Source organism: Hemitrygon akajei, chromosome 20 (genome assembly GCF_048418815.1).
Source record: "Hemitrygon akajei chromosome 20, sHemAka1.3, whole genome shotgun sequence".
Classification (NCBI taxonomy): Eukaryota; Metazoa; Chordata; class Chondrichthyes; order Myliobatiformes; family Dasyatidae; genus Hemitrygon; species Hemitrygon akajei.
In genome coordinates this window covers 56,890,703-56,962,791 of record NC_133143.1, presented here as the reverse complement: position 1 = coordinate 56,962,791, position 72,089 = coordinate 56,890,703, and positions in this window count along the sequence as shown.

Here is a 72,089-nt window from a genome sequence, read left to right as displayed (position 1 = left end):
GATTACCAACAAGTGTGTATTCTTCTCCATAGAATCTGTCTGACCTGCTGAGTTCCTCCAGCATTTTGTGAGTTCAAGAAGCTTCAAGAAGCTCTACCTTTGAAGGTGACATTTTCAAAGGTAAATTGAGTTGGAGACTCCAGAAACCTCTTTTGCTCTGTGTGAGTCTAGCTAATGTAGGCAAACAGATGGTGGAATATCTGTATTGATCATCTGAAGACAGATTCACTGCCGATAAATTTTAGTTTCTCTATACTACAAAGTTTAAATGTAGAGTCTAATGATACAACTTGAACTTGCTTTTTAAGAAAACTGTATTTCCTTTGTTAGTTCCAGTAACTGAGAAATGATGTGGCTTGGTTTCTACTGTTCGCTCATTAATAATTACAGTATCTTGGGTTTAAATACTGCCATATTATGTGAGCCATTTCAAAATGACTTTTGTGAAAGTGTAACAAAGTACGATCCGGAAGTGGCCAACTAATTCAATGAGACTGTGATGCCAATCAAACAGACCTTGGCTGAAACACGGGGAATTAAGGGAATGAAAATAAAAGGTGCATTTTTTCTGAAGTTGGACTTTTACTTCCATGCATGTAAGCTATTGGCATTTTAAGGATTAGGTGGATCTGTCACATCTACATCGAAGCATCAAAATATGCAGTGGAATAGGTTGTTTACATCAATGACCAACATAGTCCGAGGATTGTGCTGGGGGCAGCCCACAAGTGTCGCCACACTTCTGGCGCCAGCATAGCTTTCCCACAGTTCGCTAACCCTAACTCCGACGTCTTTAGAGGAAACTGGAGCGCATTCCAAGGACATTCAGGATAGGGGCAGTAAGTCGTGTGAATGCTATGTGGAAGCTCGTGTGGTCACAAGGAGAACGCACAAACTCCTTACAGGAGCAGCGGGAATTAAATCCTTATCTTCCGATCACGTGAACAGCTATGCTACAGTGTCACCCAGACATTTGCACCCTCCTAGTGACTTTACCACTTTGCATCTGGTGACTTGTGCTTGGAATTACACTGAGAGGCTACTGGAAGTAATAACCTACAGAATGTGTCCAGAATGATATTAGAAAGCTGGTTTGGACTCAGTTCTGATTGAACACAGAGCGACTTCATTGTATTCTGCATTTGTATTACATTGACATCAGAAGGGGGCTGAAATAGACTCATTCACTATAGTTTAGCTCTGAGTTAAATCCATACTTGATCATTTTCTTATTAGACCAAATTTGAAACCAAAGGTTTGATGAATTAGGATCAAATTGAGTTTCTTTTCATTTCTTTCATAGCATTCTATTACTATGTTAATGAGTTCTCACACTGAAATAATTGTAATTTACATTTATTTTGTGGTCTCCTTATTCCCAAAAGACATTCTTCAGATGATAAATTCTGTGTTAATTCTGTTGTTGCAGTCAGTTTTGAATTACAGCTGATTAATCTGGTACTTTAGCCCCTTTCATTCCAGACTTGATGTTGAAAGTTTCCACTTTGCACCTCCTTGTTATCTTCCCATGAGCTTCATATGTTGCTCACGGCTCCATGACGTTTACTCCACTCTGCACTGCGCTGAGGCTGAGGGTGGGGGCCTGTTCTCAGCTTCATGTTTGCGGGCTCTGTGACGTTTACTCTGCTTTGTGGCGAACTGAGGCCTTGGGCCTGCTCATGGTGCTCCAAGCTTTACATCTAAGAACTCACTTTCATTTTAAATGCTATTGGCTTTTATTATTAGCATGATGTGTTTTTTTTTTCTCTCTCTCGCTCTCTCTCTCTGCACATTAGGTGTTTATCAGTCTTTTTTTTAATGGGTTCTTTTGTGTTTCTTGTTTTGTGGCTGCCTGTAAGGAGACGAATCTCAACGTTGTATAATGTATACGTACTTTGGTAATAAATGTACTTTGAACTTTGAACTTTAAATTTTGACTTCCGAGTCAATAGTGTCAGTCTACTCAGCTCATCTTAGGCTGAAACAACTGCCAAGCTTTTATTATATCCCAGACATCCCACCTCTCCTGGAAGTTTCGGGAGTCTCCCGCATATTGATAGCGGCTCCCTGACTCCTGCAAATCATACACAGTATAAGTCAGGGGTTTTTATGCAATGGACCAATACCATTTGGCAAGCAGTCCGTGGACCCTAGGTTGGGTACCCCTGCTCTAGGTGAAGAAGTTCTCCCTCATGCTCTCCTTTCACCCTTAACACATGAGCTCTGGTTCTAATCTCACCCAACTTCAGTGGAAAAAAGCATGTTTGCATTTATCCTATCTATAACCTTCATAATTTTGTATACCCCTATCAAATCTGTCTTTATTCTCCTACACTCTGGGGAATAAAGTCCTAACCTATTCAGCCTTTCCCTGTAACTCAGGTCTCAAGTCTTGGTGACTGCTGAGTGTTTCCAGCATTTCTGCTTGTACTTATTTATTCCACCTTTGGTGGGCGTATCAATAGTTAACTGTCCTGCAAGATCGTGACTTGTCTTCCTCTACCTTTCAACAGCACTTTCACTCATTCTTTCCACCTTCAATATTTTCCTTAGAAGCTCCAGCCTTTTTGTTAACTTCCCTGATATTAGCTCTCCATCATATAAAGTTTAAAGACACTTCTTGGTTGTTTCACGATACTGAAGCTCGACTGGGCTAGAAACTCAGACATCTCATTTTGGAATGGAACCTGAGTGCATTTATTTTCAGGGAGAAGTGTACCACTCATGCTAATCTCATGTCACTTCCACGTCTGCCATGTGTCAGATAATGTTACACTCCATGCAATACTCCTTAGATAAAGATAAAGCTTTAGTTGTCACATATACGAGGGGTGATTGATAAGTTTGTGACCTAAGGTAGGAGACGTCAATGTTGGAAAACCTAGCACATTTATTTTTCAACAAAGTCCCCTCCTACGTTTACACACTTAGTCCAGCGGTCGTGGAGCATATGGATCTTGGACCTCCAGAAAGTGTTCACAGCAGGGGTGATTGATAAGTTTGTGGCCTGAGGTAGAAGGAGATGAGTTATACAGCTCTCATTACATGCAGATGCAGTTCAACTCTTTGAGTGATTACGTAGAAAGTTTGAAGTTAATAACTCATCAAGAAAGCCGGAGCTAGTGGGAAGTTAGAGGATTAGGGAGCTTTTAAAACTTGCAGAAGGAAACTAAGAAGGTCATTTGATGACTTATGAGAAAAACTGGTGACTCATATCAAAGAAAATACTAAAAGCTTTTTTAAGTATATAAAGGGTAAAAGAGAGTCAAGGATAGATCTAGGACCAATACAAAATGATGCTGGAGATATTGTAATGAGAGATGCAGAGATAGCAGAGTAACTGAATGCATATTTTGCATCAGTCTTCACAGTGGAAGATGTCTGCAGTATACTGGACATTCAAGAGTGTCAGGGAAGTAAGGTTTGTGCAGTGAAAATTACGGCTGAGAAGGTTCCCTAGGAAGCTTAATGGTCTGAGGGGGGATAAATCTTGTGGACCTGATGGAATGCACCCTTGGGTTCTGAAGGAAGTAGACGGAGAGATTGCAGAAGCATTAACGATGATTTTTCAAGAATCGATAGATTCTGGCATTGTACCGGATAACCGGAAAATTGCAAATGTTACTCCACTATTTAAGAAGGGTGGGAGGCAGCAGAAAAGAAACTATAGAGCTGTTAGCCTGACATCAGTGGTTGGGAAGTTGTTGGAATTGATTGTTAGGGATGAGATTACGATGTACCTGGAGGCACACGACAAGATAGGCCATAGCCAGCATGGTTTCTTGAAAGAAAGATCCTACCTAACAAACCTACTGCAATTCTTTAGGAAATTACAAGCAGGGTAGACAAAGGAGATGCAGTAGACATGGTGTACTTCGATTTTCAGAAGATCTTTGACAAGGTGCCGCACATGAGGCTGCTTAGCAAGGTAAGAGCCCATGGAATTACAGGGAAGTTACTAGTGTGGGTGAAGCATCAAACTAGCTGATTGCTAGAAAACAGAGAGTGGGAATAAAGGGATCCTATTCTGGCTGACTGCCAGTAACCAGTGGAGTTCCACAGGAGTTGGTGTTGGAAGCACTGCTTTTTACAAGGTATTTCAATGATTTGGACTACAGCATTACTAGCTTTGTGGCTAAACTTGCTGATGATACAAAGATAGGTGGAGGAGCGGGTAGTGTTGAGGAAACAGAGAGCCTGCAGAGAGACTTAGATAGTTTAGGGGAATGGGCAAAGAAGTGGCAAATTAAATACAATGTTGGAAAGTGTATGGTCATGCACTTTGATGGAAGAAATAAATGGGCAGACTACTACTGAGATGGGGAGAAAATTCAGAATGTAGAGATACAACGAGACTTGGGAGTCCTTGTGCAAGATACCCTAAAGGTTAACCTGCAGGTTGAGTCAGTTGTGAAGAAGGCGAATGCAATGTTGGCATTCATCTCTAGAGGTCTAGAATATACAAGCTGGGATGTGATATTGAGGGTCTATAATGCACTCATGAGACCACACCTTTAGTATTGCGTGTAGTTTTGGGTTTTTGAATTCCAGAAAGGATATACTGACATTAGAGAGGGTTCAGAGAAAATTCACGAGAATGTCTCCAGGAATGAAAGGGTTACCCGTATGACAAACATCTGGCAGCTCCTTGGGCTGTGTTCTCTGGAGTTCAGGAGAACGAGGGGGGATCTCAAAGAAACATTCCAAATGTTAAAAGGCCTGAACGGATTAGATATGGCAAAATTATCTCCCATGGTAGGGGATTCTAGGACAAGAACGCACGACTTCAAGATTGAAGGACATACTTCTAGAACTGAGATGCGGAGAAATTACTTTAGTCAGAGGGTGGTAAATCTGTGGAATTTGTTGCCGCGAGCGGCTGTGGAGGCCAAGTCATTGGGTGTATATAAGGCAGAGATAGATAGATAGAAGGGTATGGGGTGAAAGCAGGGGAGTGGGGATGACTGGATGAAGTGGATCAGCCCATGATTGGAGCAGACTTGATGGGCTGAATGGCCTACTCCTGCTCCTATAGCTTATGCTTTTATGTATTTTTCAATGTGGAGCAGAGAGTATGATTGTAGATCTGGCAGGAGCAAAGGATGCAGGGAATGATGAGGGCAGATGGCCATGGCAGGGGTGTGGGGCAGGTGGTAGAGAATGAGTCCCTGAGGCGGGGTGCAGGTGCGGACATATCTATTTCTGAGACCTCAGGTGAGGTCACTTGATGCTGAACAATTCATTTATTGATCATTACTGAATGTGTCTCTGGTGCTTCTGGCTCCCTCCCCTCTCTTTTCCTCTTTTCCTAACCATGATTCCCCTCTCCCTGCACCCTTCCTCCTTTCAGTCCACAACAGAGATCCATATCAGAATCAGGTTTATCATCACTCACATATGTCAAGAAATTTGTTTTTTGCAGCAGCAGCTTTAGAGTGCAATGCATAAAATTTTGCACTGTGCAGAAGTCTTAGGGTGTGTGTGTGTGTGTGTGTGTGTGTGTGTGTGTGTGTGTGTGTGTGTGTGTGTGTGTGTGTGTGTGTGTGTGTGTGTGTGTGTGTGTGTGTGTGTGTGTGTGTGTGTGTGTGTGTGTGTGTGTGTGAGACTTTTGCACAGTGCTGTACAGTATCTGCTGCCTTGGACCATACCTACTTCTAATTCACTGAGTTTTGCCCTCCTGACCATCTCTAACCCAGGCACCAAGCTCAAATACTATGTCATCAAAGCACTTATCTCTAAACAAAACCTTCCTGCAGCTCTACTACATTTCCCAACAGAGCCCACAAACAATAATCTCTTCTCCCCTCCATCTGCTAACTCCCTTGTCCTGGTGTTGGTCCCTGTTCTCTTTTGTGCATCCCACAATGTGAAAAAGAAAATATGCAGCAGGGCAAGCAGGGGGTGCGTTAAACCCTTGGATAAAAATGGTGGCTGTTCTCCACTGAATGGATTCTTGGAGCCTTGCCATCCAATACTGTAGAGCAGTGGCAGACGAATGACTCTTCTCAATGGCCCCATAGGCTGCACCGGACCACCATGATCTCCTAATATAAAGGTGGTTTCATGGTTGTGAAATAGCAAAAAAAATATCTTCCTTAGATCCCACGCCAAACCTAAAGAGAACTGCTTAGCTGTACAAGGGATGGAGGCCGGCACAAAGATATGGTTACAGCATGGTCTTTTGTTGTAAGTAAATGTTACTGCTTTCATCACAAACAATGAGAAGCAGGAATATGTTAGCATAATTGAATTAATTTTTTTTTTGCTGAAGATTGTTCCAGGTTAAGAGTGCAGAAAGCTTCTGCATTATCTTTTTGACAAATTGTGAATGTTTGCACTTGTGGTGTCTGACCCTGGCTAATCATGTATAATGCATGCAGTTGCCCTTAAACCTTTTAGAGTTCAATCCCAAGAGGACTTGGTGAAAAGTTTCATCACTGTATTCGATTTATTGTGAAGACTTTATCATCATTCTCGTCACCTTACAGAATAAAGTTACATTTAAAGAGTGCATGGTTGCATATGTAACTATTTTATTCTAGCTTCTTCAGTCATAATATGCAGGATGTAATATTATATTTGTTGTTGACTTGATAAAAATACAATGCAATATCAGTTTTCAGCCTAAACACATTACAATACTTACTTACTTAATGTCTGTTACCCCGCTGGCATTTAGGGCAGCAATGAAGGTTCTCCATCTCTGGTGAGGTTCAGTGCTTCCTTAGTCATGTCAGTAGCTTTCTCTCGGTTTTCACCATTGTCAGTCATGCAAGTCCTGGGTGGAGTCTTGGGAATACTGTCATACTCACATGTAGAAGGATTCTCCATTGTTGTTTCGGTTTATCAGTCGGGGTTTGTTGGCCCTGAGTTGAGCCCCCAAACTTGGAGGACTGGTGGACCACTCTCAGTCTGGCTTCAACCCTTTGGCCTGTTTAAAAGCATAAAACATAAAGCATAAAAAAAGATAAAGCATAAACCCCTGACTCCAGCCAACGTAGCACTCCAGGACATTGAGGCATGCAAGCCTTCAAAATCCACGGCAAGATTGTGGTGCTCTTGGAGGATATCATTTTACAAGGATTAATATTTTTGTAACACACACACAAAATGTTGGAGGAACTCAGCAGGCCAGGCAGCATCTATGGAAAAGAATATGGTCGATGTTGGCCTGAAATGTCAACTGTTTACTCTTTTCCATAGATGCTGCCTGGTCTGCTGAGTTCCTCCGGCATTTTGTGTGTGTTGCTTGGATTTCCAGCATCTGCAGACTTTCTCTTGATTTTAATATTTTTTGTGGTTCCTTTAGGATTTTTATTGCAGAATATGTAAAGATAATCTGAGCTATCTGTCACATAAAATAATCTTAGAAAGACCCATGGTTTGTGGGTCTATCCCAGCAGTTGATATAGCATGAAAAGAGTTCAAATAAAATTCATATATTTATAACCTTACATGAAAAGGGTCACCAGTGGCTTTGGACAAAATTGAAGTGAGGCACAATAGTGTAGTAGCTAGCACAACATTTTCAGCACTGGCTGTAAGATTGGAGTTCAGTTCCTGTCACTGTCTGATTTTCTACATTCCCTCAGTGACTGCATTGGGTTCTTCCTGGAGTTCCAGTTTTCTCCAGAAATTTCCATTTTATGTATTCTAATTTCCAGAGAATTTTTCCATGTTGTCTAAATTACCTCAAATGAATGAGACACTTAATCAACTGAAGTGCCATAGAATCTTTATTTGACTTGGTTTTCACACTGGGAACTGAGAGGAACTTTTTTTCTCGTTTTTAAAAAAAAATCTCAACTTCTGGTCCTTGGCTAAGCAGCCAATTATTTCATCGTGTTCTCTCGCTGGTTGGGCACTTCCTTTCTGAGATAATATCTGAAAAAAAAAATCATCATCTTGTCTTGGGGATATGCAAATATTCCACGTTGTTTAAAAACCAAATTATTTGCAAATAGCAGCTTTTTTCCACATGTTTCAGATTTTTAATATTCCTTTTCAAGGAATCTATCTGATTAATCTTTGGGAAATATGGAATGTACTTCAATCAGAATTTTAAAATATCAATAGTGTTTTTCATAATATTTTTCTTCAAACGCACTCTGGAGTGACAACAATAATAGATCAAAATACTGCAATTCTAAAGGCAAGGTCTAACCGTTCACTGAAATCCTGAGCCATTGAATAAAATGTCATTAAATAATGATGGCTCCCAGGATCATATGTGAGACAGCCAATAAGATTTGAAAAAAAAAACAATCTCTGGTGTTGTGGGACTGCAAAGGAAGCAAGACCCAACATGGAACGCTTCAGAATTTCTGCAGCGCTCGAGATCTCAGCTTCCAAAAGCAGCTCAGTGATATAAATCTGCTAGAAGGTATGAACATTCAGGCATCATGATAAAATGAACCCATCACGTTGACACATAATCAACGCTGTTGTGTTGTGTTGACTCATTGTGGTATTACTTAGGATAGCTATGACAATTGTAAGTATGCTGTCAAATTTTACAATGCAATCATTTTTTTTTTTTGGACAATTCCAGGTATCATTTTTCAAATAAAAGTTGTATGAGGATGACTTTTCCTTTTGAATCTGTCTCCCCCTCCAAAATATAAACAATCAACAGCAACCATGCACGTATACAGGAATCTTAATTTCTCCTGCCATTTTTCACCTGACTGCATTGTCAAAGCTCCACTGCACTTGAGTTACATTTTACTGATGTCACAGTATGAACATTTTGCACTGTTCTAATCTGGGCTCATAATCTTTTTTGATGGTACAGATTAATTTATGTTCTCAATGATCTGTTACTTCAAGCTGCAGTATATTGTTTCCATCAAATCTTGCCCACAGAAAACTGTCCTCTCTTTAATGGGGATGACACTGAAGTTGTTTTCTTGTCAGCTGAGTTTAGCTGATCGCATTATTTTTGCTGTCTGTCCTTTTTCTGCTCGTGCTGATGCTATTGTTTCATTGTTTCCCGATTGTGCCCTGTTGTGTATTTAATACTTCAGTAATATTTGAGTAATCTTGTAAATATATTGTTGGATTAAGCATTCTTTGTTGTTTATATAAAATAAGTAAATTATGTATATCATGATGCTACCAAGTGGTACCTGTGCACCTCACTGAAAGTGAAGAACGAACAAAGATTCGCATGTACTGGCTCTCTTGACTTCCTTTGAATTAGTTTAATATCATGAAGTTACAAAGCATAACGTGCCCCACCACGGGTCAGTGTACATGTCAACTGCTAAAATTTGCCTAAAAACCTTATATCTGGTCAAGAAAAAAACTGCATGGATTACCGAAACCTTTAAAGGAAGGAGGGTGATTATTCTTAACTTCAAAGAAAATAGGAAAGAAAAATTGTGATATCAGCTTGGAAGCTATTTATTCTCTCGGGCTGATTTTGCAAATTGGCTGGGAGCATATTACGTGGTCATTTGATACTGACAGTATTTAAACCGCCCACTCATGGCCCACCGTCACTCCACACACCATATGCCTCTCCTTAACAAAGTTACACTGCAAACATAATTTGGCATGGGCATACTGTAACTAAAGATAACGATGAGCTTTATTTGTCACACATGAATCAAGGCATCGAAACGTACAGGGAAATGCATCATTTGCGTCAATGACCAGTGCAGTCTGAGGATAGGCTTGGGTGGGGGGGGGGGGGGGGGGGGCAGCCTGCAAGTATAGTCATGTTGCTATACCAACATAGCATGACCAGAGCTTGATAACCCTAACTTGTATGTCTTTGGAATGAGGGAAGAGAGCAGAGCACCCGGGGGAAATGTACATGGTCATGGGGAGAACGTAGATACACTTTCACCTTAGGTGGTTGAAGAAGTTTGGTATGGGTCTCCAAGTCATAAGGACTTTCTACAGGGGCACAATTGAGAGCATCCAGACTGGCTGCATCACTGCCTGGAATGGGAACTGTACTTCCTTCAATCACAGCACTCTACAGAGAGTGGTGCAGACAGCCCAGTGCATCCGTAGATGTGAACTTCAGGATATTTACAGAGACAGGTGTGTAAAAAGGGCTCGATGGATCAATGGGGACCCATGTCACCACAACCACAAATTGTTCCAGCTGCTGCCATCTGGGAAATGGTACTCTAGCATAAAAGCCAGTACCAAAGGGCTCTGGGACAACTTCTTCCACCAGGCCATCAGACTGATTAATTCACGCTGATACAATTATATTTCTATGCTGTATTAACTGTCCTATTTTACATAATTTTTATTACAAATTACTATAAATTGCACATTACACATTTAGACCAAGGCATAACGTAAAGATTTTTACTCCTCATGTATGTGAAGGATGTAAGTAATGAAGTCAATTCAGTTCAATTCAGTTTGGGTGGATGTAATGATCCCCATAGCACTGTTTTGAAGAAAAGAGAAGTCTTACATTATATTTCAACTAATATTGATGTTAACCCAACGGAATATCTTTTCGTTGTTACAGTACTGTGAATTCTGGCTCCCTTACATAACAAGAGTGGCTCTAGATCTAAGGTACTGGGATACACAAAACATCACCAATGCAGTTCTTTCTTCAATTAGTTTTATTAAAATAAACACAAAGGACATTGCTACACCAGAAGCAAACATGACTGGAAAGGAAAATGACCATTAAAGGCATTATCATATATTTTAGCTGACAATCGAAACAACTTCCCTGTGTCAATTGAATTATTTTATTTTTTATTTCTTGGAACTCCTTCATGTGGAATCAACCACGAGTGAAAGAAGAACTTTATTTGCATACATCCTTGGTCAGATTGGTTCAGTCAGTTACTGTTTCTATCTATCATTTACTCTGTGATTCAGTTAAACCTCTGGGTCTTACGGTTTTATTCTCACATCCAAATTAACTGATTAGTTATGAAGCATCTAAGAGATAATCAATGATCCCACCCACCTGGATGTCCTCTCCCTTTTCTCCCATTGGGCAAAAGGTACAAATCCTGAAGCCATGAACACCTACCAGCAGGCTTAAAGACAGCTGCTATACCACTGTTATCTGACTCTTAAATGGACGTCCTATAGAATAAGATGAACTCTTATTGGACAGTCTACCTCGTTGTGATCTTGCACTTTAACATTTACCTGTACTACACCTTTTTGGTAACTTTTACACTTTATTCTGCATTGTACTTGTGGTAACTTCTACTTTACAAAAGACCACTTGACAATTTTATGGCCAAAAGAACATCTTTATCTGGGACGGCAAATGATATTTACAATACAGAGGCTTCCAGGTACCTTGTGCAGCATGGGTGCTGGGACTATATACAATGCATATCAGGAATAAAAAGAGCGGAAGTAAAAACCCCGCCAACCCCAGAACCTGCCTCTCGTTACCAACAGCTTCCCGATTAGTATTAACTTACTTTTAATAATACATTACAACAGTATTGTTTTACCTATTCTCGCTCAATGCATTGTGTAATGATTTGATCTGATCTGTATATAGACAGTATTCAAGACTGAGTATCCTGCTGCTTTTCACTGTACCTTGGTACATGTGACAATAATAAACTAAAACCAATACCAAAATCAATACCAGGCTCTGTACTTGCCTTCCAAATGATCTGATCGGTTCTTGATGACAACCTGAAATGTCAGTGGGGAAAAGATTTTTTTTAATTCTTGAAACATATACTGTATGACATTTGGAAACGCTGATTGTCAGTATGATAGACTGCTGATTGTCGTATATTATATCAAAATGAGATGGTAACATATCGAGCTGTTCTAATTGAAAACGTATCTGACATCGAAGCACAAAAAGGGCTTCTTCAGAAGCCCACACAAAATGCTGGCAGCGCTCAGTAGGTTAGGCAGCATCTATGGAGAGGAATAAGCAGTTGATGTTTCAGGCCGAGACCTTAATCAGTACCCTGCATCCTTTACAAACTCACATAACTAAAACTCAAATTGCAGACACTGGAAGTAAGAAATATAAATACAAAGGGAATTTGATTTTTGTAGACTTCAAGAGTTTGGACTCAGTGATTGGAAATGAGCTTGGAAATTCTATTAAGGTGAACCGAGTATCAGCTTAAATCTTTCAATGGTAGATCTCATGACACTTTCTGTCAGGATTCTAGCACAAAATTTTACCCCTTTCCTGTTAACTAAGATCGAGAAAATTGTTCTTTACAAAACAGGTTGATAGAGTTTTTGAGTCCCAGTGAAGGATCTCAGCTTAAAACGTCAACTATTTATTCCCCTCTGTGGGTGCTGCTGACTTGATGAAATCCTCCAGCATTTTGTGTGTGTGTTGCTGATAGAGTTACTACTGATGTTACTCTGGCGTATCATTTCATTCACACCATGCACTGTTTTATTTTCTGAAGCCAGCTTGCCTTAGGTTGGAATATTTTGATTTATCTGCTAAGCAGTTCCTGAACTGGTGAATTATCTCACGTAGTATATTTGTTGTACAAGTCAAAAAGGATCAAGTATCAATTCTTCTTAGGACATGTTCTATCTCTTGGAGTGCCTTTTTAAGTTTACCAGTGTTTAATGCAATGTTATTTTATTGAAGATATTGTGGCGACCCACTTCTTAGCGCACTCGAACCGGCTCACAAACCCCCGCAGGCTTTTTCCCTTTGTTGCAGACCTGGCCTTTGTGCCTGCGCGCTGGCTATTTGTGAGCCGGGGGCCAGGTCACCGAGCCTCTCGCGTAGTCTGCCCAGGACTGCTGCGGGTTCTTCCTCTTGCCCCCTTGGGGCTGGTATGAACTCCCCGGAGACGGCCAGGGGTGCGCCATACACCAGCTCCGCCAACGAGGCGTGCAGATCGTCTTTGGGCGCCGTGCGGATGCTGAGTAGGACCCAGGGAAGCTCGTCCGCCCAGTTAGCTCCTCGCAGGCGGGCCATGAGAGCCGACTTTAGGTGACGGTGGAAACGCTCCACTAGTCCATTCGACTGTGGGCATTGGGGGGTGTATCGCTGGTTCTGGGGGGGGGGGTTATGTGGCGACCCAGTTCCTAGCGCACTCGAACCGGCTCACAAATAGCCAGCGTGCAGGCACAAAGGCCAGGTCCGCAACAAAGGGAAAAAGCCTGCGGGGGTTTGTGAGTACGTGTCCCTTAGAGCATCCGCGCCCGGGGAGGGCGGGATGAGGGAGGCTTTAAAGCAAGGCTGTGAAGTTCGAATAAAATCATCTTTAATTGCAGTTTACCAACTCTGTGTCGTTATTTTAGCGCTGCGTGTAGCACACCGCTACAATATCATGGTAATCAGAACTAAGGATTATATTGACCTTATGCAAATTGTTGAAATAGCCTAAAGTTAAGAGTGATCCATTGTCTAATTTGATATGCAAAGTAAATCCTCATTTACTCTTTGATTTTATCTGTCAATTGTAAAGCACACAAGAAACAGCAGTTTAGAGAAAAAAAAGCATGGCTGTCAAATTCCCGTGTTTGCAGCATTTTTCTTTGCAGCTCATTAGGAATACCGAGCGGCTTCAAAATGTCTCCATACAGAAGCAGGCTTTGTAGAATTGCTACAGTGAGGACTTCTGTGAACCAATTGAATGGAAAAAAAATTTGGAAAAAAATATCTCTATTACGAATAAGCATCTTTAGATATATGCCAATGAGTGAAGGTGACGCAAAACATCTTAGACCATAACACCATAAGACATAGGAGCAGAATTAGGCCATTCGGCCCATCAAGTCTGCTCCGCCATTCCATCAAGGCTGATCCTGGATCCCACGCACCTCAGACACCTGCCTTCTCGTCATATCCTTTGATGCCCTGACCAATCAGAAAATGATCAACTTCTGCCTTAAATATACCCACAGACTTGGCCTCCACTGCAGTCTGTGGCAGAGCATTCCACAGATTCACTACCCCTTGGCTAAATAAAAAATTCTCCTTACCTCTCTTCTAAAAGTCACCCCTCAATTTTGAGGCTGTGCCCTCTAGTTCTGGATACCCTCACCATAGGAAACATCCTCTCCAAATCCACCCTATCTAGTCCTTTCAACATTCGATAGGTTTCAATGAGATACCCCCAGATTCTTCTAAATTCCAGTGTGAACAGGCCCAAAGCTGCCAAGCGCTGCTTATATGTTAAACCTTGCTTTATCTTATCTTAGGTATGCCTACCAGTAGTACTACAGTGGGATATCACCATCAAATACATATTAGGTGGTAATTGGTCGTACGTGACAGAGTGAAATGAGTGCCAAGTTCACCATTGTAAGTTTTGTGTTACCATCCTTGACAGGAGCAAACATGCAGAATACTTTGAGTGCTTCAGAGACCTTGTTCATGATGTTGCCCATTCACTTATCGTGGTGACAATCACTTTCTGCCACAATGTCTGTTAGTGGCAATCATTGTAGAGCTTCAGAAACAATGTTCATTGGAGTAATCTGTGTTGACAGCATTGAGGCAGTGGAGGACTGCACAACTGCACAAAAGTCTTAGGCACATATATATAGCCAGGGTGCCTAAGACTTTTGCACAGTACTGTAGTAATTTTAGGTATTGCGCTGCATGGCTGCTACAAAAAGAAACACATTTCATGAGATATCTGAGTGATGATAAACCTGATTCTGATAATGGGTCTCTATTGTGGACTGAGAGTGGGAAGGGGGTAGGGAGAGGGGAATCGTGGTCGGGAAAAGGGGAAGGGAGAAGGAAGCATCAGAGAGATATTCTGAATGATCAACAAACCAATCTTTTGGACTCAAATGACCCTGCCTAGTGTCTCAGGGGTGGGTGTTTCTGCACACGCACCAGCCCCCACCCCTGGTATTCTTTCTCTGCCACCTGTCTCACACCCATTCCGCAGAGCCCCACCCTCCCCTCTCCCTTTGCTCCCGCAGATTTACAAACTCGTTCTCCACTCCATGTTGACAAATACAGTACCGTGCTAAAGTCTTAGGCTGCCTAGATGCAAAAGACCACTAGTTCCTGGTTTCACAGCTGTCCTCTGAGTGGAATTGGCCACAAGGGGCAATCAAGTCTCTGGACAATGCAGCTGACAGCCCAGCCCCAGTGCTACCCGGGCACTCACTGACATGCTATCAAAAGTCTGTTTCACTGTTTTACAGCTCTCTGATAGCCAGTCTTTTAAAGATAATTAAATCTGTGTGCTACTGCACATGAAGCCATGAACAGCCCCTCAATATTTTGCTCTCTTTTTGCACTATTTATTTATATTTTATATGTTTCTTATTGTACCTTAAGTAATTTTTGAAGTTTTTCGCTGTTCTGCTGTCACAAAATCATGAATTTTGAGGTATATTTCAGTGATGGTACACGTGATTCTGATTCTGGGCTTATGTAGTTCCAAAGGCTCGCTGTCAATGATTAATTTTGTGGTTATAATTTGACTATTTTAAAAAGGAGAATACAATTACATTTTAAGAAATATTCTGAATACATTTCCCAAATTGCCAATTGATTACGAGATTTCTTAAACACAAGTGATTTTGCAGATTCAGGAAATCCCGGAGTAACACAAAAGCTGCTGGTGGAACTCAGCAGGTCAGGCAGCATCTACAGAGAGGAATGAACAGACGATGTTTTGAGCTGAAAGCCTTCATCAGAACTGGAAAGGAAGGGGATAGTAGCCAGAATAGGTGGAGGGAGGGGAAGTTGTACAACCTGGCAGGTCATAGGTGAAACCTGAGGGGGGAGGGGAAAGGTGGGTGGTTGTTTATTTCTCTCCATAGATACTGCCTGACCTGATGAGTCCCTTCAACATTTTGCGTGCATTACAAGATTTCTTGTCATTTTTGTGTGTATTTGGTATTAGGTGTTGAATTAAGCTCAGCAAATTGGTTACATCCTGGAAGCTCGTCATTTTTAAAATTTACGTTTAACATTAACCAGGTAAAGAGATTTAAGAATAAAGATTAACTTTGTCATATGTACTTTGAATCATTGAAAGATATGTACAGTGAAATGCGTTGTTTGTGTCAGTGACCAACACAATCTGATGATTCCTCTGGGGGCAGCCTGCTGCTGTTACCATGCTTCTGGCACCATCACACAGTGGTATGCCCATAACTTACTAACCCAAACATCTTTGCAATGTAGAGGAAACTGAAGCACCTGGAGGAAACCCACATGGTCACAGCGGAAAACAAATGAAGTTCCTACAGACAGCGGTGGAAATTGGAACCCGTTCGGAGGTCGCAGCCACTGTAAAACATTGTGCTTACCATTATGCTGCGGTGCTGCCAAAATATATCTTTAAAAATCATAACCCATTTGTGGGATTGAAGTTTATTGTCTCTTTAATTTCCTGACAGCCAGCTGATCAATTGTGTCAAATGTTACGAATATGAGTAGGTCAAACTTTCAGAGGTCTGGCTGGTACAGACTTAAGTGGTGAAGAACTAAAAGGGCAGATCGAATATCCCACCGGATGGACAGTCAGATAGAACTTCAGTACTCACCTACTCCAACAACGTTCCGTACTTCAGAAGCATCAGTGGCAGAACTGATAAACGTTACAGCGTGATCTCAAAGTGATATATAAAGAGGTGTGTGTTAAGGCAAGAGAGGTGGAGAGTTTGAAGTGGTGGTTCATTTCCCTGGCTTCTTCAGTTCTAAGTTGTTAGTCTTTGCTATCACTGATGGTCAGTCATTCAGTGGTTGACTCCTACTTGCAACAGAACCTATTGCTGCTTTTAATTGAATTAAGTTTTAAAGATTAACATTAACTTTATTTATCATATGTACTTTCCATCAAAATATCAAAACATATGGTGAAATACATTGTTTGCTTCAATGACCAACACAGTCCGATTATGTGCTGCGGAAGGCTGCAAGCATCACCACACTTCCAGTGCCAACATAGCACGCCCACAACTCACTAACTCTATCCCATATGCCATTGGAATGTGGGAGGAAACCTGTACACTGGGAAGAAACTCACACGGAGCTTGTTTGGCTGTGTTTATAGCAACCTGGTTGAAAGTGTTCACTTGCAATTGCTGCTTTTCTTTCTCTAGGTACCGCTTGACTTCCAGAGTATTTCAGACACAGGAGTACACTTGCTGGAATTCCAGAGGTTCCACACACTCTCGATCCCTAACGTTCACATACTGTGGGTGGCATGGGCAGCAAGTGCCTTCTTTACCCCCGTTCCCAAATCCTGATACCTTCTACCTTTGCAGATTCAGATAACCAAAGTTTCACTGCTATTGCTTCTTCGAGCCTCCTTCGAAGCCAGTAATGAGCATAATGAGCAATTAGTGGCACAAAACCTATCCTAGTAAATATTAGATGTATTAATGTTTCTGTAATTATACAGACATATTAATCTCTGAAAAGTTTTAAAGCCAAGTATGAATTAATTGATAAAGGTAATGAACATTGTTAATAAATAATCTATTTATCACTAATTTAAATATACTCTTGTTAGCATAGCTCAAATGTTTTGTAATGCAGGGGCTCCCAGTTTATGAATGACCTGATTTACACAAATTTTCCAATACAATTTTAAAGCATTTTTTCAAGGAAGTAATCACAATAATAAAATGTTTCACATTATTTATTAATAATTAGATGCAGTATATATTCCATTAGTTTAATTATAGATAGCATTAAGGTGATTATTAGTAAAATTAAAGAATTGTAACAGGTGTATGTAAAGCACGATGACATGATTTACAATAGGAAAGGGATGTTTCTGATTTCTAAGTGAACTTGACACATGGTCATTTCCCAGGAATGGGACTCTTCCATAACCAGGGATTGCCTGAATAACGTTTTACATTTCTGTCAAGCGTTAAATTTTCTTTTAGTTTTTCTTAGTTGTATTTCATCAATTTGAAAGATACTTCTGCTGGGCAGTTGCTTAATACTATTTACCATTTTATCAATAGCTATAGGATACTTGGATGATGTCTACAGTGTTTTTTAATCCCACCCATTGGTTAATATGTTCGGTTCCATCAAATACATACATGAAAAAGGACCTAGTGCTTTCCTGGCATATATGATGAAAACCTCTTCTTGGACTTCCAGCTGGGTACAGGTACTGATTTTAACTGCTGGTTCAATGACAAACTCTGCCTCCTTCATCAGGGATAATACCTGGGCATGTCTGGTCCGGTGGTATTTATACCCCTGTCGTCCATCTCTCCAGATTGGTTAGTACTCATCCAATCAGGTTTCCGTTGTTGTGGATTGTTTACAATTTGGGTGAGATTGTGGAAATCTGATTGGATGAGGACTAACCAGTCAGGAGGATTGGACGATGGGAGTATAAATACCATTGGACTAGACATGTCCGAGCATTAATCCTGATGAAGATGGCAGAATTTGTCATGGAAACATTGGTTAAAGTCAATAGCTGTACCTGGCTGGAAGCCCAAAAAGAGTTTATTTGTCAATACATACATGCTGCTAAAATAAGACAATGTGACATTCTCTCATTCCCCAATGCCAGTCACATTGAAACTGGTCACTCTCATTTCATAGAGGACATCCATAGGTAGCTGACAGAAGAAACTTCTGTATAAAAAGTGTTGGTTAGAACTGAACAAAGATTCCAGAGGATAAGGCAATATCTTCTTAAATTCTTATTAATGCTCAATGCTTCTGCGTTCATTTCAGTATTTTGGTTTCAGGTCAATTGAGAAATGAATGAAGTAAGAGCCAATTCAGGTTTCAATAACTACAGAACTGAGGTCCAATTAAACTGATGGAGAGGGATTTAGCATCACTATTGTACTAGCACTATTGGCAACTGGGAAATGAAGTCCTGATGCTCAGTCCACTCTGGATATAACAGAATAAATTTTAAGACAGTTGGATGAGGATCTTTAAATATCATTCATTAATCAATAGATGTTCCAGGCTCTTAGTCGTTAGATATCCCAGGATGGAAGAACAAGAGTATGACAAGACTGCTATGTCCAAGCACCACAAAGAGCTTATCATGGAACACACATTCCCACCTTTTACCTTCTCCGAATCTGTATTCCAATCCATCATGTGTATCAAGAAATCTTTGGATCTTACTGACATATCTAACATGTCTGGAGTGATACATGTCTCCATGAAACAGAGAATGCAGCAATTCTTCATTTCCCTCCGATACAGCAATATTGCCCTATGAGAACAGTCTTGTTCTCCAGTGACTGTATATCTGCTAACAAGATGCTGGGTAGAGGAATTTTCATTTCTTGGTGGTTCAGTCTTGTTTGGAGTCCTCCCATCCTCCCTCTCTACCAGCCATGGCAAAGTACCTTTGTCCACTTAAAGGTGCCGTGCCTGCATGCTTCAGAGTTAAGATCGTAAAATCACTAGTTCATTAAGGTGGCTCAAAAGCACATTGCTTAAAGGGAAATTTCAGGCTGCAGATTGCAGTAACTCAGAAGAAGTTATAGACTCTTGCCTAAGTAAGGACCTGGACCCACTACAATTTGTCTGTTGCTGCAATAGGTCTACAGCAGATGCAATCTCACTGGCTCTCCACTCAGCCTTGGATCACCTGGACAATAGTTACACCTACGTCAGGCTGTCACTTATTATTACAGCTCAGTGTTCAATTCCATCATAGCTTCAGTTCTAATCAACAAACTCCAAAACCTGTGCCTTTGCACCTCCCTCTGTAACAGGATCTTTAACTTCCTCAATGGGAGACCACAGTTTGTGTGGATCAGAAAAACTATTTCCTTATTGCTGACGATCAACACTGGTGCACCTCAATGATCTGTGATCTGTGCTTAGCTCACTGCTCAACTCTCCCTACACCTACGATTGTGCGGCTAGACACAGCTCAAATGCCAACTATAAATTTGCCGATGGCACAACTAATGTTGGCAGAATTTCGGATGGTAATGAGGAGGTGTACAGATCAGCTGGTTGAGTTGTGTCGCAACAACAACCTAGCAATCAGTTGCAGGAAAGACCAAGGAGTTAATTGTGGACTTCAGGAAGGGTAAGTTGAGGGAACACACACTGGTCCTCATCAAGGGATCAGAAGTGGAAAGGGTGAGCAGTTTCAAGTTCCTGGGTGTCAACATCTCTGAGGATCTAGCCTGGGCCCAACATACTGATGCAATTACAAAGAAAGCACGACAGCGGCTACATTTCATTAGAAGATTTGGTATGTCATGAAAGACACTTACAATTTTCTGCAGATATACCATGTAGAATGTTCCAACTGGTTTGCATCATTGTCTGGTATGGAGAGTCCACTGCATAGGATCGGAAAAAGCTGCAGGAAGTTGTAAACTCTGCCAGATCCATCATGGGCACGCGGCTCCCCATCATCCAGGACATCTTCAAAAAGCAATGCCTCAGAATAACAGTATCCATCATGAAGGACCTCCATCATCCAACTTCTCATCAAGGAGGAGGTACAGGAGCATAAACACACACACATGGTCCAGGAACATCTTCCTCCCCTCTGCCATCAGATTTTGAATGGACAATAAACTCATGACCAATCCTCAGTAATTTTTTCTCTCATTTTGCACTACTTTAATTTATTTTTATATATACTTTTTATTGTAATTGACAGTTTTTATTATTGTGTTTTGCAATGTACTGCTGCCACAAAACAAGAAATTTCATGACATTTGCTGGTGATATTACACCCGATTCTAATTCTGTTTCTAAATTGAATTCTATTTTAGTTTTCCTGACTATAGTTCTAGGCATGTCAAATATCTACTCTTAGATAGGTGCATTATTCATTTTGTATTTTGAAGAGACTATTTTCAAACTTCATGAAGAGTACTGTTTTATCATTTAAAAGTGTTATTTTCCAAGCCACTACGCTTTCATTTCAAAAGAAACTCTGGTGAGAGCAATGTCTTTTGGGATCTCCTGAGGTCATGAAAAACATTATATACAGTAAATACAAGTTCTTTATTTCGGCTTAGTGCAGAATCAGGAATATACTACAAAGTAATGAGATTAAAATAAAGCAAAAAATGGTAAAGCGTATTTTTTTTCATTTTTCTCCTGAAATGAAATATTAGTTCTGAGGCGCTCATATGAAAAAGAACTCACAGATGTCAGGACACAAAGATTAGCAGTAAGCAGTTCCAAATGGTGATGGAGAGATGATACAAGTAATTGGACTAAATTGCCTGCAAATGCAGTCAGAATGGGTTTAAATTTGTCAATCTGTCTGCATCTGCTTCTATTTGTTGTTATTTGTTCAAATGAAACAAAGAAATACAGATTTAGCACATTTCACTTTAATACAATTCTTTGTTTATATTTTCAGCTCCTCTGACCTGAAAAGCAGATGCTTCTCATCCTGAATCCAGAATTTGAAGGATCAGTTATAATCCATCTTAAAACTCACTCATTTCTATTAATCTTGCAATTCTTTCAGGCACTGAAAAGGTTAATATTATTTTCTGATTTGATACCTTTTGCCTTCAATTTTTTTTTTGGTTGTAAAAAAATCTTCCTGGACACCTAATTATGAAGCCAGCTCACAGCTGTCTGCTTGAAGAACCCATTAGATGCACCGGTTGAAGCTTCCATAATTCCCAAACTTCCTGGATCTGAATATTAAGAATAGATTTTACATGTCATATGCAATTCCAAGGTGGTGTGAATGGTCGTAGAAATGACTAGCTCTGAATGCTTGTCTATCACTCTATTCAATGGTTACAGGTGGTCTCATTTGCCAGTTTCAGATATCTGCTGGCTATGACAGCAGGCACATAATTTGCATGTTCAACAGACAACAAACGGGCTTCTGCATGTCAAAATAGGTGACGATGCGTGACAGTTTCTACACAATGCTGTCTCCTCTTTACTTGACCCCTGACCTCCCTGCATGTCTCCTTTCACAATCAGAAAATCACACTAGGCTGTTTTGGAATAAATTTGATACAGACTGATTATCTTATTTCCCCTTTCAAATATGGTATCCTTTGCAGTTTTATCTTAAACGCTACAGAACTGGCTCAAAATGTTCATTAACGGAAAAATGTGTGGAAATTATGTGAACGCAGCAGTAATCAGCTTGCAGGTTGAAAAAAAATAACTGTTCAAATTATCCAAAGAGTTTCCTACTGTATTTTTAACATTGTTTTGGAAGATATACACTCAGATGTAAAATTTTATAATATTGCTGAAGATTTTCCTCTCCCTGAGAGAGTCAATTAATAAATTGGTCAGCAATATCAGTGAAAAAGTATTAAACTTGAGCTATATCTATTGATATCACGGTAGATTTAGTGGTTAGCACAATCATGTTCGCGTGTCCGTGATCACTGACTGGGGTTCGATTCCCGCCGCTGTTGGTAAGGAGTTTGTTTGTACTCCCTGTGACTGTGTAGGTTTCTTCTGGGTATTCCAGTTTTCTCCCATGTATGGGGTGGGGTTAGTAATCTGTGGACATGCTATGCTGGTGTTAGAGGTGTGACATCACTTGCAGGCTGCCCGCAGCACCATCCTTCGACTGCGTTGGTTATTCACGCAGTTTCATTATATGCTTCAATGTACATGTTACAAATAAAGCTAATCTTCTCTCTCTTATTTTGACAGTTTATATATAATCCCGTTCAAGGTTCAGTTCAAAGGTATATTGTTTGTGTTGGTCATGGATATTATTTTAATTTTGACAGTGATAGGGGCTCACGTGTAATTTTCACCAGTGCACTACAGAATATTTTATGTGGTTCACAATCGAGTTGGAATACTATGTATAAAATTGTTCACGTGGAACATTGTAGTTGAGTCCTCGTGAGCATAGCCCATTTCCATCTGGAGGCCCTAGGTTTTGTAATGATGTCAAAGGGAGTGCAGGCTTTCACAGGAGGCCTGAAGCCATTCCGACCAAGATTATTTCTGAGATGCCCAGCAGTCAAGACACAACTACATTTTTCCAGTTGGGTGCTGAGGTCTTGCGTGTTTAGGGTAAAAACATCGAAACACAGAAAAACTACAGCACAATACAGGCCCTTCGGCCCACAATGTTGTGCCAAACACGTCCCTACCTTAGAAATTTTTAGGCCCTATCGTATCTGCCTCCATGACCGTTGCTGGCAGCCCATTCCATGTACTCACCACTCTCTGAGTAAAAAATTTACCCCTGACATCCCCTCTGTACCTACTCCCCAGCACCTTAAATCTATGTCCTCTTGTGGCAACCATTTCAATCCTGGGAAAAAGCCTCTGACTATCCACATGATCAATGCCTCTCATCACCTTATCCATCTCTATCAGGTCTATCAGGGTAGTTTGTTTTATGCAGGGGTCAACAGCCATCGCAGAGCCCAACTCAAATACCTTCCTGCAATGACAGGATATCACATGCTTGTTCTCAAATACATTAGCCACTTGAGGGTTACATACCCTAAATGCATATTCTGAGCACATTTTAAAAGCTCCTGCTGTGGTGTGAGGTGGTGGTGGTAAGTCTGAACTTATCATGCAATTTTGGGCTTACCACACATGAATATGATTACTTCAGCAGACCCAGGACTTGAGATTTTATGTTTTGTGGCGTATTATTTGTGTGAATTTTAAATTGCAGCTGTCTTTTGACCCTCATCCAGATTAAAGCGCCAGCAATCCAGGTTCAACTCATCACTGTCTGTAAGGAGATTTTGCATCCTCCCGTGACTGCGTGGGTTTCCTCTTGGTGCTCTGGTTTCCTCCTACATTCCAAAGACGTGAGGGTTAGTAGGTTAATTGGTCTCGTGTATAACTCGGCAGGGCAGGCTAATTGGACTGGAAGAGCTTATTACTGTGTTGGATCTCTAAATCAAAGATCAGTTTAAGCAACCTGAAATGATATGCAGGTTTATGTGCTGATGAATTTCTAGTTTCACTGTTTTCACAACTATGACTACAATAAGACATATCTTCAAACTGACGATAAATTTGTTTTGTATTACATTAGTAGGTGGAAGGCAGACGTCGATCCTAGGGGATCATGGGTTTCTGCCTCTGGTGGACTGTGTCCTCTCCAGGGCACAAGCCTGGGTGGGAAGATTTGAAGAACTGGCTGTTGCCCGTGAAGCAGGTTCCCCCTCTCCACATCACTGATGTAGTCCAAGGGAAGGGCAAGCACCGATACAGCTTGGCACCAGTGTCGTCGCAGAGATTGCCAGAGTTAAGTTGTAAGCAACATCAAACTGCCTTAGCGACCCCGGCTCAGGATTTCTTCCTTGAGGTTTCTTCCCAAAGCCTTTCCCATGGGTGTGTATGGCCGCAAGGCAGCGGAGGTTTAAAATCAGAGTTTTCCTTCTCCTAGGTGGGCTGCCGTCAAAGGGTGATGAGCCCACCTGCCCGAAGCAACTGGTTTTGAGGCACCAGTGGTCCACCTTTGCCCCTTCTCTTGTCAGTAGAAACAGTTTTGCCAGGCCTAGTAGCTAAGCCATACATGAAGGCCAAGAGTTGGACTTGGTTGTCAGAGGCTGATAGTGACACACACCATTTGGAGCATTTTATATGTAGTGGGAGCTTAGCCCCACTACCACCCTTGGCTATGACAACCTAAGAAACTTTATATATATTATATTATATTGCTATCTAAACATAAAATTAATTAAAAACTTCTAAGTTAACTTTAGAAACAGAGAAACATATAAATATACAGTGCAATTTAGGCCCTTTGGCTCACAAAGCTGTGCCGAATATGTCCTTACCTGAGGAATTACCTAGGTTTACCCATAGTCCTCTATTTTTCTGAGTTCCATATACTTAACCAGGAGTCTCTTAAAAGACCCTATCATAGCTGCCTCCACCACTGTCGCCAGCAGCCCATTCCGTGCACTCACCACTCTCTGCATAAAATACTTACCACTTGATATCTTCTCTGTACCTACTTCCAAGCACCTTGAAACTGTGCCCTCTCATGCTAGTCATTTCAGCCCTGGGAAAAAGCCTCTGACTATCCACACGATCAATGCCTCTCATCGTCTTATACACCTCTATCAGGTCACCTCTAATCGTCCGTCGCTCCAAGGAGAAAAGGTCGAGTTCACTCAACCTGTTCTCATGAGGCATGCTCCCCAATCCAGACCACCTAATGCTTCAAATACTATGTATTATTTCCCTTTAAATCTGAATGGAAAAATCACTACAACATGCAAAATGCATTGTCTCCATATTGTCAAAGAATGGGCAGCTACTTAGCCTTGTGCCTTCAGTAAGAATGTTTCTACAAGTGATGGTGAGGCCAAACCAGAACTCTGAAATAGATCAATTAATCTGGATTAATTTCAAATTCAAGTTTCATACCTGAATTTTGATCACTCAGACTGCTTCCGTTTCAAAATTGACCTGCAGGTTTTATTTTAAGTTACACTGCACAACTCCAAGAGAATTGAAGACAGAAATCTGCCAGCCCAAAAGGGAAGTTGATGTTAATATAATTGTAAAAGCTGAATACGACAGCAAGAATTAGCTAAAATTGTTTCTGGGGGGTGATGGCCTATTCTCCATGAGAAAATTTGATGATCCACCTTCTTCCCCAATTGCAATTATTTTTACAACTGAACAACTTGTTATTACCACCACAGTTGTCATGAAGAGAATAACCATGTAGTATGATACTTGCATCATGTGCAGACGAGATAAACTGCAAGGGATAGAAGTTTGTTCACATAAGAGGAGTTCAGTAAATTAATTGCCTACATCTGACAGTCTGGCAACTTCTGTGGTCAATCTTACTAATGCAAACTTAGAGTGATTTCATAAGTTTGTGGGATTTTAAGTAAACCTTATTGCTTGCTTGCTTGGTTTAAGATATTTCTAGAACTATTGCAGCATTAATGTTATGAATGAAAATAAAAAGCAGTCCGGAGTTGAGAATGGTGGGCACACTAGCGCAGTGGTTAACGCAACAGTTTGCCGCACCAGTGATCATCAATCAGGGTTCAGTTCCCGGTTCAAGGTTTGACATGTTGTACATTCAGAGATGTTCTTCTTCACATCCCCGGTGCAACACATGGTTATTTGAGTTACTGTCATCTTCCAGTCAGCTTGAACCAGTATGGCCAACCTCCATAACCTCTCTCATTAACGAAGTGCTTTCTCTATAAACTCTAGAAACTGTTCTGCCTGAAAATCCCGAGAGATCAGCAGTTTCAGAGATACTCAAATAACCCCATCTGTCACCACAATCATTCCATGGTCAAAGTCACTAAAATCATGTTTTTTCCCCATTCTGCTGTTTGGTCCGAATGATTGAACATCTTGACCATATCTGCATGCTTTTATGCATTGAGTTGTTGCCACACTGAGGTGGAGTTAAGATGGTGCTAAATGGCAACTCCTTTGCTTGCATCTTCGGAAACAGCTCTATTTCCAACTTCAATGTCTTTAATTTTCCCTTTCGGGGTTCTTTTGAAGACCCCGACCTGAAGTTACAACAACACACACAAAATGCTGGTGGAACGCAGCAGGCCAGGCAGCATCGATAGGGAGAAGCGCTGTCCACGTTTCGGGCCGAGACCCTTCGTCAGGACTGCCTGGCCTGCTGTGTTCCACCAGCATTTTGTGTGTGTTGTTGTTTGAATTTCCAGCATCTGCAGATTTCCTCGTGTTTGCTCCTGAAATTACATGCTGACTTTGGTTCGTTGCGGGAATGGGACCCGTTCTCAGATTTCAGGACTGGCTGTTGTTCAGCACCCCGAAGGTTCGGCCTGAGAGTCCGGCTCGCATTTGGAAGCCTGAGACCTTGGAGCTCTGGGGACGGGCGGATCAAGGGTCGGTGTCACGGCCGGAGACCCGTGTGTTGCCCGGGGAGCAGGAAACCTACTGCTACTGTGTGCCCGAAGACCCAGGACCTTCGCGATCTTCAGGCTCAGAGCTCGAAAAAAGTGAGGGAACAGACTTCTTAACATCATAAACCAGAGAGTGGTTTGTTATGTCTCCCTGCTCGCTGGGAAAATGGAGACACCTCCCTCTCCCTTATTAGGGAGAGAGAAAGCCTGTGGTATGTCGAATGCCAGATGAAACGCAAAGTCTTTGGGTAACTGCAAGCCCATGTCTTTGCTGTAGCTTTGCTCACGTTGAGTGCTCAGTGGCTGTGCTGTTGCTTGCTTTTTTTTTGCTGGTGGGGGGGAGGGGGGACTGTTGCTCGCTGCCACTTACGCGTGGGGGGGGGGAGCTGGGGTTGGACTTTGGGGTGCTCACGTTTGACTATCGTTCATTCTTTGGGGCACTTCTCTGTTTTCGTGGATGTTTGTGAAGAAAAATCGTTTCAGGACGTATATTCTGTACATTTCCCTGACATTAAATTGGACCTTTGAACCTTTGATAATTGGCTGAGTAGAAATTTTCATTAACAAGCAGGTGTGCAGGTGTACCTCATAAACTGCCAACATGTGTAGACCATTCAGCTAGCATGAGAAGTACTAGCATTGAACAATGCTGCTGCTAAAACTGACCCTTGGTATACATCTCTTCAGATTTGTATTCTATTTTTGCACTTCAACTGATCATGCGTTCAATAATTTTGTTAATTATGTATGAATATTAATTATACATGAGAGGTGACATTAAATGTGTACAAGATGATAAGAAGCATAGATAGAATGGGCAGCCAGAGATTTTATCCCAGAATGGAAATGCCTATTATAAGGGGGCAAAGGTTGAACAAAAGTCTTTATTCTTTGGACCTTAGAAGGTTGAGGGGGGACTTGATAGAGGTATTTAAAATAATGAGGGGATTAGATCGAGTTGACGTGGATAGGCTTTTTCCATTGAGAGTAGGGGAGATTCAAGCAAGAGGACATGATTTGAGAGTTGGGGACAAAAGTTTAAGGGTAACACGAGGGGGAATTTCTTTACTCAGAGAGTGGTAGCTACGTGGAATGAGCTTCCAGTAGAAGTGGTAGAGGCAGGTTCGGTATTGTCATTTAAAGTAAAATTGGATAGGTATATGGATAGGAAAGGAACGGAGGGTTATGGGCTGAGTACGGGCCAGTGGGACTAGGTGAGTGTAAGCGTTGGCACGGACTAGGAGGGCCGAGATGGCCTGTTTCCGTGCTGTAATTGTTATATGGTTATAAATGGTTATAAGATTAAGGTAAGCACAAAAACATCTGCAGATGCTGGAAGTCCTAAGAAACACATATAAAATGCTTGAGGAACTCAACAGGTCAGGCAGCATCTATGGAAATGAATAAAAAGTCGACATTTCAGGTCCTGAAGAAGGGTCTCGTCTCAAAATGTCAACTGTTAATTCATTTCCAGTGATGCTGCTTGACCTGCTGAGTTCCTTCAGCATTTTGTGAGTGTTGCATGAGATTGAAAGAAAGAATTAGAGGGATGTCAGAGATAGTCTTTCTTTTACAGACAGTGGTAGTTGTGTGAGACACACTGCTCTGGTGGTGGTAGAAGCAGATATGTAGGGAACATTTAAGAGTCTCTTAAATATGTGGATGAATGAAAAATGGAGGGAAATGTGGGGGGAAAGGGTTAGATTGTTCATGGAGTAGGTTGAAGAGCTGGCACAACATCATAGGCTGAAGGATCTGTACTCTTCAATGTTCTATTCATATTTATTCAGTTTATTCATCGAAGTTGGTGATCCTGGTGATCAATAATGGTTTTCAATCCATTCAAGATTTTGCATTGTACACATTGTACATATCACCAGGTGTTAGTTATACTTTGTGTCCTTTAGTGATTCACAGAACTTCAGAATAGTAATAACAGGAAGTATTAGAAACTGGGCAATCAGCCTTGGAAGTCATTATCAGGAAAAATTAAATAAAATCCTTTTATAACACTTGGAAACGCAATAGAGGAGGCCCTGAGACCTCAACCTTCAAAACTATGCAGCCAGCAGGATTCATAGTTCATCATAAACACAAGCGACTCTGCAGATGCTGGAAATCTTGAGGAGCACACACAGAGTGCTGTAGGAACTCAGCAGGTCAGGCAGCGTCAATAGAAATGAATAAACAGTCAGTATTTTGGGCTGAGATCCTTCTTCGGGACTGGAAATGAAGGGGGAAGAAGACAGACTAAGAAGGAAGGGTAATGGGAAGGAATACAAGCTAGAAGATGATAGGTGAAGCTAGGTGGGTGAGGATTCATAGCTCAGCATCTTGTACTGCAAACGAGCTATCGTATACTGTGGAGAGATATACCTTCCATCGTGTAATAGAATGGCTGACTATCCAGTCAGCAATACAATCATTGCTAATTAAATAACTACGGCAACATTGCCAATCACAAACCTTCCATCTACAAACAAGACATCAAGCATGCAGATGACTTCAACTGTCAACATCACATTTAGAGCTACTTAGTGAACAGTACCAACAGGAGCAATAACCCTGCCACACTCTATTCCTTCACTCAAACAAATCAGACGGTCACTTGATAGTGATTTAAATAAAAAAGAAGGAAAATATGAAGTTCAAAGTTCAAAGTAAATTCATTAGCAAAGTACATATATGTCACCATACACAACCCTGAGATTCATTTTCCTGTGAGCATTCACTGTAAATGGAACGAAACACAATAGAATCAGTGAAAAAACGCACATGCAGAGAGTGACAAGCAACCAATGTGTGAAAGGCAACAAACTGTGCAAATACAATAAGACCAGAAGAAAAAAAATAGTAACAATAATAATAAATAAGCAATAAACATTGAGAACGTGAGTTGTAGAGTCCTTAAAAGTGAATCCATAAGTTGAGGAATCAGTTCAGTTTTGGAGCGATTGAATTTATTCTCTCTGGTTCAAGAGCCTGATGATTGAGAGATAGTAAAGGATAAATATTAATTTGGATACGCTTTGATCATTGCAACATTAACCATCACTTTTGCCCACCGATAAAATCATTTTATAGTCCACACAATCCAGTCAAGCACCAACACAACAATTGACTTTTTTGTTGACAGAAATACTTAGAGCATCTTCATGCTCTAAGTAACACGCAACTTCCGCATTGACTTTTCATGGGCCCAAGTGTCTGAAAACTTTACTGTTGGAGCTGTGGTGAGAAGTGAAGTGGTCCGGGTGTGGCAACCAGGCTAAAGGTGCTTGATCCTGAGGTCTCATTCTGAGATCCTTGTAGTGGTCTTTTGATAATCTGTACTATGAATGGTATTTGCAGCCATTTCTAAAGGTCTGTTACTATCAGACAGATTTAAAATTAATTTTAAAATATAGTAAATTTAATTAAAACAGTTTTTAGCTCATATAAATTAATTAACAACATTTACTGTTAATTAAATTGTTCAAACAAAAGAATTACCTTCACACCTTTTCTATGAAGGTGGTTGCCCCATATAAATGAAAGAGCTTGATAACCCTGCACCAACTTCATACCTGACATTAAACTTTACACTAAACAAGTTGTGCCAGACATGAATGGTATTTGGCCCCTAGCTCAACATAACTGCACTCCATACTTGGAGATGGTGCTGAGTCTAAAGGCCAAAATACATCTATTATCGTAGTATGTATATCTTAAGATTCGTCCTCTTACAGGCAGCCACAAAACAAAGAAACCCAACTAAAAAATCAAGCACCCAACATGTAGAAAAGAAACAAATTTTGCAAACAATAAATATAAGTAAGTAACATTTAGAACGGGCACAAAGCCAGGCATCACAGCAGTCGGTTCAGGAGCTCAGCAGCAGAAGTATGACTCCCAAAGCATGACTTTGAGGTTAGTCCTCATTTCCTTGTTATGATGCGTAGGCAAGGAAGTCAGGAACATCTGAACTGACAAAAAAGGTCTTGCCTTTAGCTTTCTTCCAAGCTTCCAGCATCAGCTTAGTCCAGATGAAGGGTCTTGATCCAAAGTATTGACTGAATGGATCTCAGGGTAGTATGTAGTCTTTGAGGCTTCAGAGATGAGAGGCTTCATTTAGGGAAAGGGAAGCTGAAGTTTTTTTTCCTTCTCTTCTTTATATCTACTCAGCTGGGCAGAGATGACAAGCGGGACAAGTGGGATAGTTCAATGCTCCTCTTGAGGGATGTGGGAAGCCAGGGAGATCTCCAGTATCCCTGATCACTACAACTGGGAAAAGTGCATATAGCTGCAGCTTCTGACGATCCGCGTTAAGGAGTTGGAGCTGGAACTGGATGAACTCTGGATCATTCAGGAGGCTGAAGGGGTGACAGATAGGACATATAGAGAGGTAGCTACACCCAAGGTGCAGGACACAGGAAACTGAGTGACAGTCAGGAAGGGGAAAGGGCTTAAGGAACCAGTGCAGAATATCCCTGTTACATCCCCCTCAAAAACAGGTATATCACTTTGGATACTGTTAGAGAGGGTTGACCTAACAGAGGGAAGTCACATTGGTTGGGTCTCTGGCACTGAGTCTGCCTCGGTGACTCAGACAGAAAGGGGGAAGAAGAGGCAAACTGTGGCAATAGGGAATTTGTTAGTAAAGGGTGTGGACAGGAGGTTCTGTGGGTGAGAATGAGATTTCTGGATGGTATGTTACCTCCCGGGTGCCAGTGTCCAGGATGTCTTGGACCGAGTCCTTCAAGAATGGGAGGGTGAACAGCCCGAAGTCATGGCCTATGTAGGTACAAATGACATGAGTCGGACAAATGATGAGGTTCTGCATATGGAAGTCAGGGAGTTTGGTGCCATGTTATAGAGAAGGATCTCTAGGGTTGTGATCTCAGGTTTGCTACACATGCCCCATGCTAGTGAGGTCAGAACTAGGAAGATTACACAGTTTAACACATGGCTAAGGAGTTGGTGCAGGGGAGAGGGCATAAGATTTTTGGATCATTGGTCTCTCTTCCAGGAAAGGTGGGACCTGCACAGAAGGGACAATTTGCACCTGAACTGAAAGGGGATTAATATCCTAGTGGGAATGTTTATTAATTCTGCATGGTGGGGTTTAAACTAGAGTTGCAGGGGGATGGGAACCAGAGTGCCAGAACAGTTAGTGGAGAGGTTGTGGAGGCAGATGTTGGTAAAACTTCAGAAAAAGTTAGAAATCAAAAAGTTGAGTATGGTGCAAAAAAATTGAAAAGAGCGAGTACAGGACTGAAAGTGTTGTTGTATCTGAATGCTGAATGGAATAAGGTAGATGAACTTCTAGCACAGTTGCAGATTGGCAAGTATGATGTTGTAGGCATCATTTAATCATGGCTGAAAGATTATAGCTGGGAGCTTAATGTCCAAGGATACACATTGTATCAAAAGGACAGGCAAGAAGGCAGAGGGGTCGGCGTTGGCAAAAAATGAAATCAAATCGTTAGAAGGAGAGGCCATAAAGTCGGAAGGTGTGAATCATTGTGGATTGAGCAAAAGAACTGCAAGGGTAAAAAGACACTGATAGGAGTTGTATACAGTCCCCCAAACAATAGTGATGATGTGGTCTTCTAGTTACAATGGGAGATAAAAAATGCATGCCAAAAGGACAATGTTACAATAGTCATGGGTAACTTCAATATGCAGCTAGATTGGGAAAATCAGGTTGGTACTGGATTGCAGAAGGGGGGATTTCTAGAATGACTATGAGATGGGTTTTTAGAGCAGCTCATGGTTGAGCACAATAGAGGATCAGCTATTCTGGATTGGGTGTTGTGCAATGAGCCAGAATTGATTTGAGAGCTTAAGGTAAAAGAACCCTTAGGGAAAAGTGATCATAATATGATCAAATTCACTCTGAAATTTGAGTCAGAGAAGCTAAAACCAGATGAATCAAAATTACAGTGGAGTAAAGGGAATTCCTGAGGCATGAGAGAGGAGCTAGCCAGGATTGATTGGAAAAGAACACTGGCAGGGATGATGGCAGAGCAGCAATGGCAAAAAATTCTGGAAGCAATTTGGAAGGCACAGAATATATATATCTCAAAGAGGAAGGAGTATTCTAAAAGAAAGATGACACAACCATGGCTGAAAAGAGATGTCAAAGCCAACATAAAAAACCAAAGAGAGGGCATATAATAGAGCAAAGATTAGTGGGAAGTGGGAGGATTGGGAAGCTTGTAAAAACCAACAGAAGGCAACTAAAAAAGTCATTAACAAGAAAAAATCTGCAGATGCTGAAAATCCAAGTAACAGACCCAAAATACTGAGCTGCAATATGTAGTAAAAAAGTCATTAAAAAGATAAAAGCTAGCCAATAATACTAAAGAGAATACAATCACTTTCTTCAGATGCATAAAGTGTAAAAGATAAGTGAGAGTGGAGATCAGATCATTGGAAAACGATGCTGGAGAAGTAGTAATGGGGGAGGGTAGTCAACAAAATAGTGGACGAACTAATTAAGTATTTTGCATCAGTTTTCACTGGGGAGGACACTAGCAGTGTGGTGGAGGTTCCATGTGTCAGGGAGCATGAAATATGTGGAGTTACCACAACTAAAGAGAAGGTTCTTGGAAAACTGAAAGGTCTGAAGGTAAATAAGTCACCTGGACCAGATGGTCTTCAACCCAGAGTTCCGAAGGAGATAGCTGGAGGCATTAGTAATGTCTTTCAAGAATCACTAGATTCTGGAATGGTTCCGGAAGACTGGAAAATTGCATACATCACTCCAATCTTCAAGAAGGGAGAGAGGCAGAAGAAAGAAAATTATAGGGCAATTAATGTGACCTTAATGTTTGTGAAGATGTTGCAGTCAATTATTAAGGATGAGGTCACAGGCCACTTGGAAGGACATGATAAAAAAGGCCGTGGTCATCATGGTTTCCTCAAGGGAAAATCTTGCCTGACAAATCAGTTGGAATTACTTGAAGAAGCAACAAGGAGGATAGACAAAGGAGAATTGGTTGGTGTTGTGTATTTGGATTTTCAGAAGGCCTTTGACAAGGTGCCACACATGAGGCTGTTTAACAAGCTCTGGGCCCATTGTACTAGCATGGATAAAGCAGTGGCTGATTGACAGGATGCAAAGAGGGAGTCTTTTCTGTTTTGCAGCCGGTGACTAGTGGTGTGCCATAGGCGGTCTGTATTGGGACCGATTTGTTTTACGTTATAGGCCAATGATTTGGAAGATGGAATTGTCAGCTTTGTTGCAAGGTTTGCTGATGATATGAAGATAGCTGGATGGAAAGGTAGCTTTGAGAAAGTAGAGGGGCTGTAACAGTTGACTATTTTATAAATGGAGAGAAAATACAAAAAACTGAGGTGCAAAGGGACTTGAGAGTCCTTGTGTGGGATATCCTAATGGTTAATATGCAGGTTGAGTCTGTAGTGAGGAAGGCAATTGCAATGTTAGCATTAGTCTCATGAAGACTTGAATATGAAAGCAAGGATGTTATGTTGAGTCTTTATAAAACACTGATGAGGCCTCAGTATTGAGAGCAGGTTTAGGCCCCTTATCTTAGAAAGGATGAGCTGAAACTGGAGAGAGTTCAAAGGAGGTTGGCAAAAAATGATTCCAGGATTGAATGGCTTGTCATTTGGAGAGCATCCAGTTGCTCTGGGATTGTGTTCACTAGAATTCAAAAGAAAAAGGGGTGACCTCACCAAAACCTATCAAATATTAAAAGCCTTGATAGAGTAGATGAGGAGAAGGTGTACTCTATGGTGATTGATGCACCATCAATAACTCACTCTGAGACGTAAGAAGCGAGGTATCGGCTTTTATTGACTGGAAGAATGAACAACACTACATCCTGGGGAATGAGGCTGGGCATCAGGCCTCAATCACCTTTATACAGGGGTCTGTGGGAGGAGCCACAGGAGCAGTCAGCGGGGGTCTGTGGGAGGAGCCACAGGAGCAGTCCAGACAGGTATATGTAGTTCACCACAGTGGGAGAATCTAAGGCCAGAGGACACAGCCTCAAAATAGGAGGACGTCCTTTTAGAATGGAGATGAGGATGAATTTCTTTAGCCAGAGGGTGGTGAATCTGTGGAATTCTTTGCCACAGGCAGCTGTAGAGGCCAAGACTTTATGTATATTTAAGGCCGAGGTTGATAGATTCATAGAGAATAGAACATAGTCATCTACAGCACATTGCAGGCCCTTCGGCCCACAATCTTGTGCTGACCATGTAACCTACTCTAGGAACCACCTAGAATTTCCCTACCACATAGCTCTCTATTTTCCAAGCACAATGTACCTACCTGAGAGTCTCTTAAAAGATCCTATTGTATCTGCCTTTACCACTGTCACTGGCAGTATATTCCATGCACCCGCTACTCTCTGTATGAAAAACTTACCTCTGGCATCCCCTTGTACCTACTTCCAAGTGCCTTAAAAAGATGCTCCCTCATGTTAGCCATTTCAGTCCTGGAAAAAAGCCTCTGGCTATCCCCACGATCAATGCCTCTCATCATCTTATACACCACTATCAGGTCACCTCTTATCCTTCATTGCTCCAAGGGCAAAAGGCCAAGTTTACTCAACCTATTCTCCAATCCAGGCAACATCCTTGTAGATCTCCTCTGCACTCTCTCTATAGAGTTCACATCCTTAGTGAGGTGACCAGAATGGAACAGAACTGCAGGACCATTCCTGATGGGTCAGAACATGAAGGGATAAAGGGACAAGGCAGGAGATTGGGGCTGAGAGGGAAAATTGGATCAGCCATGATGAAATGGAGGAGCAGTCTCAATGTGCCAAATGGCCTAATTCTGCACCTATATCTTATGGTATTATGGTTTTATAGTGGCAGATATGTACTTTGATAATACATTTACCTTGAATTTTGAACTTCGTCCATTTCTCTCTGTAGATGCTGCCTAACTTGTTGAGTTCCTCTGACATATTGTTCGGTGCTAAAACGGTAATTTTTTTTGGCTCAACAACATGGAAAGGTAACTTACGACTCCAAAAGCTTTGGCTTTGACCCCCATAAGGTGTATGGCGCACCTGAAGCTGTGTTACATTGTGCTGTGCAAAAATACCTCTGGCATTACTTTGTGTCTGTTGCATCCAAGGTTGCTCAATGATGATAAATACACTAACATGCACAAGTAATATGTGGAAGCCATTTGGTATTCACCCCATGATCGCCTACTAATTCACCCAGTGTCAGTTGGAATTTAACCTTCTCCACCTCTGACAATAAACACAACACATCTACTCAGACTATCAAAATAGCAGAGTAGCTGAGACAGAAAACATATCTGTAGAGTGTGGCCTTAAATACAAAGATGTTTAAGTGTTCAGAATCTAACTGTGCTAGTCTAAATCTAATCACATAATGTTGTTCATATAATTGCTCATGTCACATTATTTATTGCATTGCAGGATTTGTTACTTTGCCTTTTATTGAAGATGTTGAAAGACGTTGCTTTGATTAGCAGATATTCAGTTTAATCACACCTGGATCGTCTGCACAGAGGTGTTTTTTTGCATCTCCACACAAGCCTGAGTCTGTATATCCAGAAGGGAGTCTGAAATACATACATCTCGAAAAATACCTGAAAAGATGCCAAGTGCCTGGAGCATTGCTTGGTGGAATTTTGAAACATTACTATTAAGGTGGAGCCTCCAGTAAACTTGACACTCGTAGAAACCGTCCAGACATTGCCAGGATGCATCAGAAAAGAGCAACCATTTTTTGGCACAATTTTAAATGTAGCACTTGATTTTATCTTAGCTTTCCTAATGAAGAGCCAAGTTGAGGTGGATGGGTCCAGGTAGAGAATTAATTTGTATTTAGATTATTGCAGAATTTAATGATGTTAATCTTTTTCTAACTGTCTTGCAATATATATTGGATTATAATTAGTGAGTTCCAAATGTGCCCTTCTTCATTAAGGCTCCATAGAATCACAATGATTTATGCTGTAAAAAGCAGTCAAATGGCTATTCAGTGACATTAATCCATGATGACATTTATGCTCCTTTATCTTTCTTTATTTGACTTGATCAGTTGAACTTGTACTCTCTTTTCTTCAGAACTGATCTGACTTAAAAATACCCTGTGACCACACTGCCTTTATTCTGTTTGAAGTTCACACTGGCAATCTATTCTGAGATTTGTTCCTTGACTTTGGTTGCTCTGACTTCTGGACCTAAAGACATTACATCTACTAAATTACTCCTGCAGCGTTTCCTTCAAATAAATCCATGAGATAATACTTTCCCTTTTGAGATCTGACAAGTCAACTTTTTCGCTCACAAATATATTCAGACCACTGAGCTAAAGGAAACTCTTAAGTTTGAAGGTATTGTGGAATTTACAGAGAATTAGATCCCAGCAAATTAAAAGGAAGCTGTCAGGGTATTTGAATTGAATTAAATTAACTTTATTACTTACTTCCTTCATATACATAAGGAGTAAAAATCTTTGTTAGGTCTCCGTCTAAATGAGCAATGTGTAATTTATAGTAATTTATAATAAATAGTATGTACAACTGGATAGATTATGTAACATAGAAATACAATTGTATCAGCATGAATTAATCAGTCTGATGGCCTGGTGGAAGAAGCTGTCCGGGAGCCTATTGGTCCTGGCTTTTATGCTGCGGTACCGTTTCCCAGATGGTAGCAGCTGGAACAGTTTGTGGTTCTGGTGACTCGGGTCCCTGAAGATCCTTTGGACCCTTTTTACACACCTATCTTTGTAAATGCCCTGAATAGTGGGAAGTTCACATCTACGGATGCACTAGGCTGTCCGCACCACTCTCTGCAGAGTCCTGTGATTGAGGGAAGTACAGTTCCCATACCAGGCAGTGATGCAGCCAATCAGGATGCTGTCAATCGTGCCCCTACAGAAAGCTCTTAGGAATTGGGGGCTCACACCAAACTTCTTCAACTGTCCGAGGTGAAAGAGGCGCTGTTGTGCCTTTTTCACCACACAGCCAGTATGTTGAAACCATGTGTGATCCTCGGTGACATTTATGCCGAGGAACTTAACCCTAGATCCATTGATGTCAATAGGGGTTAGCCCGTCTCCATTCCTCCTGTAGTTCACAACCAGCTCCTTTGTTTTTGTGACATTGAGGGAGAGGTTGTTTTCTTGACACCACTGATAACCGCTGTTATAACTAATAACTTTAACTGATAATTATGTAGAGCATTCACTGGGACTTTCCATTGGGGTTTATAAAATTGGAATCAGTTATGGATTTTTACAAAGTCAGCAGGCTTAATATTTAGTGAAATATTTTTCCACATCCCTGTTTAAAGCAGATTAGATTGGATAACAGCTCAGAATCTGAATCTGAGTCAAGTTTACTACCACTGACATATCTTGTAAAATTTGTCATTTTGTAGCAGCGGTACTGTGGAAGACATAAAAATGACCAGGTTACAAAATAAATAAATAGGGTCAAAAGATGAATAGTGAGTCAGTGTTCATGAACCATTCCGAAATCTGATGGCGCAGGGGAAGAAGCTGTCTGTGGGTCTTCAGGCTTCTGTACCTACTCCACTGAATGGTGATTGTCCTTAATGATGGCTTCTTCAATGAAGTATCGCCTCTCAAGTAAGTCCTCGATGGTAAGGATGATTGTTCTATGACGTAACTGGTCAAATCTTGAGCCCTCTGCAGCCTCTTATTAACCTGTGCATTGAAGCCTCCATATGGACTTCAAGTTGACATGTAAATTATCTGTACCTGAAGTAAGAGTTCATACTGTAATTACTCCTGCTTATTTTAAGCTCCATGGCCACGAACACAGCTGAGACAATTGGCATTGGGTTCTGTGGGGGTGTGGCTTATTCTGCCTGACGAAAGCCACTCCGTCTTGATTGGTTAGTGTTAAAACTGCTTCCGCTTTTCCCATTGATTAGCTGCTTGGTGTCCACTTTCAAATATCCCAGGTATAAAACAGCACGTGGAAGGGGCTTGCTCTCTATCTTGCTTCGTTGTCACAAAAACCCTAAGGCCAACCACACTATCGCAATTAGTTGACGATGACTTGGCGGCATTCAACAACAACAACCACTACGCTAATGTGGCACCTCGTGCGATATGGTTAGTGTACATGGTTGTTTGACAGTCAGATACACCCAGTAGGATAAAGGACCTGTTTCCTTGCTGTATGACTCCGTGCCTTTGAGGAAGAGAATCATTTGGTCGATCATGGATATGCTGCTGAGTTAATTCATGTAGCAATTTAAGTTGTTACTATATGTTGGGATTTTATCACATTAGTCTGGGTGCATGAATTACAAGCACTGCTCTTCCATTTCCAAACAGAGACCAGGAGTGTTGGTGCCTGCTCTCACCTACACTCACCTATTACCTGCCAGCTTGTGCTCTCACACTCCCTCTACCTTTTTATTTTGGCCTTTGCCCTTTTCCTTTCCAGTCCTGATGAAGACTCTTGTCCTGAAAGCTTGATGGTTCATTTCCCTCCATAGGTGCTGCCTGACATGATGAGTTCTTCAGACATTTTGTGTGTGTTGCTCAAGTTTTCCTGCATCAGCAGAATTGCTTGTGCAACTTGAGAGTGCATCTGGTTTTTCTTTCACAGAGCCTCAACATCTCTCTGAAGGTAACACCTCAGCAATCCTAGTGATCTGTTACTAGAGTGTTGTGAAGACTTGGAAGCCCTATCCAGTGGTGGTACCCAGCACCATCAGCATAACAGTCAAAGAAGCTAATGCAGCAATCAGGGTGTCGGTCCAGCAGCGGAGACATCACAATCTGATGCTATAGCGTTGGGAGTTGTACAGGTATCCACTGTTCCACATTGGAAAGTTTTGGCTTTAAACTCCATACAAATCCATTATGGTAGTGTAGCAGTTATCACAATCATTTACAGTGTCAGTGAACACTCTTGGGGTTTGATTATCACCACTGTTGGTAAGGAGTTTGTATGTTCTACCCTACCCCTGACCGCGTAGCATTCCCCAGGGTGCTCCAGTCCCCCCCACGCTCCAAAGATGTAAGGATTAGTAAGCTGTGGACTTGCTATGTTGGCACCAGAAGAGAAGCCTGGCAGGCTGCCCACCACAATCGTGGCTGATTTGATTTGACACAAACAATGCCTTTCTCTGTATGGTTCAATATGACAAATAAAGCTAATCTTTATCTTTTCTTTGAAAAGAAACAGTGATAGTTGACACTGGACTCCTCTATGCTCCTGAGCAATGTGTAGACATTTCCTGGTGGTTTTTCTCATGCTCTAAGTTTTAGTTAACATGTCTATCCAACTCTTTCAATGGCCTGGCATATGTTTATCATCTTCTGAGTTCTCTTCAGTAAAAATCGTGCTACTCTTTTTCTCAGTTCTGCATTTATGCCCAGTGCAGCCTCTGTCCTGTCAACTAAAGAACAAGCAAATGGAGGGAAGCAACCATGAAATCACTCGCAACACACACAAAATGCTGGAGGAACTCAGCAGGCCAGGCGCCATCTGTGGGAAAGTATACAGTCGATGTTTCAGGCTGAAACCCGTTGGCAGAAACCCAGTCCTGCTGAAGCGTTTTAGCCCGAAACGTTGACTGTACTCTTCCATAGAAGCTGCTGGGCCTGCTGAGTGCCTGCAGCTTTTTGTGTGTGTTGCTCGGATTTCCATCATCTGCAGATTTTCTCTTGCTTGTGATGAAATCACTTGACAGTGACCCATTGTTTCCATTCCTTCTGCCCTTTCCTTTGCTGAGACAGAAAGGATTGTAGAATGTAGAATGTCCTCACAAGGGTCAGAGATGCGTCACCCTTTCCACAGTGAGAGGGAGACCAACAGATTGCTGTGTTGATGCTGCAATTTGAAGCAGCATTTATTTGAGCTCAGATGACTTGAGAATTAGCAGACTCCACTGTCCCCACCCCCATTGAGCATTGAGAGAGAGGGAGAGAGGGGAGGGAGAGGGAGAAGGGGAGGGAGAGGGAGAAGGGGAGGGAGAGGGAGAAGGAGAGGGAGTGGGAGAGAGAGCAAAGTGGATACAGCTGCATAATGAAGTAGAGTGAACTTTACATGTCAATGACCAACACATCCTCAGACTGGGTTGGTCATTGACTCAAAAATTTCATTGTCCTGATCTAGGGTCTTGGCCATGGACATTGATTCTTCATTTCTCTCCATAGATGTTGCCTGACCTGCTGAGTTCCTCCAGCATTTTGTGTTTGTTCCTCTGGACTTGCAGCATCTGCAGAATCTTTTGTGTTTCACTGTGTGCTTCAATGTTACCAGTGACAAATAAAGCTTATTGTTATAGATATCTTTATCTACATTGGTGGGATGAACCATATGAGGATTGAATTCACGTGCTTTGCCAATTTCATTTAACATCCTTGCAGCATCTGTCTTGGAGAACTGCTCACTCTCCCAAGGGGGAAACGGGATTTCCTTTCTCCCTACTCTTTGGCCTGAGGCCTCCATTATGTGAGAGGTCTCTGCAGGTGGTATCACAGCACAAGTTCAGTTCACGACTGCCTCCGCCTTAAGGGTTGCAGAATGCTTGCACGGCTGTGGGAGTTAGCTACGACCGAAACTGTGCAGAACACTGCAGATGTGGTGGTAATCCAACAAAGCAGCAAACAGCATGAATTCAGACCTATAATGCAAAGATGTGGTAAAATCACAGCCCAATGGTTTCCTACCCCCTTTTTATGAGTGAGTCAGTTTAATTCTCTGTAATCTTTTCCTCAGACAAGTGAAGCTTTTGTATCTGCCTGATGTGTTAGATGGTGCAAAACACTCAATCTAGATCCAAAATTATGTTTCAATTATTTGTTCCACTAAATCCAAGAGAGATCCAAGTTTCAAATAAACAGCGTACATGGAATTTTCCCCATTTACAATGTATGAAGGAAAAATTCTGACTTGTATTTAGATTTGCAACTCTAAAACGTAGTGGAAGTCACTTTGACAAGAGCCACAAATTTACAAATTCCGAGACAAAAGCAAATTCGAGTTCATTATTAGCAGTTTCTCACAGCTGCAGATATCTTGAAAAAAAATTTTTTAGTTTCTGCCTGCATTCTGCAAACAGATTCGACTCTGCTTATGAACATAAGAAGCAAGCCTTAGAAAACCTTTGGAAACTTGAATCAGAATCAAGTTTATTATTAGTGACACATTTTTATAAAATTGGTTGTTTTGCAACTGCAGGACAGTGCATTTCATAAGAAGTTACTACAAGTCACAATCAATCAATAAAAATAAATAAATAAATGATGCAAAGGTGGAATAATAACATAATATTCACTGGTTCATGGAACGTTCAAAACTCTTGACGGTGGAGGGGAAGAAGCTGTTCCCAAATCACTAACTGAGTATGTGTCTTCAGGCTCCTATATCTCCTCCCCAGTGACAGTAACGAGAAGAGGGCATGTCCTGGATGGTGAGATTCCTTAATGATGATGCCATCTTTTCAAGACACCGTCTTTTGAACATGTCCTCAGTGGTGGAGACGATGGGATGTGTCAGCCCTATCATCAGTTATAGCTCAGAAGTAATTGTTACAGACATTAGCAGATAAATGAAGAACACATTTTTGTAAATTCCTTCTGTCTATTTAATGCATGTTATTTTAGCATGTTTATTTAAAAAAGATTACATTCACCTTTTGGAAAAACATGAACAAGATGCTTTAAGTGATCATTTGCTCATATCAACATCAATAATCTACAGACAAGAGAAAATGATCTACTTTTGTCAATTAAAGTTAGATATGCTCCTCATTGTTACAAGCTGCTGGATGTCACAATGTTTTTTTGACTCAGCTTTGAGCCAGCCTGGTAATGTGCTATTTCAGAATAATGGCAGTGTCTATAATCAGAATCAGGTTTATTATCACCGGCATGTGTTGTGAAATTTATGAACTTAGCAGCAGCGGTTGAATGCTATACATAATATAGAAGAAACAAATAATAAAATAACAATAATAAAAATAAATAAATAAGTAAATCAATTACCGTATACGAATACTGAATAGATTAAAATTAGTGCAAAAACAGAAATAATATATATATTAAAAAGTGAGGTAGTGTTCACAGGTTCAATGATTATTTAGGAATCAGATGACAGAGGGGAAGAAGCTGTTTCTGAATTGCTGAGTGTGTGCCTTCAGTCCTCTGTACCTCCTACCTGATGGTAACAGTGAGAAAAGTGCATGCCCTGGGTGGGGGAGGTCCTTAGTAATGGACGCAGCCTTTCTGAAACACCGCTCCCTGAAGATGCCCTGGGCACTTTGTAGGCTAGTACCCACGATGGAGCGGACTAAAATTACAACCCTCTGCAGCTTCTTTCGGTCCTGTGCAGTAGCCCCCCACCATACTAGACAGTGATGCAGCCTGTCAGAATGCTCTCCACGGTACATCTATAGAAGTTTTTGAGTGCATTTGTTGACATACCAAATCTCTTCAAACTCCTAATGAAGTATAGCTGCTGACTTGCCTTCTTTATAACTGTATAAGGTTATAAAGGTCCTCAGATATCTTGACACCCAGAAACTTGAAAATGCTCACTCTCTCCACTTCTGATCCCTCTATGGGGATTGATAAGTGTTAATTCGTATTACCCTTTCTGGAGTCCACAATCAGCTCTTTTGTCTTACTGACGTTGAGTGCAAGGTTGTTACTGCAACACCACTCCACTAGTTTGAGCTTTGTTTAGCCACACAGACATGGGTATATAGAGAGTAGAGCAGAGGGCTAAGCACACACCCCTGAGGTGCACCAGTATTGATCGTCAGTGAGGAGGAGATGTTATCACCAGTCCTCACAGATTGTGGTCTTCCGGTTAGGAAGTCGAGGAAGTTGCAGTGGGAGGTACAGAGGCCCAGGTTCTGTGATTTCTCAATCAGGATTGTGGGAATGATGATATTAAATGCTGAACTATAGTCAATGAACAGCATCCCAACAGAGGTATTTGTGTTGTCCAGGTGGTCTAAAGCTGTGTGGAGAGCCATTGAAATTGCATCTGCTGTTGACCTATTGTGGTGATAGGCAAATTGCAATGGGTCCAGGTCACGTATGACAGAGCAGAGCTCTGGATATGGAATATGTGCAGTGTTTAATTCCAGAGCTATACTTTACATCTGCATTAAGTGGTCAATGGGAATGATTGAATAGGTTAGGGGTTTTTTCCTTAGAATGTAAATGATTGGGGGGGCAGATTTGATAGAAGCATACAAAATGATGAGGGGTATAGATAGGGTAAATGCAAGCAGGCTTTTTCCCACTGAGGTTGGGAGGGAGCACAACTAGATGCCATGGGCTAAAGATGAAAGGTGGAAAGCCTAGGGGGAACACGAGGGGAAACTTCTTCACCCAGAGGGTCGTGAAATTGTGGAATGAGCTGCCAGTACAAGTGGTGCACGTGAGCTCAATTTCAACATTTAAGAGAAGCTTGGATGGGTATGTGGATGGCAGGGATGTGGGTGACTATGGCATTGGTGCAGGTCAATGAACAAAGGCTGTTCAAAAGATTCAGCACAGGCTAGATTGGCCGAAGGGCCTCTTTCTATGCTGTACTTTTCTATGACTCTTTGACTCTATATCCCATGCTTGTAAATTCCATCCCAAATCTCACAAGCAATTGTATATTGGAGCTATCTGCCTAGAAACTGAGTCTCTAGAAATCTTTGATGCAAAAAGCACTCGGAGGGGCAGCAAACATTTTCTTTGAGAACCCACTCTTTTAATTCAGTAGTATCAGTCCAAGTTTCTATATGCTCCTTATTAGGGGAAAGAACCCTCCCTTCACACATTATGCATGATGAAGGGTCTCAGCCTGAAACGTCGACTCTTTATTCCTTTCCATGGATGCTGCCCGACCTGCTGAGCTCCTCCAGCGTTCTGCATGTGTTACATTGAAGTGGAGCTAGCCACTCATGTAATTATAGCTGTGCATCGGAATCCCCATGCCCATTTTGGCTGCACCATCCAATTTAACCCCACTGTTGTCATCATTGTCAGCCCAATGGAAATCTGTGCTTCCATCAATTGAAATGAGGATCATGTAGGCACACTAACAAAAAAGCTGTACCATCCGTGCCACAGGTCACGTGCCTCTGCAGAAGAGCTGCTTCCTTGGAGTCTCAGCACGAGCACAGAACCGTCTCTGTGGCCTTGGAGATATTCTGGTCATGTTATTACAGAATGTGATTAAGGAAGGAAATGAACGCAATTCCATTGATCGCAGCAGCCAAACGGTTAAAGGGAAGCGCTTGAAACACAGGAGCTGAACCTTGTGCATGCATGACACACACCATGCATGTGGGAGCAAATATCCTCAGGCTTATGGTGAGTAAAATATGGATGCACGGATGCTTGAGCTGAAATTCATTCACAGATGGGCTCATGGGAAACACAAAAAGGAAAGATAGAGGGTCATAGGAGGCAAAAGCTAAAAATGTAGACTTGTGAGAAGTAAGCTGGAAAACATACCGTCTCCTGGGAGGTACTAAATCCCTTCATCTACAAACAGCAGTTTAACCAACTAGGAAAAACCTTTTTAAAATCTGCTCCAGTGTCATGTTAAAGAGACAGGAGGGTTTTTGTTGGCCTTTAAGGTTGTGATGTATGCATATAGTTAGCCACTGACATGACAAGAACCATCCCTGGTGATAGCAGTGGGGATATACTTCATGGGCTAAGGATATAAAGGTTTTGATAAAGCTGCACAAAACACAGAAATGCTAGTGCCCTAGAAATCTTACAAGTCAGTCTGCTTATATTGGCTTGAGCTGTGACATGTGAATTCAGCCTTGGGGTGCAGTCACACAGCACTTGTCTGCTGAGTCCTGTCTGCTTTAAGCATGCAGCTGAAAATTAGGCGCACACCGCCCCCTGATTTTATTTAAAATATTTAAAGATTAGCTTTATTTGTCACACGTACCGTGAAACAACAAAACATGCAGTGAAATGCATTGTTCGCAGCAACGACCGCCGCAATCCGAGATGTGCTGGGGGGGGGGCAGCCCACGAGTGTTGCCGTTGTGTTCGGCGCCAACACAGCACGCCCACAACTCGTTAACCATAACCCTGACATCTTTGGGATGTGAGAAGAGACCCGAGTACCCAGAGGACACCCACGTGGTCACGGGAGAGAATATACAAACTCCTCACAGGCAGCAGTGGGAACTGAGCGCCTACGTTATGAGCACCACACACAAGATGCTGGAGGAACTCTGCACTTTGGGCAGCATCTGTGGAAAGGAATAAACAGACAATGTTTTGAGCCAAGACCCTTCAAGAGGACAGGAAGGGAAAGGGGGGAAAAGTGAGAATAAGAAGTTGGGGGAGGGAAAGTAGAAGTAAAAGGTGACAGGAGTTAGGTGACACATCTCCCTGAGGTTATAGTTAGTGCTATTCAGCACAACACTAACTGCTATGCTATTGTGATGCTGTAATTTCCCATAGAATTACGATGAGTAAAGAATAGCTACATATAATTTATGTGGATGAGAGCAATTACATCGTTTTATAGTAGTGTGGGCAAAATGCTTGATTGTTCTCCAAATACCTCCACTGAGCCTGTCCAAAGAGTTCTTACCTAAATGGTTTGAAAACAGCATTCAGCAAGTGATAAAAGAAAAAGATTTATGAGGAATATGGATCAACTCATTCACCTTTGAAACCTACAGTACTGTGCAAAAGTCTTAGGCACTCTTCCATAAGTAGGGTGCTTAAGACTTTTGCACAGTACTGTATTCATCACTGACTAAACAACCTAATGTGATATGGCCAGACAGCCATTGATGGTAGAAAAGCCATTTTGCCTACTTCTGTTGAAATCCAGATTATGATTCTGAATTTACTAAAATAATTCAGCTTTTAAAGTATTATGTCTAAAATCTATTCTTTGCAACCATAGAAACTTCCACAATTAAACTAAATTCAGCAGAATCGTTTTGATTTGTTTACACGCTGGAGCCACTTTATTAGACACAACTATAATTTGATATTAATACAAATATCTAATCAGCCAATCACGTTGCAGCAACTCAATACATATAAGCATGTAGGCCTGGTCCCAACGTTCAGTTGTTCACACCAAACTTCAGAATGGGGAATAAGTGTGATCTAAGTGACATGGAATGATTGTTGGTACCAGACAAGATGGCTTGAATACTTGAGAACTGCTGATCTCTTGGGATGTTCATGCACAATGGCCTCCTGAGTTGACAGAGAATGGAGTGAAAAATAAAAACTATCCAGTGAGTGGCAGCTCTGTGGTTGAAAATACCTTGTTATTGAAAGAGGTCAGAGGAGAATGGCCAGGCTGGTTCAAGCTGACAGGAAGGCGACAGTAACTCTAATTACCATGCATTATAACAGTGGTGTACAGAAGAGCATCTTTGAACGAACCACATGACAAACCTTGGATGGGCTACATTAGCAGATCCATGCACTCAGTGGTCACTCTATCCCTAATAAAGTGGCCACTAAGTTTATATTTGCAGATTTGTGATAGAGAGTTACAATATCTTCACTAAAAGTTAAAGTAACCCATTGGCAGTGTCTTCTGTGCCAAAATATTGAGGCTCTCACTCAGTCACCTATGTTGAGAAGGCCACATTGTTTGCATGTCTGACACAAGGCATGCATTAAAGACACTCATTTCTGAACTCTGTCGCAGACAAGGTATTACAAAGTGGCCAGAGGCAATGATTCAAAGATGTCCTCAAAGTCTCATTGCAGAAATGCAACATGGCATTGACTCCTGTGGATCCCTGTTCCAAGCGTACTCGAAGAGGCGAAGGAGCATTTGGGATGGTACTAAGAGCTTTGAGATTGTGTTTTAGGCCCTACATAAACAGTACCAGGACACAGTAGCTCACAATATGATGTGCATATCTCTGTCCATCTCTGGCCAGACAGCAGCTGTGTGGATGCACATATCAACATATATGTCATTCACTTTAATAATAACATTGCTGCCTTTTTCATTATTACTGTTTAAGTATTGCTTTCCACACTGCTCATCATGATCAAAATTGCATAAGCCCCTCTGGGATGCAAAAGTAGTGTCTTTACTCTGAGGAATGACTTTGTTGACATTATTCTAACTTGTAATCCTGGGTTTAGCATTGCACCTTCAGGTTGTAGAAACACAAGAAAGATAACCAATGCTGGAAATCTGGAGCAATGCACAAAATGCTGGAGGAGCTCAGCAGGTCAGTCAGCATCTATGGAGGGAAATGGACACTCAAAATTTCACCTGCAGGTGAAGTAGGTTGCTTTTCTCAACTAGAATACTCATGTTGGATGATGTCTATTACATTAGTAACATCCTTATAAAACATATATTACAATAATAAATATATATTATATATGCTAATAATTATTAAATGATTAGTGCAAAAAGAAATCAAAAAAATGGTCAGGTAGTATTCTTGGTATTCTTGGCTTGGTTCATTGTCCGTTCTGAAATCTGATGTTGGACGGGGAGTGGAAAAAGCTGTTCCTAAAATGTGTGACTTCACATGCGTGTACCTCCTCCCTGATGGTAGCACTGAAAAGAGGCATGTCATTGGTGATAGGGGTCCTTAATGATGTATGCTGCCATTTTGAGGTATCGCCTTTTGAAGATATCCTCTTCAATCATACAAGCTCAAAATCCTTCTGCATTTTTCAATGTCACCTCCAACGACGTGGTGATTTTATATGCATGTTGAAACATAACTTGATAATTCAATAATTTATAATGAACTTGCTTGTTTGTAAACCACACACAAGAATATCTGCAATGCCAGATTCGGGAAGATGTCAACTTTGCAGTATTGGGATGAATTCTGCAAGACAGCTTTATAGCCATCGATAGTCTCATCACATCTGTGTTTCTTCATTTGGAATCTTTTGCTTTCTAGGATCTCACAATGTTCAGGGTTAAAGTAATTTTCCAATCTCTCTACCTTCTTGTCCAATGAAACATCTTTTGTATTTTGCGGTGCCAAGTCTGTCATTGATAGGAAGGTACTTTCATCAGCTCTGGTGTCCGTCATTTTGAGCAACTATCTGGATTCTCACACTTAATATTATTTATTCTGAAAGACAGCTCCATCCATTCTCCACAAGGAGCAAAGGGTTCACATAGTTGATTGCCAAGGCCTAAGTTCTGGGAATTGCTGGATTATTGTGGTGGCATGGTAGCATAGTGGTTAGCACAATGCTTTATAGTACAGGCGACCCAGGTTCAATTCTTGCTGCTACCTGTAAGGAGTTTGTATATTAGAAACATAGAAAACCCACAGCACAATACAGGCCCTTGGGCCCACAAAATATTCTCGCTAGTGACTGCATGGGTGTCTTCTGCGTGAACTGGTTTCCTTCTATAAGATCCCTCATCAGGAGTGGAAAGTTAAGGGGAAAAGCTAGGATAAGAAGGTGGGAGAAGGAGGAGGGGTACAAGCTGGAAGATGATAGGCAAAGCCAAGTGGAGGGGGGGGAACTTAGGTGGTTTCTGGAGGGGGGAATAAAGTGAAAAGCTGAAAGGTTATAGGTGAGAAAGGTAAAGGCTGAAGACGAAGAGAGTGGACCATGGGAAGAGATTGAAAGATGAGGTGTATCAGAGGGAGGTGATGGGCAGGAGAGTAGAAGAGAAAGGGGTAAGAGGGGAGCCAGAATGAGAAATGGAAAGGGAGAGAAGGGAAGGGGGAAGTAATTATCAGAAGTTGGAGAAATTGATGCTCAGGCACTCAGGTTGGAGACTATGTAAATGGAATTTGCATCCTAAGAGTTGCCTCATATGTTGAACTTCACATACAGGAAATTCACTGGATCTGAAAGTCAGGAAAATATATTAGGTGTTCATCAAATCTTCATTGTTTTCCATGGAGCAGCATTGCCCAAGTCATTACTCGGGTTGTAGACAACAATGTGGATAAAATTTGAGACCAATCTAGTTTCTGTTTGTTACCATGACTGCCCCTGCCTTTCCCATGACAAGATGTTATTTGTTCAGCAGCACGATCATCTCTTTGTGATCTGTTCAGAAACAGAACCTAAAATACCATGGCAGTTTTAACATAAAAGGTGATTTCCACACAAAAAAGCAATAACATCAAGTAACTTGTCTAAACAATTAGTTAGGTCAAAGGAAACTTTCTTCTATGCTGGGGAATGTGTTTAATCATGGATTCTGAAAGATTACACTGTCTCTCTTTGTGACTGCCAGGCTAGCTGCCAGTTAGCAGGTGAGTGTTATTATCCTTTCCTATGGATAATCATTCAAAGAGAAGACAGATATAGCAGGTGACACCAGGCTTGAGATCTCAAAGCCTGAAAATTGCAGGAGAAAGGCAAGGCTGAGGGAGGCAAGCAATCTCCCTATTTCCAGATCTTGAGAGACTGAGTTTGATCAAGAGCCTGTGCATTGAGTCTTGTTTACAACACAGTGAAAAGATATAGATAAGGAAGAGTAAGTAGATTTATGTATTTGGAAATAAAATTCTTTTTATATATTTGGAAATTGAATTCAATGTGAAAATTCAAAAGAGAAATCTGAAAAATACAGACACACAAAAAAATGAGAATAAAATGGCATGAAATTGATACTTATATGAGGAAGCACACTGATTTGTTACAGTGACCTCTCATTAGATCAGAGAAATAATTTGTCAAAAAATCTGAATGTAAGGAGAGAGTCAATGTGCGATTTTATTCAACATGGGAATTTGATAGAGTGGTACCACTGTTTTTTCATCAGTAATACTGAAGTTTTAGACAGGAGGTAGTTAAAATTGTGTCATGTGTGTTGTTTCCTTAACAAAAAGCATGTAACAGACTGAAGGGAATGAAGGATGTGATGGTCTTTGATAGGTTGCAGAAAAGATCTATGAGAATGGTCCCAGGCAAGATTTAGGAAGATCATAGACTTTAAATCGTGGTTAAGGAGTTGGTGCAGGAGAGAGAGCTTCAGATTTTTGGATCATTGGACTCTCTTCCAGGGAAGGTGGGACCTGTACAGCAGGGATGATATGTACCTGAACTAGAGGGGGACTAATATCCTAGTGGGAAGGTTTGCTAGCGCTGCATGTGGAGGGGGGATTAAACTGGAGTTGCAGGGGGATGGGGATCAGAGCGCAAGAACAGATAGTGGAGTGATTATGGAGAAAGATATTAATAAGGCTACATACAAAGTCAGGAGTCGAAAGGTCGTGCATGGTGGGACTAATGTTCTGAGCTGCATATCAATGCAAGGAATATTGATAAGCTTAGGACATGGATCAGTACATGAAATTTTGACATTGTAGCCATGAGTGAGACTTGTTTGCAGAAGAGAAGGGCCTAGGGGCTCAGTGTTTCAGGGTTCTGCTGCTTGAGATGTGATAGAGCAGAAAGTACCAGAGGAGGAGGGCTGGCATTACCAGTCAGTGAAAATATCCCTTAGAGCACTGGAGAGCCTGTCTAGTGAAGCTCTATGGGTAGAGCTCAGGAATAAGAAAGATATGACCACATTACTGGGATTATATTATAGACCACACAACAATCCGTGGGATTTAGAGGAGCAAATTTGTGGAGATGTCACAGACTGTTGCAAGAAACAAAAGATTGAGGTAGTAAGTGATTTTAACCTTCCACATATTGACCGGGACTCCAGTACTGTAAAAGGGCTGGATAGGAAAGAGTTTGTCAAATGTGTTCGAGGGATCAGTACACAGAAGTCCCAACTATAGAGAGTGTGATGCTAGATTTCCTATTGGGGAATGAGACAGGGTAGGTGACAAAATTTGGTGTAGGGGAACACTTTGCATCTAGTGATCATATTGTCAATAGTTTCAAGGTAAATATAGAAAGGGATAGGTCTAGGCTTCTGCTTCTGATCCAAATTGGAGACAGGCCAAGTTTGCTGGTATTAAAAAGGATCTGGCAAGTGTAGATCGGGACAGGCTGTTTTCTGGCAAATGTGTACTTAGTAAGTAGAAGGCCTTCAAAAGTGAAAGTTTGAGAGTACAGAGCTTGTACGTGCCTGTCAGAATAAAAGGCAAAGATAACGGGTCTAGGGAACCTTGGTTTCCGAGAGATATTGAGCCCCTGGTTAAGAAAAAGAAGTAGGTGCATAGTAGGTATAGGAAGGTAGGAAATCAGGAGGGCTAAAAGAAGGCACAAGGTTGATCTAACAGACAAGGTGAAGGAGAATCATAGGGGCTTCTACAGATATATTAAGAGCAAAAGGATTTCAGGGGACAACATTGGTCCTATGGGAGATCAGAGTGATAATCTATGCATGGAGCCAAAAGAGGTGACAGAGATCTTAAATAAATTTTTTTGCATTAGTATTTGCTTGGGAGATGGCACGGACACCATAAAAGTGAGGCGATGCAGCAGTGGGGTCATGGACCATATAGAGATTACAGAGGAGAATGTGTTTGCTGTCTTGAGGCATATTAGGATGAATAAATCCCTGAGGCCTGACAAGGTTCCCTTGGACCGTGTGGGACGCTAGTGCAGAAATTGCAGTGGACCTAGCAAAGATTTTTAAAACATCCTTAGCCACAGGTGAAGTGTCAGAGGATTGGAGAATAGCTAATGTTGTTCTGATATTTAAGAAACACTCTAAGGAAATTATAGGTTGGTGAGCCTGATGTCAGTAGTGGGAAAGTTAATAGAAAGTATACTGAGAGACCAGATAGACAGGGTCTGATTAGGGACCGTCAACATGGCTTTGTGCATGGTAGGTCATATTTTCGAGGAAGTTACCAGGAATGTTGATGAAGGCAAGGCAGTGTATGTTGTCTACATGGACTTCTGGCAAAGCCCTCGACAAGGTCCCACAGGAGAACTTGGCCAAGAAAGTTCAGTCACTTGGCATTAAAGATGAGGCAGTAAATTAGATTAGTCATTGGCTTCACGAAAGAAGCCAAAGAGTGGCTGTAGATGGTTGCCTCTCTGACTGGAGGCTTGTATCTAGTGGTGTGTAGCAGGGATCGGTGCTGAGTCTGTTGTTTTCTGTCATCTATATCAATGATCTGGATGATAATGTAAACTGGATCAGCAAATTTGCAGATGACATCAATATTGGGGGTATAAGGGACAGCGAGGAAAGTTAACAAAGCTTGCAGTGGAATCTGGAGCAGCTGAAAAAATGGGCAGGAAAATGGCAAAGGGAATTTAGTGCAGACAAGTATGAGGTGTTGCACGTTGGGAGGACCAACCAGGGTAGTCTTATGCGGTGAGCAGTAGGGTACTGACTAGGGCAATAAAACAGAGGGAATGCAGATCCATAATTCCTTGAAATGGGCATCACAGTTCAATAGGGCCATAAAGAAAGCTTTTTTTTAAGAACAATGGCCATAAATCAATGTATTGAGTACTGAAGTTGGGATGTTATGCTGAAATTGTATAAGATGTTGATGAGGGAAATAATAACAATTATGAGAAGAATAGATAGGGTAAATGCAAGCAGCCTTTTTTTCCACTCTGGTTGGGTGACACTACAACTAGAGGTCATAAGTTAAGGGTGAAAGGTGAAATGTTTAAGTGGAATATGAGGGGGAACTTGTTCACTCAAAGGTGGGGGAGGTGAGAGTGTGGAACAAGCTGCCAACAGAAGTGCTGGGTGTGGGCTCGATATTAACATTGAAGAGAAATTTGGATAAGTACATGGATGGGAGGGATATAGAGGTCTATGGTCAGGAGTGGGTTGATGGGACTAGGCAGTTTAATGATTTGGCATGGACTAGATGGGATGAATGGCCAATATATCTGCTGCAGTGTTCAATAACTCTATATCTCAATGAGGGACATCTTACAGGAAAAATCTGGAGATGCCCAGAACATTCTCTTCAGAACAGAGACAGATATGAGGGCCCAGGCAAAATCAAACTTCCATTTGAAAAACGCAAAGTGCAAAGAACATTTAGCAAATTACACAACAACTCACAAATTTATTCAACATGGAAACAGGTTCTTAGGCCCACTCTATGTTAGCCATCAAGTACCTATCAACACAAATCCTAACAGTTGGCCAATAGGATACCGATGGACTTTTGCCACAGTACCATTGAGAGCATACTCACCAACTGCATCTCAGTGTGGTATGGCAATTGTCCCATATCGGACCGCAAAGCACTCCAGCGGGTGGTGAAAACTGCCCAGTGGATTATGGGCACCCAATAGCCCACCATTGAGAACATCTATCATAAACGTTGCCTAGGCAGGGCGGAAAGCATTATCAAGGATGCATCTCACCCTAACCATGGACTATTTACTCTCCTCCCATCCAGTAGGCGCTACAGGAGCCTCCGCTCCCGCACCAGCAGGCACAGGAACAGCTTCTTCTCGGAGGCTGTGACCCTGCTGAACCTCACATCACAGCGCTAAGCAGTATTGCACCCATATTGTACTGTCTCAGTACTTCTATATTTGTGTGTTGTAGCACTTAGTTTTAATTAGCAGCTATTTTGCACTACCTGTATGTATAATATATATTTTCATTTATATCTATCATTATTATTGTTATGAGCAGAGAGACAACATCTGCCGGAAGTAAATTCCTTGTATGTGCATAGGTACTTGGCTATTAAAGTCTGATTCTGATTCTGATTTTGTAAATGACACTATTCTTTGCATTTCTGGTTAGATGTTAAATGCATTTCATTTGGCTTTGTATCTGTACTCGGCACAATGACAATAAAGTTGAATCTAATCTAATTAAATGACCCATCAAAATATTTGTAATGATTTTACAGTAAACAAATTCAGCTTATTCACTCTCTTAGCTGAAGTGCTCGTCAAAGGCAATATCCTGGTAAATTTTCACTGCACTCTCTCCAGTAGAGTGAAAATTCTCCAAGATGTTGCCTTTGAATCTCTCTAGTGCAATCACATTTTGCCTGCAATGTAATAGGCAGAACTCTCTACTGCACTCCAGCTGTGGCTAACAACCTGAAAATTCACTCCGTTTCTCTTTCCACAGATACTGCCTGACCTGTTGAGTTTTTTTTTCCAGAATTGTCTCTATTTTATTTACGATTTCCAGTAGCTACTGTTTTTTTTTTAAATTTCCATGTTCCACTTGAAATGGAACAGTAATAGGTTTATTTAAACTGTAATCCCTTTAAGAATTATGTCATGTGACTCATTGTAGTCTGAGATGCAACAATGGGTGTGGAGAGCTACGGAAGTAGTCTGTACCTGAATATATGGCATATCTTCTTTGAGTTCCTCGTGCCTCACACATAACAATCCACTTGTTTTGCAATGGATTTCACTGGAAATTCTTAGTTCTCTTAAATGTTGTCAGTTGATATTGATTTTTTTTCCCATGGAGAAATGAAATACACAAGGCAGACTTCATTGTGATTTTCAAAATGGAATCAATCAGAATTTACCAAAAATTAAGGCCAACAGGAAAGGGGCAGGAGAATGAGACTAACTGCATTGCTCTTACTGATGGCCAGTACAGACTAGAAGGACTGATTGGCCTTTCTTTGTGCTGCTACTTGTCTGTAATTCTAAGATCTTTTTTTCTTAACAGTTTGGACTGTCCAAACAGTAGGACATGCACTAAGATTGGTTTGGCCTTAGGGAGTACTAAAGAACAAATGGACTTTAGTGTACAAGTCCAAGGATCTGTGAGGATGGTCAACAAAATATACACAATGCTTGTATTCATTAGCTGGGCCATAAAATTTATGAGCAGGAAGGTCTTGATGCAGCTGAAACATGATCTTGTGTGCAGTTCAGGTTTCTATATTGTAGGAAGGATGCAATTGCACTGGAGAGGGTTCAGAGAAGGTTCACTAGAATGTTTTCTGGGGTAGACTCCTTCAGTTATGATGGCTTTGTTTTCCCTGGAGCAGTTGAAGCTGAGGGTGACCCTGATAGGGGTATACAAAACTAAGAAAGGCAGTGACAAGATAGATGGGAAGAAATTATTCCCCATGTGTTGTGATGGAAAATAACTGGTTCTTTGAGTCTCAACAGTAGAGGCCTGGACACACACAGTTTTAATAATAAGGAATTTATTTACCAGGGTAAGTCGGGTCAACACAAGCAACTACAATATTCTAACAAAAAACGCTTAGGGTTAACACGTGTGGGGAAGGTCGGGTCGGCTGTACAATACACAGAAAGCGGTGTAGGGACAGGGTACAGTTACACATACAAAGAACAAGGGAAAAACACTACAACAGCTATCCCCCTTGACCTTGGATAGCTGCGGCTCCCTTACCAGGACAAATGATAAACCTTCCCAAACATAAATCAATGCACTTACCTTCAATGAGGTGGTCCGTAAGAGAGAGCAAGCCGGGCACATGTCTCACCTTTTATAGCATGGGGCTGGGTGCGATAGTTCAATTAAGGTGACCAATAATTTAGGTGTGCATTGATTAGTTGGGAGGGACCAAATGTTGATTGGCGTGTGGTGTGTCCTCCGACCAGCCAGGTGGCAGTGCGTCTGTCACGTGGCCGGTATCTCTGGATACACCATGGCAGAAGAATTTAAGATTGGAAAACATAGGTTTATGGTGTGGATTATTATTACTTCTTCCTTTTTGTATTTGCACAGCTTGTTGCATTTTGCACACTGGATAAATACGCAAGTTGGAGTGGTCGTTCATTGATTCTGATATTGTTATTATTCTTTGGATTTATTGAGTAATTCTGCAAGAAAATAAATCTCTGTGTTATATATAGTGTCATACTGTATATGTACTTTGATAATCCATTTAGTTTGAACTTTGGAGTAAGAGGTTTAGAGGGGATCTGAAGAAGAACTTCTTTTACCCACATGGTGGATGAGAACTAGAATATGAGAAGAGTGGAGATAGGTACCATCTCAATGTTTGAGAAGAAGCTGGATGAGCATTTGCATTGCTAAGTCAAGGTAAGTTGGATCAATATAGATAGGTACATGATGGTGACAGGGGGATGTGAACCAGAGTGCCAGGACAGTTAGTGGGGACATTGTGGAGGCCAATGTTGATAAGAACTCAGTCAAAGTTAGGAATCAAAAGGTTGAGCATGGTGTGACAAAAGTAAAAAATGGATACAGGACTGAAGGTGCCGTAGCTGAATGTGCATAGTGTACAGGATAAGGTAGATGCACGTGTAGCACAGTTGCAGATCGGCAGGTATGATGTTGTAGGCATCACTGAATCAAGGCTGAGAGATTATAGCTGGGAGCGTAACGTAAACAAATACACATTGTATCGAAAGGATAGGCAGGAAAGCAGAGAGGGTGGTGTTGCTCTGCTGGTAAAAAAATGAAATCAAATCATTAGAAAGAGGTGACATAGGGTTGGAAGGTACTGAATCATAGTGGACAGAGCTAAGGAGTTACAAGGCCAAGAAGACCCTGATGGGAGTTGTATACTGACCCCCAAAACAGTAGTAAGGATGTGGCCTACAAATTACAATGGGAGATAGAAAATGCATGCCAAAGGGGCAATGTTACAAAGTCATAGGGGACTTCAATATGCAGGTAGATTGGGGAAATTGGAATCACAGGAGGGGGAATTTCTAGATGCCAATGAGATGGATTTTTAAAGAAGCTTGTGGTTGAGCCCACTAGAGGATCAATTATTCTGGAATGGGTGTTGTGCAATGAGCCAGAATTGATTAGAGTGCTTAAGGTAAAGGAGCCCTTAGGATTAAAGTGATTGAGTTCACCCGGAAATCTGAGAAGGAGCAGCTAAGGTCAGATGTATAAGTATTACAGTGTTATAGTATATTATATATATAGTGGCATGCAAAAGTTTGGGCACCCTGGTCAAAATCTCTGTTACTGTGAATAGCTAAGTGAGTAAAAGATGACCTGATTTCTAAAAGACATAATGTTAAAGATGACACATTTCTTTAATATTTTAAGCAAGATTACTTTTTTATTTCCATCTTTTACAGTTTCAAAATAACAAAAAAGGAAAGGGTCCAAAGCAAAAGTTTGGGCACCCTGCATCGTTAGTACTTAGTAACATCCCCTTTGGCAAGTATCGCAGCTTGTAAACACTTTCTGTAGCTAGTTAAGAGTCTTTCAATTCTTGTTTGGGGGATTTTTGCCCATTCTTCCTTGCAAAAGGCTTCTAGTTCTGTGAGATTCTTGGGCCGTCTTGCATACACTGCTCTTTTGAGGTCTATCCACAGATTTTCAGTGATGTTAAGGTCAGGGGACTGTGACGGCCATGGCAAAACCTTCAGCTTGTGTCTCTTGAGGTAGTCCATTGTGGATTTTGAGGTGTGTTTAGGATCATTATCCTGTTGTAGAAGCCATCCTCTTTTCATCTTCAGCTTTTTTTTTTACAGATGGTGTGATGTTTGCTTCCAGAATTTGTTGGTACAGTATTTAATTGAATTCATTTTTTTCCTCTACCAGTGAAATGTTCCCTGTGCCACTGGCTGCAACACAAGCCCAAAGCATGATTTATCCACCCCTGTGCTTAACAGTTGGAGAGGTGTTCTTTTCATGAAATTCTGCACCCTTTTTTCTCCAAACATACCTTTGCCCATTGTGGCCAAGAAGTTCTATTTTAACTTCATCAGTCCACAGGACTTGTTTCCAAAATGCATCAGGCTTGTTTAGATGTTCCTTTGCAAACTTCTGACGCTGAATTTTGTGGTGAGGATGCAGGAAAGGTTTTCTTCTGATGACTCTTCCATGAAGGTCATATTTGTGCAGGTGCCGCTGCACAGTAGAACAGTGCACCATCACTCCAGATCTGCTAAATCTTCCTGAAGGTCTTTTGCAGTCATACAGGGGTTTTGATTTGCCTTTCTAGCAATCCTATGAGCAGTTCTCTCGGAAAGTTTTCTCGGACTTCTGGACCTCAAGTTGACCTCCACCATTCCTATTAACTGCCATTTCTTAATTACATTATGAACTGAGGAAACAGCTACCTGAAAACACTTTCTTATCTTCTTATGGTCTTCTCCTGCTCTGTGGGCATCATTTATTTTAATTTTCAGAGCGCTAGGCAGCTGATCAGTAATTTGGCCTATCGCGCCTGCTCCGCCACTTCATCCTGGCTGGTCCAATTTTTCTCTCAGCCCCAATCATCTGCCTTCTCCCTGATTCACTTCATGCCCTGACCAATCAAGAGCCTATCAAACCCTGCCTTAAATATACATGAAGACTTGGCCTCCATAACTGCCTGTGGCAATGAATTCCACAGATTCACCACTCTCTGGCTAAAGAAATTCCTCCTCATCTCCATTCTAAAAGGATGTCCCTCTATTCTGAGGCTGAGGGCAATGGTGTTAGACTCTCCCCCTATGAGAACATCCTCTGCACATCCACTCTATTAAGGCCTTTCACCATTCGATAGGTTTCAATGGGGTCACCCTGCATTCTTCTGAATTCTAGTGAATACAGGCCCAGAGCCATCAAACACTTTTCATATGACAAGCCATTTAATCCTGGAATCAATTTTGTCAACTTCCTTTGAACCCTCTCCAGTTTCAGCATATCTTTTCTAAGATACGGGGCCCAAACCTGCTCAAAATATTCCAAGTGAGGCCTCACCAATGCTTTATAAAGTTTCAACATAACATACTTGCTTTTATATTCTAGCTCTCTTGAAATGAATGCTAACATCACATTTGCCTTTCTCACTACAGACTCAATCTGCAAGTTAACCTTTAGGGAATCTTGCACAAGGACTCCAAAGTCCCTTTACACCTCAGTTTTTTGTATTTTCTCTCCATTTAGAAAATAGTCAACCCTTTTGTTTCTTCTACCAAAGTGCATGACCATACACTTTCCAACATAGTATTTCATATGCCATTTCTTTGCTGATTCTCCTAATCTGTCTAATCCCTTCTGTAGCCTCTCTACATCCTGAAAGCTACCTGCCCCACCACCTTTCTTCATATCATCTGCATACGTTACAACAAAGCCATCAATTCCATCATCCAAATCACTGATACAATGCAAAAAGAATCGGTCCCAACACAAACCCCTGTGGAACACCACTAGTCTCTGGTAGCCAACTAGAAAAGGCTCCCTTCATTCCCAGTCTTTGCCTCTTGCCAGTCAGCCACTGCTTTATCCATGCTAGAATCTTTTCTGTAATACCATGGGGTCATAGCAATAAAATGAGTGAAAAGCTATACAGACAATCAACTAATGTGCAAAATAAGTCTATAAGTGCAAATAATAATCAAACAAATAAATAATTAGATTAAACATATTGAGCCTGAAACCTATGTAGCTTTTGGGCAGTGACACAGGACTTGGGTTGGATTACCTGTTCCTACATGGCTGCTTCATGCCAAGGGAGATTCCTCATTGGATTTCTTGACTGCTTACTGCTTTGGTGGTAATCATTTATCTAAGTAAATTGAAACTATCAACCACTTCAATTTCCTCTCCATTGGTTTTGCTGCTAGTATTCATAATCTTAGTCTTCTTCAGGTTAAGGTGCAAACTCTTGTTGAGGCGATGTTCCTTGATGTTGGTGAGCAGTTGCTTCAGGTCTTCAGTGTTTTTAGCCAATATTGTCATGCCATCAGCATAACAAAGGTTATTGATGATTCTGCCACCAATTCTCACCCCTCCATTCTCCTCATAAACCCCTGCTTCTCTGAAGATTCGTTTGGCATACAAATTAAATAGGCAAGGGGACAGATTACAGCCTTGTTGTACCCCTTTATGGATGCTGAATTACTCTGTTTCTCCTCATTCCGCTCGAACTGCTGCTTCGTGATTGATAAAAAGATTGTGGATAAGAATGGCCAAATATTCCAGTAGAGCCATGTGTCTTAATGTGATCCATAGTTTGTCATGATCGATGTTGGCCCACAATTACCTGTTTACAGAGACTGCCTGGATTTACTGCCTCTGTTAAACCTCTGCATACTTTCCAACATCAGCTTGCCCTCCTCGGAAGTTGGGCCTAGCATGATTGGCAAGGATCTGTGCAATGCAGGGCTTTGCAGATGTAAATTGCTCATAGATCCATTGAAAACTGGTTAAACCATATTCCCGATGAAGGGTTTCGGCCTGAAATGTCCACATCCGCTCCATAGATGCTGCCTGACTTGCTGAATTCCTCCAGCGTTTAGTGTACATTGGTCAAGTTTTCCAGCATTTGCAGAATCTCTTGGGTTTCTTGTTAAACCACATCTGTTGCCGGAACAGCTGTTAAAGCAGGGTGAATTAGAACAGCGTGGTAGCATTGCTTTGCAGCACCAGCAACTGGAGTCAATTCTCACAGCTGTCTGTAAAGAGTTTGCATGATCTCCCTGTGAATGCGTGGTTTTCTCTGGGTGCTTCAGTTTCCTCACGTTACAAAGATTTATGAGTTAGTAGGTTCAAAGGTCCAATTTAATGTCAGAGAAGTGTATACAATATACATCCTGAAATGGTTTTACTTTGCAACCATCCACAGAAACAGAGGCGTGCCCCAAAGAATGAGTGACAGTTAAATGTTAGAACCCCGAAGTCTCCCCCAGCTACCCCCTCCCACGTGTAAGTGGCAGCAAGCAACAACCCCCCTCCCCCAATGGCAAAAAAAAGCATCGGCACCTGCCACTGAGCATTCAAGCGTGAACAAAGCAACAGCAAAGACACAGAGACTTGCAGTTACCCAAGGACTTCGCGTTTCACCCAGTATACAACATACCACAGGTTTTCTCTCCCCAGTAAAGGAGAAAGAGGTGTCTCCATTTTCCCAGTGAGTGGGGAGACATAAACAACTTGTTGGTATACGATGTTAAAAGTCCATTATGTCGCTCTTTTCGAGCTCTGTGCCCAAAGATCTGGGCACACAGCCATAGATATTCCGACGACTCCCCCGATGACACACAGATCTCCTGCCATGACACCAACCCTCGATCCACCTGTCTCCAGAGCCCCGAGATCCTAGGCTTCCAAATCCAAGCCGGACGCTTAGGCCGAGCCCTTGGTGAGCCGAACAACAATGGCCGGTTATGAAACCCTGAGAGTGGGTCCCATTCCCATAAAAAACCAAAATCAGCATGTAACTCCAGGTCAGGGTTCTCAAAAGAACCCTGACAGGGAAAAATATAGATATTAAAGGTTAGTTGGATACATTGGTGTAATTGGGCGGCGTGGCCTTGTTGGACCGGAAGGGCCTGTTACCATGCTGTACCACTAAATAGAATAAATAAAAATCACCTGAATCTTTCTGAATGTCTGAGGCATTTGCAAACTTTCAAAAATATTTGTGACAACTTTGGTCGCATCTTGTGGAACTATCACTGATCGGAGAATGTGTGGTTATTAGCAGAGTCTGAATTAACTTAGTGAGAAAATCGGAGTTGAACATTCATGGGGATGGATCAGAAAACAATGAAAAGCTACAATGCATATTGAGTAATATTCTGTGTTACTACAGCTGAACCAGCTGTCCTGTTAAAAACACGTGCATTTTGCCAAAAGAAGGTTCTGCCACGGAGAAGGGCTATAGCTAAAACAGCTGCTCCCCAGCCTTCTCATAAATAAAACCAGCAGCCTGTGAACGATCTCAGATTATACTATCATTTGTATTTTTATGATTGTGGACACATAATTTGTTATATGAAAACGAAACTAGAAGCAGCTTCCTAGAAACCTGTTGGACTTTAATGTTTCATGCAAAACCAATGAAAACACATTAGGCAAATACTTTCTAGCACCTGAGAAAATGTGTGTTAAACATGAGCCCGTGTGGGACATCTGCAGTAATTTGCTCCACAACCATTAGTGTGTGATTATTCTGCTTAGGACTTGACTGTTGCAGGTCCCAATAGTTTTCTTATAACTGTACATTAAATTCGAATAATTTCAACAATAACTGAAAATAATTGCCATTGATTCATGGCCCGCTTCCTTAGAAATAGTTAAGCTAGAGATGGATAAGTATTTGAAAGAATAAAGAGTTGAGGGTGATATGGAACTGGCACAAATGGGAATTTATGGCCAGCAGAGATCAGCTATACATACTGAATGGCAGGCAGGATAGCGAGGCCTTGTGGCCTACTCCTGCTCCTGTTCTTATTTTCTTATGTTCTTGTGCAGCTGTTGAAGGGGAGGTAGGCATGGTGACCATCCTCTGCTTAAAGTCGTTGTGTTACTCATCGGACACTGAAAACTGCTCACCCTCCTCTTGAGCACGCGAACCCTCCACTGTAATTAATGACTTTTCAAGGAAGAATGCGAGAGAACGTGATTGTAGTTCTCGCTATCTTACCCCAAATAAGAATGAGTAACGTGCCTCCCATGGTGGAAAAATTGAAGATAGATGTAAAGTCCAAGATTTGTGCCTGAGTATTGGAGCTGTTGAGACTGCGCTTGTGGTAGTGGATGTGTTGGCAGAAGAGAGTTGTTTCGGTGGATGATTCCTCCAATTGTTAATTCATCTCAAATCTCACCAACTACTTCAGCACCCAGACCTGCAGGACCTCTGAGTGCATTTCTCTTTGACCAAGGGTGTGAAAGGCATGAAATAGGAAACTAGCTTCCATGTGCAAGCTTTAGACCATAAGATATAGGAGCAGAATTAGGCCATTTAGTCCATCAAATCTGCTCCCCCATTCAATCATGGTTGATCCTTTTGTTCCCTCCTCAGCCCCACTTCCTGGTCTTCTCCCTGTAACCTTTGAATGCTGTGTTCAATCAAGAACCTATCACTCTCTGCCTTAAATACACCCAAAGACTTGACCTCCACAGCTGCCTGTGGCAATAAGTTCTATGAATTCACCACTCACTGGCTAAAGATATTTCTCTGCATCTCTGTTTTAAATAGATGCCCCTCTATCCGGAGGCTGTGCCCTCTTGTCCTAGGCTCCCCCACCATGGAAAACACCCTTCCCGCATCTACTCTCTCTAAGCCTTTCAACATCCAAAAGGTTTCAATGAGATCCCCCCTCATCCTTCTAAATTCTAGCAAATACAGACCCAGAGCCATCAAGTATTCCTCATATGCTAACCCTTTCATTCCCGTAATCATCCTTTCGAACCTCCTCTGAAGCCTCTTCAATACCACCACATCTTCTTCTGAGATGAAGAGTCCACCACTGTTCAAAATATTCAAGCTGAGTCCTCACCAGTGCCTTATAAAGCCTCAGCATCACATCCCTGCTCTTATATACTAGACCTCTTGAAATGAATGCCAACATTGCAATTGCCTTCCTCACCACCAACTCAATCTGCAAGTTAAATTTCAGGGTGTTCTGCACAAGGGCTTGCAAGTCCCTTCACATCTCAGATTTTTGGATTTTTTTCCTCGTTTAGAAAATAGTTTGCACACTTATTTCTTCTACCAAAGTGCATGACCATGCATTTTCCAAAATTGTAATTAATTTACCACTTTCCTGTTGATGCTCTTAATCTAAGCCCTTCTGCATCCTACCTGTTTCCTCAGCACTACCTGCCCCTCCACCAGTCTTCGTATCATCTGCAAACTTGGCAACAAAGCCATTTATTGCATCATCTAAATCATTGATATAAAGCATAACAAGAAGTGGTCCCAACACAGACCCCTGTCGAACACTACTAATCTCAAGTGGTCCCAACAGCCAACCGGAAAAGGATCCATTTATCCCCGCTGGTTGTTTCCTCCCAATCAGACAATGCTCTGACCATGCCAGTAACTTTCCTGGAAAACCATGGACTCTTGTTAAACAGCCTCATGTGTCACACCTTGTCAGAGGCCTTTAGAAAGTCCAAATATTCTACATCCACTGCACCCTTTTTATCTATCCTACTTGTATTCTCCTCAAAGAATCCCAATGTGTTCATTAGGTAAGACTTTCCCTTAAGGAAACCATGCTGACTTTGTCCTATCCTGTCCTATGTCACCAAGTACTCCATAACCTCATCCTTAACAACTGACTCCAACATCTTCCCAACCACTGAGGCCAGACTAACTGGTCTATAATTTTCTTTCTGCTGCCTTCCTCCTTTCTTAAAGAGTGGAGTGTCATTTGCCATTTTCCAGTCCTCTGGCACCATGTCTGAGTCCAGTGATTTTTGAAAGATCATTCTTGATGCCTCCACAATCTCTGTCACTACCTTTTCAAAACCCTAAGGTGCAGTTCATCTCTTTCAGCTTTTTGAGCACCTTCTCCCTTGTAATAGTAACGACACTCACTTTTCTTCCCTCACACCCTTCAACATCTGGCACACTGCTAGTGTCTTCCACAGTGAAGACTGATGCAAAAGTTCATCTGCCATTCCTTGGCCCCCATTATTTCTCTGGCCTCATTTTTTAGCAATCTTATATTCACTCTCATCTCCCTTTTATTTTTACATACTGTACTTTCACTATACACTTTGATATTGTTTACTAGTTTGCTTTCATATTTCATCTTCCTCCTAATGATCCTTTTAGTTGCTCTCTGTAAGGTTTTAAAAGCTTCCCAATCCTCTATCTTCTAACTAATTTTTGCTTTATTGTATGACCTCTCTTTTGCTTTTACGTTAGCTTTGATTTCCCTTGTCAGCCGTTGCCAAACTATTTTGCCATTTGAGTATTTCTTCGTTTTTGGAATACATCTATCCTGCACCTTCCTCATTTTCCCCAGAAATTCACGGCATTTGGTAGCATTTCGGCATCCACCCCTAATTTTGCCTTCTATCGAAGTATGTCAGGGAATTCCAGGGTTTCTTCAACAGTACACCACCTGATTTCTGCTCACCATCGGGATCTGATTACACTTTGCAGCTGAACTCTAGAATTCTGGAGATGAAAAACAATTGAATCCATGCATCCATTCTGGATCACCACAGTCTTGGAAGTGCAAGGACTTTGTAGCAAGCTATTATTGAGAGGAGTCGCAACAATTCTAGCTACTTCAGAGTTGCTTACGTGACAGTAGAACACCAAGTAGCTGAACAGATCTCCCATTGCTACTGATGAAAGTCACTCTCTGCTTATCGAGTATTTGCTCAAGTATCCAGAGGGGAAGTTACTGTATTTCTTCTTTAACTGCTTCAGACTCCAGCGTCTGCCACTCTTTTCCTTCCATATCAATTTAATATGCTGTATATCCACAGGGAATCCCATCAAGATCAATGTAACATTTATTATCAAAGTATGCATTCAGGACCTTACCATGTACTACCCTATGATTAATTCTATTGCTGGCATTTATAAAAAGTAAAGAAATGCAATAAAATTTACAAAATACTATACACAGATAAAGATTGACACACAACCAGCGTGCAAATTTTGGCAAGGTGGCAGCACACTGAGTCACGGTGTCCTCTCTGGGTCCGAACAAAGGTGTAATTGTTCATCCTTTATGTCCTTTTTTATGATTGTAAGATACTGCTACCTAAGAACATCAAGTACTGCAGGTCTGTGCCATAAATGAGTTGATCAGTAGCGGTGGAGCTGGACTTGCGGTGCACTGTGTTGCTGCCTGCTACAGCCATCCAAGGAGAAAGGCGTCAGAGGCAGTGCACGGAGCTGGTGTGCCGTCCAACAGGTGGTGAAGGTGATTGTCTTCGACGCTTTTTCTTGCGATTGCAAGGCTCTTTCGGGCATTGGTAGTACAGAATACTGCAAGGAACACAAAATGCTGGCAGAACTCAGCAGGCCAGACAGCATCTGTGGGAGGAGGTAATAACGACGTTTCGGGCCGAAACCCTTCATCAGGAATACTTGCAGAACACTGCAAGTATGGTTTATCGGCCCGTTGGTGAGACCAGCGACGGGGGAGCTGCATGTCCTCGGCTGTTGCGCAGAGCAGGTCGCGTGCTGCGGTGTTGCCTGTTGCAGCCGCCTGGGGACAAGACGCCGGAGATGGTGTAGCACAGCAGCTGTCTGTGCTAGCTTGGGAGCTGCCTCATCACGTCAGTGCTGCCCCCCGGTGTTTGTCCGGTGGAAGACAAGGTGGATAGCATTCATCTGTGGCTGCACTAGCGCGTGGTGATCGGACTGCTGCATGCTGACTCCTTCAGAAACATCCCATGCACCATAATACAGGCCATGACACTTAGGAGCTTAGGCTATTTTTTTTTGTGACTGCACGCTTTACAGCTATCATAATTCCGTGAGCTATATGTGACTTGTGCTGTGTGTGACTGTTACTGTGTTTTACACCTTGGCCCTGGAGGAATGCTGTTTCGTTTGGCTGTATTCGTGCATTTGCTTGAATGACAGTTAAACTTAAACTGAGCTGAACTAAAATTGTGCAAGTAAAATAAAATAACGCTGAGAACATGAATTGTAGAGTCCTTGAAAGTGAGTCTGTAGGTTCAGAGTTTTGATGACTGAAGTTCAAAACATCAGTTCAAAAGCCTGATGGTTGTAGGGTAATAATTGTTCATGAATGCAATGATGTGGGACCTAAGGCTTCTGAACCCCATACCCAATGACGGTAGTGAGAAGAAAGCATGAGCTGGATGGTGGTGTCCTTGTGATAGATGCTGCTTTCTTGTGGCAGCTCTCTATGTGGATGTATTGAATGGTAGGGACAGCTTTGCCTATGATGGGTTAGCAAAGTCCACCACCTTCTTTCTACTTTTCCCTTCCTAGGCATTGATGTCTCCATACCAGGCCATGATGCACCCAGTTAGGATCATCTCCACTGTGCATCTACAGAAGTCTGTCAAACTTTATGGTGACATGCTGAACCTGTGCAAATGTCTGAGAAATTAGAGGCACTGTTGTGCCTTCTTTGTGATGGCACTCATGTGCTGGTCCCAGGATAGATCCTCTAATATACTGACACCAAGGAATTTAAAGCTACCGGCCCTCTCCACCTCTGCATACCTAACGGGGCTGACTCATGGACTTCCAGCTTCTGCCTTTATGAACACTTCAATGAATAAACCAGAAACACAGCCACACAGGCAGCAAGTGACAAATAAAGCACTCTCAAGGAGCAAATTAGACACTTGGTCTTCTGAAGTCTTGCGCTTAGATGATGGCCCTTATATTCTTGGTAACACACACAAAATGCTGGAGGGACTCAGCAGGCCAGGCAGCATCTATGGAAAAGAGTAAGCAGTCGACGTTTCGGGCCAGGAGAGTCTGTTTACTCTTTTGCATAGATGCTGCCTGAACTGCTGAGTTCCTCCAGCATTTTGTGTGCGTTGCTTTGGATTTCTAGCATCAGCAGATTTTGTTATGTTTATACATCTAGTTCCAGGTTGTTCCTTATGCTTTGTGTGTGTAATGTGAAAATGCAGCAATCCATTAAATATTTTTAAATAATCTAATTGGGTCTGATAAGATGGTAAAGAATCTGGGGAGTTTAAAATATTGAAGCAAATTTACGCAAGATAAGAAAATTAATTGTAATTATTTTATTCCCAATTATCTGAACAAAATGCATTCTCCGCTACCGGACTGCTGAAAAAATTGACTCTTTCTACTTGGTCGCGAGTGATGGACATCAGTAATTTAATTTATAAATAGTAATACTTGAAGTAAACATGGATTTTAGAAATTGAGACTGTGTATGGCAGACCAAGAATTTGATGCACAAACACTTTAATCAACTGTTCAAACAATTTAAAGTTTAGTTTGAAGTTCTTGTTAAATTGTTGTGTGTCATTTTTGATTATCTTGCTTTTGCAAGGGTTATAATAACATATCAATGTTAAAAATTATCTTTGATATTCACTGACTGGGTGAAACTTTGAAAGAATGATCTACCTTTACAAAGCCCCTCCAATTTTATTTTCATTAAATGACACTGAAAATCAAGCAAGTTCTAGCAAGGGGGTAATTATACCCTGCCAGATTACCACCCTGATACCAATATAAAAATTTATCTCACATTGCGTTCAAATAAATAGGTTAAGATCTCCATGGACACAATGGAGAGAATTTCAAATGGAACATGACAATTTTTTCTGTATTTGCCAGAATAATCTCAAAGCCAAATTTTGCTATCTGCATGGAAGTAATGACATGGATGCTCTTGAATAATTTTCTAATTATCTAGATGTTGACTTTCTCATTAAAACAATCCCTTAATTAATCAACTTAAAACATTTTGACTGTGCAGGTCTATTCCATTGTCTATGCTTAACTGGAGCTGACAAATGTAACCATGTTTACTATATTAAGGTGTGAAAGCATGAAAGACATTCAGACAGTTGCTTGATGCTGGAGGTATAAGATGCAGCAGGTCTCAACTGATGGGACTAAGAATCCAGAGACATTCTTAAATTGAATTCCGTCGACAGGAAACCATTTACAAGTAATCTCTTGTATTTTATGCAGGCACGCTTGGCTTTGGGAAATCCTCCAAGTGGCAGTACACCTCCAAAACAGTCTTCCTGGTGGCGTGAGTGGCCTTCTGCAATGGAGGAGATGCAGGTGAGGGCAGCCACTCCAAAACCAGGCGGCTGAGGATTAAGGTGCATCAGTTGTTGTTGCTTGAGCAAGCATCGGTTTAAAAACTTTCCAGAGAGCAGGTTTAATTATTTGAGGGTTGAAATCTTCAGAACATGGTTAAATATGGTTCAATAGATGTACCTGCCCATACTATCTTACCCCATTTGCAGAGCTATTATTTAAAGATACTTCACAAAATATACTGGCAAATGTGGTCTTTGAAAGCAAAATAGTTAACTAGTCTTGAAATCCTGAGGGGACGGAAGGAGGCTTGATTTGCTGTTGTGGTTTTGTTGCTGTTGCTTGTCTTCTTTTTCTGAACACTGTGGGCATGCTATGTCATCGCCGGGATGTGTGTCAACACTTGCGGGCTGCCTCCAGCACATCCTTAGGTTGTACTGGTTTTTAATGCAAATGATAACATTTCATTGTATGTTTCGATGTACTTGTGATGAATAAATAAATCTGAATCTGAATGTATTGCTGTCCATTGTGATGTTTACTGGTAATTAATATTTTTAGTGTTTCATTATCATATTCCAAACAGTCTGTTTCCACACTCTGCGACCAATCAAATCACCTTTTCTCTTCAACTGCGTTTTAAATTCCTGAGGTTACATATGAGAAGTTAGAATTCCAAATTGTCCATCTCCCTCCTGGAATGCAGCCTGAGACCTGCTATTCAGTATTCTTCTGCTTGTTGTATAGAATTGGTGGTTAACTGCAACAAGAGCCAAAAAGGGCAACATGATTTACCCTAAAAGTGATTATTTGACAGATTCTGTGTGCAACTGTTTTGTTTGGAGTGAGTTGAAGTTTTTCTGAAAGAGCTTACTGCATAGACAAAACCTGCTTAGTGTATATTTCTTTGGTACCACAACCACTACACTCTGTGGCCACTTTATTAGGTACATGCGAACACCTGCTTGTTAATGCAAATATTGCATCAGCCAATCATGTGGCAGCAACATAATGTATAAAAGCTTGTAGACATGGCCAAGGGGTTCAGTTGTTGTTGAGACCAAATATCAGAATTGGTAAGAAATGTGATCTAAGTGACTTTGACTGTGGAATGATTGTTAGTGCCAGACGGGGTGGTTTGAGAATCTCAGAAACTACTGGTTTCCTGGGATTTTTATGCGCAACATTCTCTAGAATTTACAGAGAATGGTGAGAGAAACAAAATAAAATCCAGTGAGCAGCAGTTCTATGTGTGAAAATGCCTTGTTAATGAAAGAGGTCAGAGGAAAATAGCTAAACTGGTTCAAGCTGACAGGAAGGCGACAGTAATTCAATTAACTGCAGATTACAACAGTAGTGTGCAGAAAAGCAACTCTAAATGCACAATATGTAGAACCTTGAAGAGGATGGGTTGTAGCAACAGAAGACCACACTGAGTTCCATCCCTGAAATGAATAAAGAGGCCATTCCAAATAGTTTCGTTTATCAGATTAATTTCTACCTGTCTCAGTATGTGTCAACCAATGTGCTATTTAAGATGCATGAGACTTTGCAAAATATTGCAATGCTTGAGAAGCACATAATTGGATGCATTATGATGCTGCTAAACTGTGGAATTCAATACCTAAAAATATAGGGGACGCAGACTCAGTTGACATTTTTAAAGGCCATCTCCAAACCTATTTATTTAACCTTGCTTTTAGCTAACCATAAGACCACAAGACATAGAAGCAGAATTAGACCTGTCGAGTCTGCCCTGCCGTTCAATCATGACTGATCCTTTTCTCCCCTCCTCAGCATTGCACATATTTGTTGTATTTCAAATACTTGACCAATTTTACTTTGTAAATGAAGATGCAAATAATAATATTGTTTCTTATAATCATTATATGAAAGGATGATACTAATGTATAAAAGTTGTATGCATTAATCAAAACCTAAATGTATATTTATCCTGCATCAGCAAAAAGGAATATCTCTAATGTCAGGTATTTTAAAGCCCAGTTCAATGAGAACTGCTACTCGATAAGCCACATTTCAGAATTTCTTCTTTTTTGCCATTTCCTACACATTGTTCTGATAATTCTACATAATTTATCCATCACTTCTAGACTAGTTAATGTTCCACATGCCTTTCACTTTGGATTTAAACCCCAGTTGTTCTTTAATCTTTTTGCCTATTACTCTCACACCAAAATTACATTTTGATCTCTCTTCTACTCCAGCACCGTCAATGCTAGCAAATCCACCTCTCAGCACTTTACTGTATCAAAAACTTGGCCTCTATTCTATTTAAAAGATATCAATCTGTCATGTTACTTTTCTCAATAGATGTTGCCCAAACTGATTTGTATTTTAAACATTTTCTATTTCTAATTTCAATGCTTTGACATTGAATGTAATGATAATTCTGAAAGTAATGATGTGTTGCTATCTCCAAATAAACTTGGACTTCTACATTGGTTGCTTCAGAAAAGACAGTTTGAAAAACTAAGTGAACATTCCTATCTATTTTCCTTTTCTTCTCGGGGTGTCATTTAGGACTGAAGTTGACTTGCTTTCACTCCAGACCTGTGGGATCTGAAGTGGCTGAGGAGGCCAACCATGGGTTCTCCAGACTCAGCAATGGATGGGGTAAGAGATGCCTGATTGCTAGAAGTGAGTGGGTAGTTCGGGAGGTGGTGCTTTCTTTCTATGATTTATGTGGCTTTCTCTATGTTCCCGATGCATGGCCAATGAGCCATACAGTACAAGAACAAACCCTTTGGCCCACAAAGTCCATCCTGTTCATCAACTGCACATTCATATTGAACTATTTTGTTTTCGTATTCTCATCAACCTACCTCAGATTCTACTTCTCACCTGCACTCTTAGGGAACAGCACAGTGGGCAATTAACCCACCAATCCACTTGTCTTTACATTATGGGAAGAAAAGCATGTAGATACGGAGAAAGAATTTATACCTCTTATAGACAGCAACTGAGGTCAAGATTGAACCCATATCTCTGGAACCATGAAGTAGTGGCACTAAGCCATCTCGGAACTTTCAATATCATCCTACCTACTTCTCTACTCAAAGATACCAAGAGTAAAGAGAGATGTTACATTTCTTCTGAGATTTTCAATACCTCTTTGAATCTACCTTG